This window comes from Sylvia atricapilla, chromosome 1, assembly GCF_009819655.1.
Source record: "Sylvia atricapilla isolate bSylAtr1 chromosome 1, bSylAtr1.pri, whole genome shotgun sequence".
Lineage (NCBI taxonomy): Eukaryota > Metazoa > Chordata > Aves > Passeriformes > Sylviidae > Sylvia > Sylvia atricapilla.
In genome coordinates this window covers 32,103,661-32,174,354 of record NC_089140.1, presented here as the reverse complement: position 1 = coordinate 32,174,354, position 70,694 = coordinate 32,103,661, and the positions used below count along the sequence as shown (strand labels likewise).

The 70,694-nt window shown below is 41.2% G+C and overlaps 4 protein-coding genes across 6 annotated transcripts in view; all 4 read right to left on the bottom strand.

Annotated features, from left to right (window-relative positions):
* Positions 1-12,221, bottom strand: part of GPNMB (glycoprotein nmb) — a 15,098-nt gene extending 2,877 nt beyond the window's left edge. The window contains exons 1-8 of the mRNA XM_066313345.1: positions 12,152-12,221; positions 7,127-7,276; positions 6,283-6,426; positions 4,831-5,010; positions 3,607-3,765; positions 2,829-3,137; positions 1,530-1,652; positions 747-849 (exon numbers count right to left, since the gene is read on the bottom strand). Of these exons, the coding sequence (XP_066169442.1) occupies positions 747-849; positions 1,530-1,652; positions 2,829-3,137; positions 3,607-3,765; positions 4,831-5,010; positions 6,283-6,426; positions 7,127-7,276; positions 12,152-12,221 (1,238 nt within the window). The remainder of the gene's footprint in view (positions 1-746; positions 850-1,529; positions 1,653-2,828; positions 3,138-3,606; positions 3,766-4,830; positions 5,011-6,282; positions 6,427-7,126; positions 7,277-12,151) is intronic.
* Positions 12,222-31,347: 19,126 nt separating this feature from the next.
* On the bottom strand, positions 31,348-38,268 carry LOC136361033 (nucleoporin NUP42-like). The gene is made up of 7 exons (XM_066318675.1): positions 38,153-38,268; positions 36,584-36,839; positions 35,780-35,874; positions 35,390-35,466; positions 33,435-33,521; positions 32,248-32,332; positions 31,348-32,111 (listed from the first exon to the last, which is right to left on the bottom strand). The coding sequence occupies exons 1-7, from the start codon at positions 38,259-38,261 to the stop codon at positions 31,516-31,518; spliced, it is 1,305 nt and encodes a 434-aa protein (XP_066174772.1). The 5' UTR covers positions 38,262-38,268; the 3' UTR covers positions 31,348-31,515.
* Positions 38,269-41,922: 3,654 nt separating this feature from the next.
* LOC136361039 (nucleoporin NUP42-like) lies at positions 41,923-46,400 on the bottom strand. Of its 3 annotated transcripts, none has more exons than XM_066318698.1 (5): positions 46,276-46,400; positions 44,205-44,276; positions 43,651-43,737; positions 42,463-42,547; positions 41,923-42,329 (listed from the first exon to the last, which is right to left on the bottom strand). In XM_066318698.1, exons 1-5 carry the CDS (start codon positions 46,279-46,281, stop codon positions 41,989-41,991), a joined length of 591 nt encoding a protein of 196 aa, XP_066174795.1. In that variant the 5' UTR covers positions 46,282-46,400; the 3' UTR covers positions 41,923-41,988. The 3 variants fall into 3 exon arrangements, with proteins under 3 accessions (XP_066174795.1, XP_066174787.1, XP_066174801.1); XM_066318690.1 differs by lacking the exon at positions 46,276-46,400 and adding an exon at positions 45,169-45,564; XM_066318704.1 differs by lacking the exon at positions 44,205-44,276 and having other exon boundaries at positions 46,276-46,393.
* Positions 45,693-69,936, bottom strand: KLHL7 (kelch like family member 7). Its single transcript, XM_066318662.1, has 11 exons — positions 69,616-69,936; positions 65,543-65,645; positions 64,505-64,598; positions 63,193-63,317; positions 61,312-61,487; positions 58,456-58,630; positions 57,137-57,279; positions 52,215-52,455; positions 48,943-49,144; positions 48,575-48,672; positions 45,693-46,954 (listed from the first exon to the last, which is right to left on the bottom strand). The coding sequence occupies exons 1-11, from the start codon at positions 69,733-69,735 to the stop codon at positions 46,671-46,673; spliced, it is 1,761 nt and encodes a 586-aa protein (XP_066174759.1). The 5' UTR covers positions 69,736-69,936; the 3' UTR covers positions 45,693-46,670.
* Positions 69,937-70,694: the final 758 nt, after the last annotated feature.

The window sequence follows — 70,694 nt, the reverse complement described above, 5'->3', positions numbered from 1 at the left end:
GCAATTTTTTGCATATCTATACACATATATATATATGTACCTGTGGATTCTGTATAGAATGCATGTATACAATCTGTATAATTACCTGCTTGTTTTACTTATCATTTAACATTTTATGGTGATCACAGGATTACCTGCTGCAAATCAGCTTATAAAGTCCATTACCTTTAATACACATCTTTAAGAAAGGAATGCAGATTCTTTTAAGTAGTATCATGTGCTGGAAAAGAAAACACTCCCTTAAGAGAGGTTAATTTTATCCCAGTTGTATTACTATGGTGTTTCTTGTATTTCTTTGTCCTCTCAATTCTAGCCTTCTAAGACCTAGGAATACTAGTCCAATGTTTTTGCATCCAAGAAGTTGCATGGACTCATCCATTTATTCCAATTGTCAAAAACTCCTGGCCAAAAAGAAAGGATTTCCTTACAATTTCAGTAAACTGCTTCCCATTTTACTTGGATGCTGAAATCCTGTCTTGGCCAGGAGACTATAAATTGTTTCTTCCCACAATCAGTTCCTTATTTTCACTGAGACTGGATGTTTGCTCTGAATCTTAAGTCCCTGGCAGTAGCCTCTGTTGGCATAGTTTAAAAATGAGACTTGCATTATCTTTAGTTCCCATCAAGAAATAGAAATACTGCAGTTCCCAAGTTTTGTTCATACATCTGCATGTAAGTGCACAGAGCATTCCAGCCCCTAATTAGTTTTAAACAGGGAAGATTGACAGCTTCATTCACACACTTACCTCCCTTGGCAGGTAACAACAAAGTCAACCAGTGAGTTTTCAGCTTGACTTTCTGTCATTTGGATGCTTGTCATCTGAATAATATTTACCTCAAGGATTCCCTCTGGGAAAGGAAACACATATCAACTCTAGGATACATGACAAACTTTGAAGTCTATGTGTACTGAACCTCAAGTGTTTGGCTGATCCTCCCTTCAGATCTTGTTTTCCATAACTTACTCTCTTCCTTAGTGCTCCTCTTGAGGGCTTTGAAAGCTGAGAACTTTTCCAGTGAGGCTGCTCCTTTCTGGTCTGCCTTTTTTTTTCTCTCATTATTGTTAATTACTTCCTTATTTTTCTAAATCACTTACCACTACATAAGATTTCTGTGCATTCAAAGGTCAGTTCAACCTTACGTAAACCTCCTCCCCATCCCATGTGCTCCTGCTGTGGCATGTTCAGAAGCTGATGATATGGAAAGGAGTGACAAGATGCACATCCTCACCAGCCCATGGGGTCAGCCATTGGCAGGCGTCCAGACCAAGGTCCAGCCTCATGTATCTGAAAGCAAGGGGCCATAGCCTCTGTAACTAGCCCCTGGCAGAGTGCAGGCAGAAACCAAAGTCAGCCAGTTAGATGTCTGTACATTTATCCTTAAAACTTCCAGTTATGTCCATGAGAAGGATCTTTTTGTGAATCTCATGTAATTGGTAAAAATGTGTCTAAATAAACCTCATTTCTAACTTACATTGTTGTTCGTTGTTAACACCATTCCTCTGTTCAGATGTTGACCCACAGCCTTACCTACAACATCAATACTACTTCCATAGTATCCATTTCTGTAAATATGGCAGCCTCCATCAGGATTATCCTGCACTGACTCGACAGTGGGAGAAGAGTCAGGATCAGAAGATGGTCCAGTTGTAACTGTTCAAGGGAGAAGAAACAGATATGCAACTTTAGAACAAGCTCTGCTTAGGGATATTCTGAACACAGCCCCATGTTTCAGCTGTCTTCATTCCATGGGCTGCATTTGGTTTGCAGCTGTGCAGTCATGTCTGCATCTGTGTTATGAGCTCATGGCAGTAATACCTAAAGAAAACACATGTGCCCAGCTTTAGAAGCCTGGAGTGGCCTGGGGAGTCTCACTCCAAAAGCCTTCTAGCTAGTCACCCATCTCAGTGAAATAAAAGGGAGACTACAAGGTATATTACAATGAAATACTTCTTTAAAATCCCCAGATCAATTATATAAGAAATCCAAAGGCCAATAAAACATTTAAAATGCTTTTTTAAAAGCTGGTATTTTCCCACTGCTCTACATTACAGCTAGTGGAAAAATGAAGAGGGGAAGTGGTGAAAATTATATCTTTCCTTTCATTTTTCATTCTTACTCCATATATTGGTAAGAGCACATATTAAAAATATGAAATTTGAAAAATACAGCTACTTTTACAATTTTACAGTAGTGGTAGTATTGCTGAAACTGCAGGCCTTCTGCAAACCTTAAAACCCTCTGAGATGATAAACCAATGCTGAGCATAATAAAAGTTATTCTGAAATATGTTAGTCAATAAATTTAAAGTGGAAAAGCTGTTCTGGGTTAATGCCATGTGGAAATCCCATATTTTTGAATATGACTAGGTTTTTCTAATTCAGTCCAATCTCATTTAATTTTGGGTGGAAGTTAATGCAATCCAGAAAGAAACTTGCTATAAGAGTGCTCTGAAATTCCTTTTTCTCACTTGAAAATTACATCTTACCTCAGAAGATGACCCTGAGTAGACAAGGCCAAAATTTCCTTACCAGGTGTGACAGAGATAATACAAACTTACATTTATGTTCACCTGATGACCTTTGCATGCTGTAAGTATGGTGGTAGAACTGGATGCATAAGGAGTTAAATGTGTAAGTGATCTCAACCACAGGATCCTAGAAGAGTTTATGCTTATTGATTCTGTCTCTAAGCCAATTTTATAGAGGGTTTTCAGAGGTTGCAGCTCTTTCATGATGACAGTAAAACTACTAAAGATATAAACTTAAAACATCAGAATATAGAGTTTAACATAGCTCCTAATGTCAGTGCTGTTTGATAAATGCTTACCTGCAGAGGTGGGTGCTGGTGCAGTGGGTGTTACTGGCCTACAAGGTACAGGTATAATGGCTTGGACAGTTAAATTCAGAGTGAAGTTTCCTTGCAGAGTGTAGGTGTGAGATGTACTAGAACCGCTGGCTACAAATAAGCCACTTCCATCTCCGAAGTTCCACTTGTAGGAGATGGCAGAATTATTCAGATAGTAGCTGGGATCATGGATCTTCACATCAAATGTAATTGGTGAGTCTTTGATGAAAATGGAGTCTGAGATGTTGCGGTCATGTTTTTGGGACATACTCACAAATACTGGAATTTTGTCTGGAGGGGGGGAAAAAGGAGGTAAATAAATAAAGCAGAGATACCTGTCTGTAAACAAAAACCAGTTCCAAAGTCCCTGAACAGCAACAGCCAGAATGTGAGGTCTAAACATGGTATCTTCAACCCAGGTTTCTACTTTAATTCGATTTATCACCTGAGGAGGGAATGTCAGTAGGAAACAACCAGAAAAATATGGGAACAAATGAGGAATCACAGACATCTGTGGAAGACTGAATTATCTTTCATAAATCATTTTTCATTACCAAGTAGAGAGATCACTACTGAGATACACAAAAAGGTTACTTAAACTACTCAAGGCAATTTGCCAGAGATTCTACTGCCATGCTAGAAACCTTTCTCAGGCCAGTGTCTTCTTTTCATGCCAGAGGATGCTTGTGCTGAACTTTTTTCAACAGCTAAGCCCCAAATACCTCCAGCATTTCATTACAGCAGATTCCAGCACACTCACCTGTTACAGAGTAGACGGTTTTTGCTCTTGCAATCGGAACGAATCCCTCGTGGCCTCTCCTGTAAATGGTCACTGCCATCCCGTGTTCGCCAAGAGTGATATTTGTTGTGTTGACTGAGAACTTGGCTGAAGATCGTCCCGTTGTTTGGTAATACTGACCTGAAACAAACCATGAACTTAACATTTTCTCCCTCAGCTTTGCTACAAGTTGGTTTATGAGAGGCAAAGTCTCTGAGAATCTTAGATTGTCAAAATCAATATTAATAGTTTAGGAATGTCTTCCAATAATCTGACAGGTGTTTTCAAAGGACTGGATACCTTTACAATGTGTTTACTCATATAAATCCTGTTTTTTTGAAATTTTCAAAAAGATGTCCCAAATTTCACTAATCCAAGAAAAAAATTGCCAAGACATCTCCATCTTTCCAAAGTAGTTATACTACATTAAGTCATTAGGATTATGTAGTGGATGATGTGAGGCATTTTAAGTGATCTTGTGTTTGCTTTCAGTGTAGCCAGAAGAAACAGTGCCTCTGGCTTCATACTCTAGATCCATTTTTATTTATTTGATTATTTGTCTTTTTAACAGCTGACTGAGCTAGGTAAATAGTATCACCTCTGCATAAAATTTGGAATATTATTACTCATACTGATACTGACAATAATACTGATTTAGCCTGGCAAACTGAAGACACTAAGATTTAGTATGTAGCTAATGGCAGCAATAGCCCAACCATTACATACTCAGGAGCAGGAAACACTGAAAATCAGCATCTGTGACCAGAGCAGCAGCACAGCCAGTGGCAGTTCTCACCTCCCTAGAGACAAGAAGTGCTGCACTATTAAACTGGTGATACACAACACTGTGTCCTCTCTTAAATCTAAAAGTCTTAAGCTGTCAATAAATTGTCTGACTGACCTGCTCAGACTCTCTGTTTTCCTAGAAAAAGATCTTGAATACTACTGAAAGGAAATTAATTTTCTTCAGTGGTAGTATTGTGAATGCAGGTTTAAAGAGAATCTTCTGGTAATCCATGATTTCTAGACCAAACACCTGATGGCCTCTCTGGAAAAAGTGGCAAATTAATTCAGTATTTCCACTCAAGACTGTGGAATCATTTTTAAACTGCTTTTAGTAAAACATACTTGACAAATGAGTTGTGTACAAAGAGAATATAAGGTTTGCAGGATCACCCCAACCAAGGCACATGTTGCAGTACTAACCAAAAGTGTGGAACACGTAGACAAAGTTCCTTCTCCTCCAGCCAGGGTGATGAGGGAAAGGACGTCCATCTGGGAATACATTGTGACTGTGGTTGCCTGTGCAGTTTTCCCAGCCACAGCTGTCAGTCCATTCAGTCCAGTTGTAGACATAGACTTGCTGATCCATGGCAGCTGGAGGATCTAAGGATAGAAATAGGACATGCTCTGGTCAACTGAGAAATGTGAAGTTAGGATACAGGAGGCAAGAACAGCAGGTTATAGCAACAGTGTGGGGTGTTTTTAGATTAACATTAATTCTTTTCTTCTGAAGTTGTGCTTTGTTTGGTTTTAATGTAAACACAAAATGGTTCTGTCTTGGTGTTATTTTATTAAGAAGTTTAAAAAAAAACCTTTACTGTCTCATGGGCCAGACACAATTTAGAGGTGCTTGCCCAAAAACTGCACAAGATACTGCTGTTTCACCAAGGATAATGGGGCTACCTAAGTATTTGGCAAGCAGAATTTAAAATTTTAAGTACAAAGAGTGGCTGTGAAAGCACTGTAAGGAAGTGACTTCATTTGTTTTGTCAGAGAAGTTTTCTATGACACCTTTAAATAACTTAGACATGAATTTCTGTCATTTTCTGAATAGTAAATAGGAAGTTTCCTCCCCAAAACAGCATAGCAGATATGTGGATAGTAGAATGTGGATATAAGTGCTAACAAAATATTAGACAGTTAACTGGAATTTAGGCTTACAAAACCTTGCTGATATGCCTTGAAATAAAAATTACTTTGATCAGTAAAAAAATTTGTTTAACATTTTTGCATTCAGAGGATGAAAGGTACAACAGCATGTGCTGTTCTAGATCTAGCAGCTTAAAATACTTTTTTCAACACAAGGCCTTTTTCTCCACGTAGTTGTAAATAAGATGAAAAAGGGTGATTTTCTGAGGAAAATATTGCTTGATTTTTAAAATATTTATTTATTTGTTTTTAATTCCTAAAATGTGGAAGTGTGAGATTTACTCTTTTGTACGGATACCATTACTGAATTCTACCATTCATAATTGAAAAAACCCCTCAATTTTATAAATGGACAGCTTTAAAAGAAAGCAGTGTGACTGTGCAACATTGTGCCTGAGCTGAAAAGCAGTAACAGTTCTGTTGGGAAGTCAGATTCTGTGACTGTTTTGGGAAGGCAAGTTTATAACGATGGTCAGTCTCAAATTACCTGGTCAGGGTATATACGGTGGGGCAGAGCATTAAAAATACCACAGTGATCTTCTTAGGAAAAAAAAAACTGGTGTGGCACAGGCTGGGCATGCACAGATAAGTGTTATCAGTTATCAGTTAAATCCAGCACGGCTGCTGTTCACTAAGTGTGCCTGTGATGCTCTCAAAGCTCAGTGACACTCTCACAGCAGCAGCAGGCAGATGTGAGTGTGGTGCAGGGAAATTGCTATTACCTACCCCGGGTACAGTTTCTCCTGTATACTATGTTGCCATCATTATCTTCTGTCTGGCATTTGGGAAGCTGGAGAGTCACAACAAAGGTCACGTTGGATCCAACCAGTGCTGGGCTGTCACTGTCCAGTTTGGCTGTCACCCTTCCACCTGTAGAAAAGAAGATTTGTCTTCACTGCAATAAAGGGTGCATCGGAGCAGAAGGTACCATCAACTGTGCACTGTTTACATTAGAAATGCTTTATTGATTACTCTGTTTTTAAGGGCTTTCCTGCTCCTAAGTCACTTGTGCTCTTATCAAACCCCAACTTCAAACAATCAGAGGGACTCAGTGTACCCCCCGAGATCACTTACTGGTCTGCTGTTAATTTTATTCCTAGAGCTAGGAATATAGTTTTCTACCTGTGAGGGTCAATATATTTCAAAGGAGAAAATTCTTGTTTCTCCCCAGGGATAGTCATTGGCCCTCAGCTCAGACCAGGTGACAATAAACATGGTCTTTGCTGAAGCTGTCAACCTGAAGCCCTCGTGCCCTGCTGAGGTAGCAGGTAAAGCTGCCTGTCCTCCAGGGCACGTTTCACGTAGTGGATTGTGCTGGAGCCCTGACCATCAATACTTCTTGATAAGTATTAATGTCTGAGATTAGTCATAATGGGAAAGCATTTTATGTAATAACTCACTGTTCTGCTTCCTCAGACAACCCACTGGGAATGGTATCATACCAAATCATCTCTAACTCGCCATTCTGTGCAGCAGTGGATTATTGCCACTATGAAAATGCACTGTAGCACCTGCACTCTGCATTGTGGTGGATTTTTCAAGTGTCTTTGAAATGTGTATGTGCTATCACCTTTCCAGCAGTCCTTCCATCTGGGATTTCCTTCTTCCCAGAAAGGATAAAGTTTTTCATTCCATTTATTTTGATCACTGGACCAGCCTTGTAGCTTCTTGTAGGATGTGACAGGAGAAGTGCTTCCATGGCTCAACACATCTTGAAACCCTAGAGATTAAACCAAACATCAGTGTAAATGTAACGCAATTTCCCCTACTACTCCAAAAAAGCATTACTCATTGTGCTGAACTTTAATTATGTACCAGTAGAAAACTTTCCACCAGTAGAAAATTACAGAATTTCATCACTGAAGCTGTAAACACTTACATCAACTATAATCAACATAAAGACAATTCCACCACTGTCAGACTGACATTTTTTTTTTACTTGCAGTATTGCAAACTTCCCAGACAAGGAATAAAAATGTTTACAATGTTTTGACCATATCAGAGCAATGGTTTGCAAGAATTTACATAACCCTGCAACAGTCAGGCTCTCTGCACAGAGGTTGCTTGATTTCTGACTGCTCTGCCTGGTAATAAATCTACGAGTAAAAGGCTAACAGGATAAATTCATTCTGTGTTTGAGTTGTGCTCTAGTGGAAGTTGTGCCAGGAATTAGTTTTGACCCAGTGCAGCTCCTTTGGTGAGTTGGCTGGTGGTTTGGGTGGGTGGGGTGGAACCAATTATAACAGAAGCTGGTATTTCCAGAAAAGGAAATTTAGAGCTGAATGGTAAATTCAATGTGTTTATAATGTAACAACAATAACATATTAGCTTCATGCCTTTTATTTAAAAATGGCTCAGATATTAAATAACTTCAATAACCTCTTTCTTCTCATATTACTACAAATGATGGGCTCAAACTTTTCCCAGGCTTCTAGGATCCCTCTTTCTGTCACAAAGGACACATAGTGGAAAGCAACATAAATATCCAAGTAACCTGTAGGAACACGTTGGCCACTGTAGAATGCCATAAAAATATGTTAATAAGAGGGCTTATGGGCATAGTTCCATAAAAGCCTGGAGGCTTTAGAGAGCTCTGCCGTGTTAATCAGGTAAAGTAACTGCTGGGTGTGCCATTCTGTCACAACATAAAGGGAGTTAGGATTTCTGCTTTCCATAGCTTTATTGTAAAGGTACAGCTGATGCAGAATGCTACTGAGATTAATACCCAAGTGCAACAAAGTTCTGGATGATTTCAAGGAAAGTGCAGAGACCTGTAAGAAGGGGAAGAATTGCTCTGTCTGCTGTAACCTAACCGGTTGTGTTGGAATTTCTCCAAGCTTTGGAAAAGACACAGAGCAGGTGTAGCCAGTTAAAGCACAGTCTTTAGAGGTGGGCGATTCCTAACTTTACTGCAAGAGAGAATCAGAGAAACAGCTCAGAAGAAGAGGCAGGAGCTTCTTTCTCTTGGTGTTTTATTGCCCAGTGAGTTTTCTGCTGGGCAGAAAACATCCCTTGGCCAGTTCCATCCCAACTCTGAGCTGATGCTGGTAGCTCTCTCCCCCAGTCTTGAGGACTGAACAGTTTGAGGAAAAGAACAGATTTTGCACTCAGAGACACAATCTCCCACAGTCTTTGCCCCACAGGAACTCCCTGCAGTCTTACTTAAATCACTTGAATCAAGACTTTCCTGCAGATTTAATATATTTTGATGTGAGCAAGCATAACATTATGACTGGTATTTACTTAATGACCTGTATCACATGCTGTATTGTTTTGAGTCTTGGTCAGAAGAAGTGTTTGGTAATGTTGTCGTTGAGAAACTTTGCTCAGGAAAAAACAGATTAGCAGCTATAAAAGTACTTCACAAAGACTTACCCTTACAAGCTCAATTACACTTTAGGTATCATTAAATTAATGTCTCGTTCAAAAGTAAATGGCTACATAATTTTTGTAATTTATTTTTCCCATTCTCCTTGATTTTATCTGAAAATTATTTAATGACTAAAAATGTTTTGATTTTGCCAGATCAAAACTTTTCAATCATTGTTTTTTCCCCCAAATGTTCAATTTATCAAAAATAGCTGGAGCACTTTTAATTTTACAAATGCTTTTAATTTTGAGTTTTCATTAACAATCCTTGAACTTAGAATTCATTTTCTAGTCCAGTAATAGCTGTTGTCACTGCTTATAAATCACAAGTTGCTCAGGTATTTCTTTGCCTCTCTGATGTGCTTTGTTTATTTCAGTCAAATATAAAATGTTTCACAAGCTTCAAGACAAGACAAAGATGTTTTTTCAGATGAGGAAGGGCTTCTGCACTAGTTCCTCTAACACATGGAACTGAAGATTTTCAGTTGGTGAATTTAAAGGAACAAAAAGCTTTAATGTATTTCTTTTTTAACAATGAAAACCACTTAAGAACAGATGTTGGTCATAACCAAAATCAGAGCAATTCAGTTCAAAATAGACAGAGTAATGTTATGCTCTGAGGAACAGATTCCTGTAATAGTTTTGGTGAGGTGATCATAGGGGAAAAGATCTTATAGTTTGATTGACTTTCTTCTTTCTCATTCTGGCTTTCATTTTGGTGAAAAATGTAGCAAAGACAAGTTCAGTATTTCCTGTGAAAGTGTATTAGCCATGAAAGAGAGCATGAGAGCTGATGTTAGGATAGCAGAAATGGAAAGATGACCCAGCAAAAGGGGATAAAAGTGTATTAGAAGTAAAAAGGCTGATGGAATGGCACCAGACTGTAAAATAAACTTTCTAAAGTTATGTATAGAAACATAATAAAGTAGGACAAAGAAGAATTTGAGGAGCAACTTGCAAAACCATAAAAACTACAATTTTTTCCCCCAAATATAAACTATGTTGGAAAGCTTGCCAGGAAGTATAGGGCCAAAAGATGATGTAGATGCAAAAGAAGCACCCAGGAAAGGTAAAGGGGTAGCACAAAACTCAAATAGGTCAGTTGGTTTATGTTTTTATTCACAAAGGAAGAACATAGGGGGTTTCTGTTATAGAAATTTTTTTTTGCAATGACATAGAATATCTCTCAAAATTAAGTGTTGGCACAAAAAAACCCAATTATAGAACAAATCAACAAAATGACAAAGTTGTCTAGATAGGATGGCCCAAGTATGGAAGTTATTCAAGAGTGAAATAAATGAGCTATTAACCATAGCATGTAACATCTTGCTTAACACTGCTTCAGTGACTGAGAAACAAAAATTGGCAAATGTGATGACAGTTTTTAAAAACACTTCCAGGGAAGATTTAGAGGATTAAAAAAACCCTTTGGGGCTCAAGTTGGAGAAGCTGGTAGGAACAGCAGTGAAGAACAGAGTAAGTAGGTACAGTACATTAATATGATTTGCCATAAAAGGAGTGCCTTGCTCACAAACATATTCTGAGTTTTGCGAGGGAGACAGAGAGCATGGGAACAAGGCTGACCTGCTTGTTACAGTCTGCTTGAGTTCCAGACAGCACTTGATGAGGTCCCTTGCTAAAGGAACACAAAGCAATAATGTTACCGTGGGATAAGAATGATTTCACATTAATAAATGATTGATTAGGATATTTTTAAAAAAAGTTATGAATCAGTGCCCAGTTTTCTCCATTGTTAAAATAATTTAAAATGTTCATAATCTAAGAAACAGGTCAACAGCAAAGTCCTTTAATTTGCTGAAGACTGTACATTAAAATAGTAGAGGGGAAGATTGTAGGAAACTCTATGACTCAAGAATAAAACTGTATGAAATTCAACAGAGTTAAATGTAGCCTTACTTTGAGAAACTGGGGCTCTAAACTAGCTCTAAACTCAGAAACGGGACCTAGCAGCTTTACAGTTTTGAATGCAGTACTCATTGGTAGTTGAAAACCTAGGAAAAGGCTGGATAGAGAACAAAGATGAGAACATCGTTACAGCTTTTTATGATGCCATGTCTTGAGTACTGTATGCTCTGTTCTCTGCAGCTCAATCACTATAAAAGAACTGAAAGAAAAACCACAGAGAGAGGTGGTGAGGACGCTACAAAGGGATAAAATTGTTTCCATATGAGGAACAGCTAAATAGACTGTGTCTTGAAGCCTGGAGAAGAGGTGACAGAGGAGAATATAAAAACAGAATCATGAACAGCATGGAGGAACAAGCTGGAAGTACAAAAGTTAAGGGGAATCAAATGAAACCAGCAGGTTACAGGCTCTAAGCACATGAAAGGTACTTCTTCACATAAGGTACAATTAAGGTGTGAAACTTTTTTTGTGTCCCCAAAATTTACACATGTTGCAATGAAAACCCAAATGCATGAACAGATGGAAGACGTCTAGTAAAAACTGTAAAATATAATGACTCTGCATCTGACAGAGGCAATTCTATAAATGCTACAAATCATCAAAAGCTGGGAAAGTGTCCTGACCTGCCCAGTTATACATGCAGTACTATTCTCCATTGGAGGCAGGTACAAGGCTAGATGAATGCTCAGACAGACTTCAGCTTTTAAGGTTTTCCATTTCCATACTGTACATTCTGGAATTTGAGCTTAAAATCCTATTTCTACATTCCCAGCCCTGAGCTCAGGGAGTCATCCTAAGACTTGAGTCAAATTGGGTGCCCGGAAAGAAGCGGATCAGCCCCCTCCCTGCCCACTGTGGCTTGCAGATCTAATTCCTTGACTGGGCTCCTTGAGGTTAGGGCTCCACAGGTCCAAGTGTCCCAGTGGGGATCACGGTTTCTGACCCGGCCTCTCTCAGCCACAGCTGAGCCAAGCCGACTGTGCAAAGTCCATCCTGCATCTGCCATTTTAGCCATGCCTCAACTGGGGAAATATCGCTAAGGATTTGCTGCCAAAGCCAAGGTTTAGCTCCAGCCAGCTCCATGTACCTGTGGAGCACAGGGAACAGATTACTGAGCAGTTCTCAGCACACTTCTCCAACTCACGCAGCTTTTCTACCCAGAGTCAGGCAACCCTGGGGTGGGACCGGCTGTCGCAGGGCACGGCTCCAGCATCCACCACAGGTGCTGGGCCGGCTGGGGCCGTGGGAGGCAGGAGGCAGGAGGCAGGAGGCAGGGATGCGGGGCGAGGGCAGCACTCACGTGTGGCGGCAGCGCAGAGCACGGCTTCGGCCAGCAGCAGCAGGGCGAGGCGGTGGCGGACGCCGCTCATGGTTCGGGGCCCGGGCCGGCAGCGCCCGCCAGGAGCTGCGCTCGGGAACTGCGCCGCTGCACACCGGCAGGGGAGAATGAAGCTTCTCCGCCGCTCTCCGATTAAATGAAGGGCCCCGGGACTCATCATGTGATGGAATTAAGCAGAGATGCATGATTTTGTCTTCAGCTTCTTTCAGCTCATGTGCTTATGACTCACTCCCTTTGCTTTCAGCATTGCCTGGGATTTCTGAGAGACCTGTTTGGAGCCACACCATTCGCCCCACAGGCATTTTTATACTAGTTTTGCGCCGTGATCAATTTTTTGCACTTAATTTGTTTTTAAATTAGGAATACTTATTTCCAGAAATCCAAATTAACTCTTGCCCCAGCCTGATTTGCAAGTGTTACTGCAATAGTAGTAACATCGCTGCATTTGATGAACCCATCACTACTTAAGCACATGGCTCGCCCCATATGCTGGGCAACAACTCTTAAACTGAGTGGAAAACGGCCAATTCAAACACTTCTCTTGACTTGACTCCTGATCAGAGTTGATCGTTCAGGAAAATGTCATTTAATCATTTAGTGAGTACATGCCTAGCCAATCCAGCCATGGCTAGAGGTGCCACCACAGCCCCTGTGTGGTCATGGCCACTCCATATCTAGCTCCCAAGTTGCCATGACCCACACACGGACAATTGATTGTATAAACTTCGTGCATTGTAGCGATAAACAAAAAATAGACTTTGCTGCCCAGTCTAAAAATGGCTCCAGTGGCTCCAGAGGAGCAGTGTGGATTGGCAAACACTGCAGCTAGTGGTTCAAATTCAGGTGCAATGTACTTCCCCAGCCCAGGTGTTCTTCTACAGGCAGTGCAGCAGATGATTTTCACTGAAGCCCTGGCAGGCTTGTGAAGTTTCCTGCTGTTGTTTGCAGCAAAGAACAAGCTTTGGGAAGATGGCAAGGCATAGAGCCAAGTACCGTCCTCAAGAGAGAATTGAGTAGTAGTTTCAGTGGTCCCAAAGAATAGCACTTGTAAGTGTGACACTGGCTAGCCAGAAACCAGTCAGCTGGGCAACAGCAAACCATTTTTATTTTGGGCAGGGCAGGTGGAAGTCCATAATTCCAAGTTACTGTCAACAGAATGAAGACATTGCCCAATGGAAGGGGAGTTTAGAACTCTGACTATGGGAGGGGTTGTAGTTTCTCCTATTTTTTTCCAGTGTTTTCTATTAACTAAGTTACTACCATTACCTAGAGCACTCTAGCCAGCATTTCTCTCAGTAATGCAGGCTCTGATGTGAAGTCCTGTGGATCTTGCATATGTAGAATCCATGCTTCAGAATCCTCCTGGCTGGAGCTAACCCTCCCTCCTAGTGCCAGCCAAGGAGCAGGGTGACAGCAATAGCCTCAGGGGTACAGGCTTGTTTAAACTAAGCCCTCGTTATCTGACAGAAACAAGGGGCAGCATAAATCGAAGTCAAAGCTGTGACTGACTGCAAAAAAATCATATGACTGCAGCGTCCTCATGTGATTGTTGGTTTTTTTGTTGCTATTCAATCAGCTACATTCCCAGTTGAAATGTCAGGTTTCGAAGGCATTCACAATTATTTTTTAAACCATGTGGGACATTAACTTTAATTGCACTCCTTTGTTTCCAGGTTGTTGATCCTAGAAGTGAAAAGTGACCTTCAAACACTGTGGTTCAGCACTGGGAGCCTGATCCAAAGTCTACTGGGGAGAAAGGAAGTTTGAATGCTCATTCCCAAGAGGGTTTTGAGAACCTCCAGAGGAAAACTGCTGACAACAAATGCCTGTTAATTAAAACCAAAAATTTATCTGCCTAAAAACAATAAAGTTGGTTACGATGGAGTTTTTTGCCATGTTATTTGATACATGAAATTGTTACATAAATTTTGAGTGACAATCTCAATAAGAACCGGCTGGTAGAAATTATTAAACATGTTGTAAATAGACTTCAGAGGCACTGAGGATCAGGCCTGTGGTTAGAGGAATCCAAACCCACCAGGGCTGGGGTAATAACTAAAAGGTGGTTTTGTTGTGACACTCCAGTCCTTCACATTCTTCCTCCTCTGCTCTTGGGCCTTAGATTACACATTCCTGCAGGGCTGACACAGAAAATATTTGGGTCCACTTGTGCTGTGGCTGCAGCCAACATTCACAAGAGGAGAGTAGAAGGGAAGGAAGAGCTAGGGGGAACAGGAGTGTAAAGGAAGTGAAAAGAATAAAAAGCTAAGAAAAGCATAATAAGCCAAGACTGAAGGGAGCATTTGAAAACTGAGCTGGCTTCTCTAAGTGTCCTAGCCATAGCTGACAATGTCTGAAAATGAGTGTCTGAAACACTGAAGGATTGATTGAAACCTGTGGATCATCATCAGATCTTAAATTACCTTTATAATTTCTACATTATTATTCCTGGTCTTTGAGAAACAGCTTTGCAATTTAAACAAGTGAATTGAATCAGGCAGCTATAAAGGAGAAAAAGCTTTGAAATATATCCTAAACATTCTCCCAGCAAAGAAATACACATTCAGGGAGATTTAGGGCTTCATCTGACAAAGAAGTGCGTGGGCAGGAAGTGCCTGGTACTTCACAGCTTTAGCAGCTCAGTTATTAAATCTCATTGAGGAGATACACATCTCTGCTACCTGAAGGGGCTGTCAGATGACAGGGTGTGAACACATCATGTGTACCTGCATGTCTAGACTGACAGAGCTGGCATGCTCACACTGCTATCACACTGCCATCAATGCAACACGAATACAGGAATTGTTTAGCACTGCTCACAGGAACAGTAAAAAGAAAAAAAAAAAAAAAGAAAGAAAAGTACAAAGAAAAAAAAAAAAGAAAGTAAAGGGAAAAAAAAAAGGATTTGAAGTATGAACTTGGCTTTTGGCCAAGAAAGTAAAGGAAAACAAGACAATCTTAGTTTGGCAACCAGGTACATTTAGGTAAATGTTGTCTGCCATTACCAGTGATCTCTCAAGGAAACTCTGCTTTGGGTTTGACAAATTCCCCTTCTGGGAAGAAATCTGTGCGTTACTTCACACGGGACAGTGGGCATCAGCTGATTGAGCCAAACAAGTAAACAAAGCTCCTTAGCAGTCTGCAGTTCTTCTTGTACCAGGAAGGAAAAAATGCTCCTGATCAGTTTCTAGTATCATCTATCTCAGTTTATCACTGCAAAATGAATTAACCCTTGCAACTGATCAAACAGACTTTTAGTAATTCTGGTGCCTTTATTTTTTGCCTTTGTAGCAGCTAAAACTATCCATTTTTACCTTTTTTTTTTTTTTTTTTTTTTTTTTTTTTTTTTTTTTTTTTTTTTTAATGGGAAGGTGTTTCCTAGCAGTCATAGATTTCTCAAATTCCTGTGCTGGGATTGGTCATAGAATCATAGAGTGGTTTAGGTTGGAGAAGACCTTTAGGATCATGGAGTCCAACTCTTAACCCAGTGCTGCCAAGTCCACCATGTCCGTAAGAGACACATTTACACATCTATTAAATACCTCATTGGATGGTGAGTCCACCACTTCCTGGGCAGCCTGTTCCAATACCTGACAACCCATTCTGTGGAGAAATTTTTCCCAATATCCAATCTAAGATTGTTTCCAATTTGAAAGATTTTTCCAGACTTTGCATTTGACCACAGCATAGGAACAAGGAATGACCATAGTATGAGATAAGGCCCAGGGGTGACCTTCTCTCTCTCTACAACTACCTGAAAGGAGGTTGTAGCTGAGGCTGATCAGTCTCTTCTTCCAGGTGACAGCCAACAGGATAATAAGAAATGGCACCATGAAAGATGTAGAATTATTTTTGTGATACAAGTAATTTTTGGCCAGATTTGCTCTTGAGGGAAGGCTTGAATGATGAGCCTGCCTTCCCTCTGCTTTTTTTGGTCCCTCCCTACAAATGCTAAACTCCCTGCTCAGTCAGAGCCGTGTGTGTGAACAGTGCCCCAAAATGCCTCATGAAAGCAGCTTATGGGGAAGGTAGGGGAAGCCAAGAAATCATCTGCAGCACTTTGACATCAGCCAATCCTCACAAGAGCTCATCCTCAAGATACAGACCCACAGAGTGCCCACTGGAGGGTTTATCCTCCCTGCCCATGGCAGGGCTGACCCATGCAGATGACCAGCAAATGAAGACAAAGCACAGTAACAGATGCTGACTGCTCAGATTGCACCACACACCTTTTTCAAAGCTGTGCAAAGGAAGTAGGTTTATTTATTGTCTCTGGAGAGTTTTGTTGTAGTTTTTTAAACTATGATGGCAGTGCAAGGAGGAGGTGCAGCTATCCTGGCAGTCCCAGTGCTCTGCTGTGATAGCCCATGGTTGTCCAAAGTCTCTGTGAGCTTCTGGCCTGTTCCATGTGTACCTCAGCTGACCCACTTTGAGTTTTGCAGCTGCCAGAGTTAATTCACAATCTGGACATTGGTTTTACTCCGCTACTTTTCTCATATTGATTTAATGAATTGTTAATGATATATTTTATAGTCACCGTGATTCATGGAGGCACAGACCTCTTCCAATCAGGAGAGTAGATAATTGCAGTGAAAGCACATGATTATGGCTGGACGAGACCCATATTTTTCATCATATTTTAATGAAATTGATTCAGGCTTCCCTGTTGCTCAGAGATGTGTTAAAAGATCGATTTTGTATCATTCAGCTCAAGAGAGCAATCAAATTTTTGCTGAAAAGTTCTGTTTTTTCTAAAAACATTAATTGATATTTTGGCTAGGAAGAATATAAAATTTTATTTAAAAAAAAAAGGTTATGCAGAAACAACCAAACCAGCAAACCCCAGCCAAAGATGTAACCTGTCAAAGAGAATGCACTTAACAAGAACATCTGCTATGTAGTCTCTTTGGTGGGAGAACACTGAAGGAGAAGTAGTCTCACAGCCAAAGGTCCTTTAAAGCTTTTCTAAGAAATGAGGTAAACTAAATGTACTCAGTTGTATCTTACTCCCTGTATATGCTATGTTTCATTTATTATGGGCAAAGGATAAGAGTTCACCACAGAAGCTCAGTTGTTTTATGGTCCAGTGAAATTGCCTTTACTGCTTAAGAAATAACCTCAGCACTTCCCTAAAATAGGAGTCAGAATTAATGAAAACGCTGGCAGCTGAACTTTAGCGTAACATGCTCTTCAATGTGTTAACATCAAAAAAATGGGCAAAATGCTGCATTTTTGGACTGTATTCCCACTGACTCACAACAGTAGTAACCTCTTCCTTAGAGGCTAGAACAAATAGTGAATATACAGGCAATAGAAAGAGGAGAAAAAGATTAACATATTACAAAGCAACCAGTCTTCAATCTAAATGCCCCATTTAGATACTAATATTTATGGCATAAAAGGGAGACAAACTGAGCAAGTGGAGCTGTTGTGCTCCTAGTGAGGTGTTGCCATCACCTTAGGACTTCAATCCACCTGGATCCACCTTCTGTAGCTGACAGCATTGAGGAGGACTCACTGGGGGATCTGGAGGCAAATAGAAGGAGCAAGATCACACAGGGTTTGGGTGGGGTTTTTCCAAGTTTGGCTGCTGCCATTTGCACAGAGTGATCACAACTTGCCGGGGCCATGGCTTAACCAGTGAGGCACAGGAGGAGCAGCCTGGCAGTGCCATAACTTACTCATTCCCACTCATCCATCACCTCCTCGACCCATCTTCAGCTGCTGCAGAGTAACAGGTGGCAGGATCAGGCTCTGGTGTTCTGCTGGCAGGCCAGGGGAGGACACTCAGGTTGGTAATGCAGCCTGGAGCCCCCAAATCAGCACAGATTGCACCCTGCCCCACAGCTGGAGGGGCTCCTGCTTGCAGAACCTTCAACAGGAACTGCTGCTATTTTTAATGGCCTGTTCCCAAACGCATTACATAGTAATCTTTAAAAGTTCTGATCACATGTGGGCAGGGAAATATATTAAACATATAGGAGTTAGTCTTCTGAGTTCATCTTAAAGGAACCCCCATATCCTTTATTCATATTCTCTGTGATAGGAGCAGTAAATTTGCACTGACTCTGTTTTAAATCTGCATTGGAATATAGTTATTTTATTTCAGCTTTCTTTGCCAATACTAGAAAATCTAACATGGCTTTACTGTGTTACCATGTGAGAACCAAAAAAATTGATTTCACACAGCAGCCTACTTGCAATCCCTGGCTTAAGTGAAATACTGAGGGTAAAATCTGTCTAGTTTGTGGACTGCACTGATCACCAGAGCTATGAGCCCAGCATGGGAAATACTATATAACATGATTAGAATCATTACAGAAAATGTGTGTGCATCATGTAATAGAAAAATCCGCTTCTTAGATCTATAATTTAAACTATCTCCCCAAAAAGAGCAAAATAGCTGAACAAACCTTCCCTCCCTCAACCATACTGCTTAATTGCAGCTGGCTGCTTGGAGCATTGCTGTAGCCAGTGGTCTGGGAGGAAGGGAAAGCTCTCTGGTGCCCAGAATAAGAGGCTTCACTGCAAATGGTTCAGTTCTGCTGCTCATGGAAAGAAGGTGAACAGTTATTAAAAAAATTCAGGTCCAATGTGTGGTTGTTGCCGTTCCTCCCAATAAAGGTTGTTATATACAATGTGAATAGTCTGAATTTAGTCCTGTACTGTGTCTGGCATCAAAGTGTAAAAAATGGAATACACCAAAAAAAAAAAAGAAAGTAAAGAGACGAGAAGCATTAGGGAAGAGGAGGAAAATGGATTGTACATTCAAACCTCTATAAATTCACATTGACTTTTCATGCTGCTGTTGTAGTGAGTGGCATTTGGATGAAGGCAAAAAAAAAAAGTTTTTATAAATTAAGAACAAAATGATGAAATGAAAATAGATATTTGATATCTTAGTTACTAATTGTTTGTTTTGTTACATTTCAGAGTATTTACTTCTTCTATTATTACATAATACAAAAGAACTTTTGATAAGAAAAACCAGTTATCAAATGGTGTGTTGTAGAACGAAAAATGAAAACAAGAAAAATCAGGTTTTGCTAAGACATAGAGGCCAAGAAACTCAAGTTATAAATAATTCTTCACTGAGCAATTTTTTTTGTCAGTCCAGCTTTTGTGGATGTTCTGGAAACAAATAAAAATGACATCACCTGGTGCTGAGAGAACACTAATTAATTACTAATACCTTTCCATGTGTTTGAATTTTATTCAGATCAAGAAGAATTCAAGAAATTTAATTGCGACATTGACAGAAGTAAAGAAATATAGTACATAACCCAAATGGCTATATTTGTTTTATTTAGAATATAATGGGAAGCCAGAGCTTCTTTACATTTTCATGCTGTTTATTTATTTGTCCAGGATGAAATTCAAAAGTCTGAGACCAAGAGCAAATGATGAAGTTGTTTTCCTGTTTTGGCAGCCAAATTAGCGGATTTCACCCAGATACACATTTATATTCTCTTTCTCTTCTGTGGCCCTATACTTTTACTTTTGAACATACAAATGTTTATATTTTTAGGCATAAATTATCTTCCAAGTAGAAAACCTCAGCTGAAGGTCGCTGATGAGTGGAAATGAGGAAATGAACCCCACAGTAAGAACGCCATTGGATGTCATTGCTGTGGTGGTGGGAGGAGAAGTGGCCTTGGCAGTGCTGAGTTAATGTTGGACACAACGACCATAAAGGTCTTTTCCAGCTGAATCCCTGGTTCTGTGAGTAAAGAGCATTGCTGAGGCACCACCAGGCTGGAGCACTGTCAGCAGCAGCCACATTGGACCAGTATGGTTTGGTATGGTTTTCACCAATACCTCAGAAGAAATCTAGCTCTGGGTTCTGGTAGATGTCTTTTCCTGACAAGGCACCTCAAAATTTTCTTGTTAAACTGCAAATGAACTATCAGAACAGTGAGATCAGTTTGCTTTAATATTTTGCTTGTGTCTTAACACTTAGCACAAAAGTGAGTTCCAAAGCAAATCTCCTTATCTACCTGGAGCATGGTGGAAGGCTTCAGAGTAAATGCTCAGGGCCTTGTGACTGAGGACAGAAGGGAGAGAGAATTTTCAGAAAAAATGTTAAAAGCAACAATTCTGTCTGAGGCTGCTCTGTACACTGTCTGCAAGACAAGGGTTCATCATCTTCTTCATCTTTGCCATGCAAACCAAGAGGGAAAGCACCATGAAGTGGAGTGTTCTAAACATCTTCTGCAGCTGTGAAAAAGATGCATGAATATGAAGGAGACTCTTTTACCACTCTAGTCTTTGAGTAAAAAAAAATTTAATAATTCTACAAGTGAGGGAGGAAAATCAAGTGAAGGGCAGGTTAGTAATACTTCAAGGAAAATGAGCTCTGCAACTATAACAATATGTAAAATACCATGCAGCTATACCTGTAGTTAGCAATAAGCACCCTCGAGGCTCTGCCCACTGTGCTGAGGAATGGCAGTGTATTTCTGTCCCCCTACATTCCCCCAGGACCCCTAATGCTCTGTTAAGGACATGTGCTTGCAGGGATTGAACACATTTGAAGGCAACTTCGATTTATTTTTTCAGTTCACATGAAATGGGAAGATTCTGAAAGAAAGTGACTGAAAGTGACGTTAGGTTTAGCAGCCCAGCAAAACATCATAAATCAGCTCCCCTTTCCTCTGGATAAGCCAGCATGGTCTTCCCAGGAGCTAATACAATCTCTGCCTGGGATTGAGATAACACTGACACCTCCTCCTTTGTTAAAGCAGCTAAAATGTTTCTGGCTAGGCAAATTGTGTAGAAAACGGTATGAAAATCACAAAGCATTTAGTTAAGAAATTTTGTGCCAGGTCCTCAAGGCTTTTAGAACTACAGCAACTTTAAATAAAAATTAAGGAGCAAACTGCATTTTGAAATTTTTGAAGTCAAACATAGTAGGGCTTAAGGGCATTAACTGAATGTGCTGAAAGGCACAGGGAGGACATTTAAGCTGTTCCATAGTGACCTGGTTTGGACTTGAGGTGACATTTGTTGGAAAGCTTCAACAGAGTCTGGGCATACAGAGAGAAGTCCAAAGCTCCAGAAAAGACAATCTCCTTGAATTTTTTGCTTACATTACAGAACCTGACTTTTCATCCCAACTCTGCACTGAAAGCAGAGGGATGTGCAAACTCTGTCTTTTATTGATCTACGATGTGTTTTATAGTTTTCATTCCTATGGTATTTGAATGCTTTGCATGTGTTTTCAATTACACAGAACTCTCTCTCAAAATGTATTTGTAATGGATACTATTTAAAAATAATCTTTCAGGTTATTTACAAAAGAGGAAAGGTGATTTCCTGTTGCGTGGGGACCAGCTCCAGAGCTTTGAGATGACTTTCACTGAAACAAGCATCCATGATGAGAAAGACTTTTGCTCTTGAGAGCCAATTCTGGTTAGAATGTAAATGAGAACTCTTCATTATTTAAATAAGAGCAAATACAGACTAAAACAAAGCAGGCAATTTGAAAGACACTCCATTCTTACTCATTGCATTCTTGTTGGATAGGTTCTTTTGCTAGGCCTCAGTTTAGAGCCATTTCAGAGGCTCTAAGAGCTGCTGTAATGCCTGTAAGGGTCTGTTCCCCACTGGTGAACTTTGGTTAAGTTCCTTTCTGAATCCCAGTTCCTTTGGTGTTTAAGTCACTCCTTTAATGCTTTTGCAAAAGATTGTGTAGAGAAGGCTGATGGACACAGTTTTTTTGCTAATAATAATTTACAGAGATAGGGCTGAGAGCAGGCAGATACATCAAGCTATATCACAATCTTTAGTAAGAGCTTTTAAATTCAGTTTCAAAATTACTGGCCAGAGGGATTATAATGGACAATTTGGGGAACCAGAAGGCTATTTAATTCTATTCCTTATGTACCTGCAAACCATTAAAAAGAAGCGATTTTGTCCAGTATATGTAGCCTTTCATTTACCTTCAAAGTCTCCAAATAAGCATATATTAATTTAAATTCTAACAGCCTACAGCAGGTTTTCAAATTGAATTGGGTGAGAAATTTTAAAAGGTCATAAGAATAAAGACAAGACTTATCTGGTTAGCTAAAAGGATTCCTTTGATGTTTTTATCTTCCCAGGTTTCACTGCAATTAAGAACCGGCAAAACGAACTTGTTAATAGAACCACTTAGTGTTGGAACCACAGCAGTATTTAGCAGGCATAATCAGCTACCACTGCTTTGTGCTAAGCATTTCATGACCATATAATGACCATCCAGGCAGCCAAGCACCAGAAGTGCAGGAGCATTTCCATGTGCTCTTGTGGTTCTCCAGTATGACCTTGGCTCAACCAGTCTTCCACCACTATGCCAGCTTTGGTGCCCTGGAAAAATGCAACCCGACTTAGTAGTTTCCTATTATCTATATAATTCATTCATTTTAAGCAAAGGGTGCTCTTGTACTAACCCAAGCTCTTCTGGTAGCCATAGGGTCAGCAGGGACTCTTTGGTGGTTTTTTCAATTTGGCCAATACAGATAACAATACTTGGGGGGCAGGGAGAATGTGGCAGCAGAGAATGAGAACAGGCAGCATTGTTCACTTTTTTGTATGATTAGGGCAATGTTTTGATGATCCAGGACACGGATGCAGAGGGGCCTATGTGCCCACAAAGAGAAGAAAGTGTGTAAAGATGCAATCCCCTCCCTGCTGGGGACCCAAGCAAACTTCCAGTCATCCTTTTCTCATTGTAATTGTAAGGGACTTCCCAACACCTGCTTCCTTTCTTTTACCCACTCAGGCTAGAATGGGCCACAGCTGAAGCAGGTGGGAAGGAGGCTCTGTCCCCTGGCACTGCAGGTATTCTAGGAGTGAGAAGAGGCAAGAGGGATGAAGGCTTGACCTGTTGTTTTTGTACTCTTTGCCTTCTCTTACACATGAATGGGTGAAACCTTGCCTGACTGTTTCAAAAGTTTTATCAAGCCTTGTATGATAACTAAGAAGTCCCCACCTGGAGATGATGGAATATGAACAGGCAGAAGCTACAACAAGTTAGAGGACTTGTGGTTACTGTTCAGTGGTGTTTGCTGGGAAAAGCTCACCAGAGCCATGCTCTGCAGTCTGCCCGAGCTCCGGTTTACTGGTGAGTCCAAATATCCTTACTCAGACTTGGGTTGCCTTGGACGTTTTGGAACCTTTTCAGGGGGCCATGGTTGTCCTGTGGAATAAAGGAAGATCCATATGCTGATGCATGGACAACTCTCTCCAGTTTGAACAGAGGCAATATTCAGGGAAAAACATCTTTATTGTCGGAATTTGTTCAGTCACCATGGCACTCTCCTGTACCTTACACCTTATGGGGTAAGTTACATTTAAGATTACAAGATGAATGAATATGCAAATTTCCTCAGCTGAACTGAGCTGGCAGTTTCTTCAAAATAATCAGGATATGTGAAATGTCTTGAAAAATTTCACACGCTTTGGCAGAAATGCCATTCTCTGCCAAATGAAAGAGCAAGCAAATTAATATACTGTGTCATATCACAGGATAAAAGGTTAGTGATACACTAATGGGTTAGTGCACAATTATTTCTAGAAACTGATCAGAAGGCAAACGATATAATAATAATTGATTTATTTTAATCAGATTGTTATTTCCAGTTACATTTAAGTGAAAGATCATTCATGGTTTCAGTTTCATTGTAGAAGTTCTTCTGCAGTGATCCTGTTTTTCTCATAAGTTCTGGGAGGCTGGAAGGTTGTACAATGGCAGGATCTTAGGAATCCTGAGAGAGGAGACTTGAGGTCCATCTGCAAAGCTCTTGGATCACTGATTTCCATTAAGTATGAAACTGGCAGCAAGTTGGCAATTCCCAGGGCGAGGTTTTGAGCTTTGGTTCTTTTACATCTGAACTTACATAGCTCCTTGTTCCTAGGTTAGCTTCGTGTTTGAACATGGAAGAATCTTGCTTTGATACTTGAAACAAGATGGTTTTGAGCCACAGAATGTGTGTTTGAAGCCTAGTTTCCTATAGTTTGGTGCCGTTTGTCCTCTTTAATACCCCAAGGAGGCAAAGGTCTGGTAAACTACTCTAGATACTGGATTTCTGTGTGTGCTGGTCAGCCAGCCTGTTGCTAACAGAATTCACAGCAGCTGAGTTTAGCCTGCTTTTCCTTCCTTGCCAATTCTTACTATAGCTATGAGAATAGGGTCATCTTTGAAAATTAATTTCCTGAAAATTTGCTATGGGGTTAAAAAAAATGGCTGGTGCAGAAGGACCCACAGACAGATGATCAGATGGTATAATCAAAACCATGTAATTTTTTTTTTTTAGGAAACCTGCTAAAATTGAGTAATTTGGATATAAACAAGAAAGCACAATGAATTGGACCTCAGCAGTTTTCTGGCTCCTGTGCTCTATGTCAGAGACTAAAATTGGTATTTGGGAGTTCTGCTTTCTTGGGGAATTTTTTAGATGGATAACAGCCAGCACCACAACCCTGGGGCATCTTCTCTGGAGATGAGTCCACACTGAGGGCCTGTGAGAGCTGAGCAGAGCATGGACATGCACAGTGTGCACTGGGGCTTTGTGGCCTCCGAGTCCCCTGGCTGACCTCCAGGGCCACGTGAATCATCACAGGCCCAGCATCAGAGGTGGGAATGCTGTAAAATGCAGTTTATTTCCTCCTGTACACCAAATACTGCAAAATAGACAAACTTCTAAGTAAATGATTTCGGATGCACAGCTATAAATTTCAGTCACACACACTCTAACAGATTTTTTTTTTTTTAAACAACAACAAAAAATATCACGTATTGTTCTCATGTACTCTTTAGTTACTTTATAGGATTCCCTCTGTTCGTGACTGTCTCTGTTATTGTTGGAAGAATAAGCCTTCTCAAAATAGATCATCGTAAGGATGGAATCTGTCCAGTGACCACTTAAGTAGAAGTTTGCTGCCAGAACCAGTTTATTTCAGCTGTGATCACGAAGAGTCTTGTGTGCACTTATTTGTTTGTTCTTCAATACTGTCTGTAATATTGAGGCGCTCTGCTAGTATCTTTAATGCTGTCCAATGTTTTTCCAGAACAAAGTAGATAAATACATAAGAAAAGGTCAGAGAGAGATCCTTGTTTTTTTCAACAGACAGGACGGCCTTATATGTCATCAGGTGTCCAACATATCTTGGTTACTTCAGTATGGACCTATTATTGGCAGCCATATGTATTTCCTTCTGCAAGAACTAAGATTGCTTGTGTTACCTGTTGAGTGTGTGCTCCTTGATAGGTGCTGCTCTGAAGCTTTGCTATGAGAAAGAGGATGGGCTTGTCTTTCAGCCCTATAACCCAAAGTTAGGATGTCTGGGTTTTTTCCCCTGACAGTATCATGAACTTCAGCAAACTTGCCTGAGTATTTTGTGCCCTTTATTCCCCTGCCTTTTCCTCTCTTCTGTATAGCGATGCTTGGAAGGGAAAAATAGGAGAAAGTTAATTTGATTGTTATCAGACACAAACAATTAAGCAACTGTTTGCAGAGAGTTGCTCCTATGTGGAGGCCCAGAAGTGTGTCCTCCTTTCCTGTAAACCTGATGGATGACAAAATGTGGTGCCCACTCTGTCCCCAGTGCACTGAAGGGGTGGGGGATAGGGCACAAGCCAGACAGGAAGATACATCACTGTGCCAGTGTTCTTCAGGAGAAAAGGAACCTTTAAATACATTTCAGACAAGTGCCTGAAGAAGCCGAAGCACTCTCCTGTCAGGGTCAGGGAGGAGTTTTAGTACCCCTGAGTTTCTAGATGTACTCCTGAGAAGAACAGGCAGAGGCAGCTGTCTGGGAAGAGCAGGCAGGAGGAGTTGACCAGTGGTTATGGAGCCTGATCAAAGGTTAAGTGGGAATCATTTTGCTAGAAATGCCTTGTGATATGGAGTTTGAATATGTGAGCAAAGGGCACTGATGGGACAAAACCTTGAAGCAGCACCAGCTGGAAAGACAGGTCATGCTGGAGCTGTGGTGTACAGCTCTCCTTGTGTGCTTGGGCTGGCTTGGAGGCGTCTCAAGTCACGAATGCTGTGTTCTGATGTCGTGGGAGTTCCAACACAGGCTTCAGGTAGAGGCAGAGACCTCTGGAGAGGAGGGGTTCCTGGTGGCCATTTCCCTCTGCAAAACCTGCACAGGGAGGCTGAGGGAGTCGCGACTCCATGTGTGCAAATGCAGGGGACTTTGTATGCAAAAGCTTGGGGGAGTGGGAGGCACACGGGCAGGGAGCAAAGAAATCAGTCTCCAGCAAGTCAGGTAGGTTAGATAGGAATGACTGAAAGACTCCTGGCAGAAGGATCTGCAGCAAAATTTGAAAAGCCCTTATCTCATGTCAGGCAGGTCTGCCTGCAGGCTGGAGCTTTCTTTTAGGCTCTGCCAAGCTCCTGGCGTGAAGTTCAAGTAGTGCTTCACTTTGCAAGGGCCTGTTAGCCCCCCAGCCCATGGGAGCTCCTGAGCAAAGCTATGGGAGAATGCTGAAGGCTCTCTTCTGCCCCAGAGTTCATGTATCCTGAATACAGACAGTCCTTCTTAACCTCATCTATTGTCCATCTATCATACAGCAACAGTAAGTGATACCAGAGTGATACCAGCCTTTTTTTTTAATGCAACCCATGGTTATAAACTTTTATTTCAGTTTTATACTCTCTTAGTTCTATTTCATCATTTCTTCAAGAGAAGCCCATATTTGCAGAAGTAAACTGCAGTAACAAAATTTCATGTGCCTATAAAGCGTGCATTAATACTGAAGTGCATCACAAGCCAGAGATGCACAGATGCTTGTCAGAAGACCACCACAGCATTGGGTAGTCTTTTCTCTGATAGAAAAGCTGTCAGAGATCAAAAGTGTACCTCAGTCTCCTCTTAAATGTGATGTGACACAGCTTTACATGCACACATGCAAATGTTGCTTGTTTGATTCACACAGAAGGGTTGGTTTATTTGGTATAATTAGATCTAGTTAGTTTGTAAGGCATATGCAATGGGAATATTTCATGTGACTTGCAAAGATAAGGCTCCATTGAAGAACAGAAGCCTTCCTTGATGTTGACCAGAATGCATTTAATTTGCTAAGAACCTACTGCCACAACAAAATAGAAATTCAGGTAGAACAGGATATAATTGCTGCAGGTACTTTAAAACCACCAGATTGCATTTCTGATGACTACCATGCAATTAGCAACGTAACAGACCTGCTTGCTGGAAGGGAAAAGGCATAAAGCTTGTTTCTTATGTCCCTCATGTGACATGGTAAGAACAAATCCTACTGGCTGTGGAGGAAAGACTAAGCAATCCATATACCTGAACAAAAATGTTCACCAGCCTACTGACATTTGTAGCTTGTTCTTCTTGCTCTTCCTTGCTCCATTTTAAGATCTGGCTTTGTTTTTTTGCAAGAAAGTAAGTCCCACCAAGGAGCCTGTTGCGTGATACTGAAAATTTGCAAGAGTGTTGGAGATTAAATAAGCATATTGCCTAAGGCAGAGCTGCTAAGAACAACTCTGTTTTTTACTTAACTATTCTTAACAGGAGAACCAGGCAGTTGCAAGTGAGAGTTTCAAGGCAAGTGTAAGTTTCAAGACCAAGAGGCATATTCACTCCCAGGATTAGAGAGTTAATCTGCCTCTTTAAACTCAGTGGAGAGAGGTTCCCTCTTTATGGCCAGCACCCTGAGTCATTCCCAATAGAGAGGCAACAGGGGCACAGCTCCCTGCCTCAAATGCTCAGTGTTGCAGTCCTGTCACCCTCTGCAAAAGTATTGGTGTATTTTGGTTCAAAGGGAGGAGATCAAATCTACTTATGCTGACTGCTGTATCCCTGGGGTCATGTACTGTTAGTCCTGACAAGCAGGGACTTGGTTCTTGTGTTTTGGCTTGGCCAGACCTTAACAGAGGTGTAGAACAGGACTTTTCCTGGTGTGAAACTTCCTGTTTAAGACAATTCTGTGAAAATAGTGCTATATTCTGGTTACTGGAAAAGTCCTGTTTCCTCCTTCCTGAGAGGGTAACCTTTCAAAAAGACAGTCACTGCATGTCGCAGCCTCTGCTTTCACCAAGCAGTAAATATTCAGCTCTTACGTTCCCTCCTGAATTCTCATTTCCAATGGCTATGCTTGCACTCTGAATCTCCTTCTACTCATCTTGCAACTCTCTGGCAATTGCAGGCTCAGAACTAAGCACAGCATTGCTGTAGCTGTAAGAGATTCCTACAGCTCAAACTACATTTTACTGATCTGAACCATCACAGCTTCAGATCTCACTTACTGTCAGCACCTTTCAGCTCTACAGTTTGCTCCCACTCTGAGCTCTAGTAGTCCAGGCTTTTCCTTCAGCTTTTATTAGGCTTATATTGGGTCAAATATAATTACATACCTACTTAAATTAATATCTAAGTAGATATCAGTTTACAATTTGTGGCTTTTTTCCTCCAGTGTTGCCGAAGTAAATCTCATAAACAAAAGAAACAAAAGCATTCACTCGTAGAAGTTTCTGATTAATCACTAACCCTAATTACGGTCACATAAACCTCTGAAACTCCTAAATGCTTGTATCAAAGGCCTTACTAAAAGCCAGTTGGTCTGTCTTTACAATCGCCTCAAATTATTTGTAACTGTCAACAAATTAAGTACCTTTGCTCACTGAGGTATGTTTTTTTCTTGGTCTCCTAGCACATCTCTGGTGTTCTGCCACTTATCTGAGGGATATCACTTACCAGAACTGTAGCAAGTCCATTATCTGATTCCCTTACTGACCCATACAGCAAATTATCTGGACTCCCACTATGCTGCAGTAAGCTCACATTTCACAAATATTTTCTTACTTGTTTTCATCAGTTACTGCATGACATCCTTATTGATTTTCAACCATCCCTCATTTCAAGTACTTTTTAAATAGATTTCCACCATTTCAGTCTTATCAATCTCAATTCAGTGTTCCTGTATTAATAGGCTTTTCATATTCCTTTCTCTCCCCAGATGCATTTATGAAAGCTCTTCTTTCCTTAGCCTTCTTGTTGTTGTTAATTTATTGTTGTGGATGCCCTTAGCTTGTTCTCTGAGGCTTAAATCCAGTCAGCTGATTATTTGCAGTCCATCTTCCCTCAGTCAGTGTAAGGCTACCATGCCACTTGCTGCTGCACATTGTGAAACTACAGAGCATGGGGCTACTGTGATGTTTAATTTTTAAGACCTAACTGTAATCCTTTCTGAGGTTCACAGCCTTTTTTTTTTTTTTTTTTTTTTTTTGTCTTCTCAGCTGCTAAATCACATTTTGAGATCTGCCAATGCTGCTAGTATGTGAGGAAAAAGGGCTGAGAAAATTCCACTTGTTGGATGCTGGGTTGCTTCCTCAGCTGGGGTAGTGGAGAGTTTTTCTCCTGTATACAGCCAGCCTCAAGAGCTGTTGTCTGGGGATTAATCCATGAGCTCTTGAAAATCAAAACTTCATTCTTCAAATTAGTTGTTTGCACCACACGGCAGGAATTTCAGTGACTCATAAATCCTGTTATTTCAAAGTGAGGGAAGTACTTGAAAATATCACATGGAGCTTGAATGTTCCAGCCTATTTCACAGACAAAGATTTTCAGCTAATAAGGACATTACACATCTTTGTTTGGACATTCACCTCATGTTTTCTGTTCTGAATCAAAATACAGTAAGTGACATCTGTGAGTTTGCTGCTACCCTATATATGTTTTTATATGCCAGACCACAGTATAATGACTTTCTGGGAAGCAGCCATATACCAACCAAACAAAAACAGTTGCAAAAAGGAGAAGTTAAATAAATGAAAGAATTGTAGCTAATAGAAGGTATTATTTAGCCTCCTTTGTGCTTGCAACCAACTTTGATATCAAGCACACCAAAAGCAGAAAAGGACAAACAGGGAAAAAAAAAAAAAAAGACAGAAATATGGAGCAAATATTGGGATAGATTGCTTTAGCCTAACAAATTGTTGCCTATTTTCTGCAGTTTAGTGAGCCCCCTAGAGTAATACTATTCCCTTCTTCTATCCTATTCTCATTCCTACTTCTGCAGCCAACCACACAGATTGCCTTTTGCCAGGTAAATCACATCACACTGCTCCCTGCCATCTTTTCAGGTGCTCAGAAGCCCGTTTGTGAAAACACCAAATCCTAGTACCTCTGTAACAGTAATTTTTAAAAAAAACCTTTAAGGGTGAGGTGTTGATTTTTAAAAACATTTTTGATCAGACTTTTTTATTTCTTGTCATTGGTATTAGGAGTACCTCACTTAATCTTTATTAATGGCAATGTGACCTAACACTTAAAAATTCCCTTCTTCCTCTAGGTCTCCATGTGTTAGAAGGATGTTTGAGAACATCTAGCCAATATTGTTTGGGTGTGTGGAGAACAGACAGATTTTTATGGCCTCACAATTTTTTTTAAGAGCAAAATACTTCCATTTAAAATATTTATGACAAAAACATTGATTTAGTTATGTGTATCCTGAAGTAAACTTTTGGTTTCCTCCTAAAGATGAGGTTTGACAATTGTAGACTACTAAGAGGAGGACCTGGTCAACAGCAAATATTCTCCTTCCCCGAGTCTAGGACATCCTCTGGAAGATTGCTGACTCCCGCTTTAGAGCATCTTGGCAACAAAACTGGTCCCTTAATATCATGACTTCAGGAGAGGTAACATTATTATATGCACCCATGTGGTTTGAGAACCTGACAACAAAAACGCCATCGTTCACAGAAAGGCAGTTTTGCTACTGCTTGCTCAGTTTCACCCAAGAGACAAAATAACAACCCCCAAGCTCCTTCTGCAGGATGAATGCTTTCAGGCCTGTCCTCTCCCAATGATATGACATTCCTGCAGGCTTGGCAACCTCAGGCCAACTAACAGCAGCTCAATTGTGTCAACTGGCACAGGGGACTGGCTCCTAGGGGACAGAAGGGTGTAGTGTGGCACAGGCTACACAGGAGACATCCCTCTCCCTCAACACACACAGTCCTCCAACGCTGCACAAACCTTTGAAGAGGCAGAATACCAGGCTGTCCAACAACAAGCACTTGCACAGCCTGTGTCTTTCTAGGGTTCCATCCACAGTAGGCTGTGAATACTTGACTGAAGCAGTGTTTCTTTTGACATAACCTTTTTGTATACAGTGTTTCCATAGAATTTCACAGGACAGCAAACAGTAGGAAATGTTTCATTTTATTTTCAACAGGTCATTTCTCAGATGTAAAAATTCTGTCCTAAAACAAACAAGAAATTATAAAATACAATGTACACGTTTATACTTGTAAATTTGTTCCTGCAGCAGATTTGGGAGATGGAACAAAAGAGCAGCATTTTATTCAATTTCAAAACATGTTACTTCTGAATAAACTTAAAAGATCGAAAGCATTTAAAAGTTCTAATGGTGGTGGCTTAAGAGGAATCTTTCCAATTGTGAACTCCTTTGCTTCAAACTGTTGCCACTCTTCAGCTGATAATTCACTCTTGGGTGTGAATAACTTCTCTGAGGCAGGGCTGGAGTTGGTGGCTGCAGCAGAGGCTGAGGTACCAGCATGTCCAGAGGCACTGGCGCTCTGTCCAAATAAACCACTGCTCAAAGGTGAGGCAGAAGTGGCTGTCGTGGCATTAAAGGCTCCAAAGGCTGGGAGCGGAGTGGTACTTGCAGAGTTCACAGCAGCAGCACTGCCAAAGCCTGAAAAGCCAGGAGTCCCAAAGCCAGCAGCTGTGGCAGCTGTTTTAAAGGAGAAGGAGGCTGCGGATGGAGCGGCCGGGCTGCCAAAACCAACGGATTGGGGTGCGCTGGGAGAGGACGTTGTCCCAAATGCAGGAGGATTTCCAGCAGCAGAAGAGCTGCTCCCAGAGGATGCTGAGCTGATGAGGCTGGAACTGGTTTTAAAGGAGAAACTGCTGGCACTGGTACTGCTGCTGCTCACAGGAAAGCCTGCAAACAGAGAATTTACAAGAAACATTAGAATGGGTGCCCCAGGGATGGTAAACCACTGCTCTTTTTCAAAAATGCAGCAGCAGCAAATGACAGAAAATGTTTAAATGTTTTGGTTCTTAGAGCAGGAACTTACTTGACAGCCCAAAGCTTGAGGTTTGCTGTCCTCCCATTCCAAAGGCAGGTGCTGGTTGAGTGCTTGTGGTCTTGAAAGCAGAGAGCTGAAAAAATTCCAGAGACATACCTGAAAACTAGATTCCAAAACAGGGAGCTCTCTCTGAGCTCTCTTTGAAACAAAAATAAAGCTGCCTAGTCCTACTGAAGCCAACTCAGACCATGCTGGACAGTGATCACTCCTCACAACTGCCTGCTCTTGCAGTGCTTTAAGTGCTCTAAGGCCATACAGGCTCTCCTCTGTAAAACCCTCCAGAAATGCAAATCTGTTACAACTGATCGATTTTTGCCTGTCATCAATGACCTGATCCCCTCTGGCAGCTCCCGTTCTCACCTCTTACTGTTCCAGGTTGTGCTCTGTGACTGTATTTGGGGCACAGCTTGGACTCACTCTGTTGTCTGTCCTCGGCATATCCCGTCTCCTGTGGTAAAGCCCAAATCCCGCTTGTCCACCTTCAGCAGTGAACAGGCCAAGGGCTGGGATTGTAGTATTCAACCTTTACTGCACTTCATGCAGACCGCACTCAAACAGAGCCACTTCCTCTGTCTCCCTGGTTATTTATTTCAAATGGGCTTTGACTCAAGCGTTTCCTTCTGAAAAACCATCTCCATTCACAAGTGTTTGTCACCTTTGCAGGACCAGTGACTCTTTCTATAGTCACATGTGATCCAAAAGGTTTTCCTCCCATCTATCTCTCAAGTCTGGCATTGGCCAAATGCTCCATTCATCCTAAGGTGTCCTGGAGAGCATTTCTGGTCCACTCTACTGATTCTGTCTTGGAAGAGCCAAGATCAGCACATGGGAAAAAGGTGTGGTGGGGACTGGCCTCTTCATGGTCTTGTACACAACCAGATCCCAAACTTCGCTCTGGTTGCTTTCATGTGGCTTGCAATGAGAGTATTCCAAAGCTGGGATCCAGCTGCTGCTTTGTTATCATGGAACCATCACAGTTTCCCCCCAGTTAACTGAAGGGGTTTATTGCACCACCTGCAATTCAGCAATTTCAGGAATCCACAGAATATGCCCAGGTGGCAAATCACAATTGCCACATCTCAGAAATCTTTGTAACCATAATTACCATCTGTGTAAATGACTTCATTAAAAATGACATCAGGCACAGTGACATGCTGCCGTTCATGAACACTTACCAAAGCTGCTTTTGTTGATGCATTTAAAGCTTTCAACTGAATTAGCCGATTTTTCCATTGTAGTGCTAACTTTTGGACAGCATCTATCTGAAAAGGGGTAAATAAAAGCATATTTTTATTACTGCAGACTTAAAACCAAAAGTCATCTGGCAACTGAAAGGAAAAAAGACATCTAGAATTAGAAAAGAAATTGTATTAACCCAAGAAGATATTTTCTTTCCTGAAACTTCAATGTGAGGAGCTGATGTCTTTGTTTCCAATTCAGAGAATTCTTTTAAACTCTCTTACTATTGTCCTTAAATCAATCTTTTTTCTTTACTTAGGAGTAATGTTCAAATAAGTTCTGGGACTTTTCAAATCCAAGCTCTATTTCTTCTGAATTAGATACCTGGGGGAAAAAATGACGCAAGACAAGATACGTAAGCTTTACAGAAACGGGAACAAACTCTTCAATCTCGCCTTTCCATTTAGCACTCACCACTAAGCTAAAGTCCTTAGATTTACCTTAGCTTCCTCCACATTTTCAGAAAATAATACCCACTTTCAAAATACTGTAATTCAGAACTGTTCAATAGTATCATCCTAAAATAGTTCATTTTGATGAAATTAGCTTCCCTAATTTCAATCAACCTCCGTAGTGTGATCCATCAGGTAACTGCACAGAACAATGAAGCAATAAATGGTACCTGTGTCTTGATAACTATGATTTAGCATTAAACAAAAACCTGAAAAGTCTTCAAACAACCTTTGAGGAATTTCAAGCCTGAATTTCCTGCATTTATACTTAAGTTTAGCAACACATCTAATTTGATGCCTGACCTAACTGAATTTTCCTTAAAACCTAAACAAGTAAAACACAAAACAAATCTCACAAATGCCTGCCAAAATGGAATGAGTAATCTTTTTGTAGACAAATTCCTTCATTTTTCAAAAGAGTCTTACATCAAAAACATCAATAATTCTTTTGTGTCTAGTCACATGTTGCTTGGTATCTGCTCCTATACAACAAACTGGAAAATTCAGATTTTGACCCAGTTTAAGAATAGAAACATGGAAAAGACATGCTGTACTTAAACATTTTGTAAGAGAACTGTTATCATCTATGCACTGAGAGTTAGGAAAACTTTCATTTACTGCTCTCAAACTTGCACTTACTGCTTTGATGAGATATATATTTAATTAATTAATTAATTAGTTAAACAGCCATAGTATAGCATATTGTTTATTACTTGTTACTTATTATTATTTTGGTTTATTATTTTAATTGAAGCTTTAAAGTGTCTCCTGTCTCTAAAAATGCAATTCTGGTAAACCTAAACATGTGAAATAAGATTCCTTCTGTAACAGAGTACCAAGAAGAAGAGGAAAGAGTGCAATATGGTTTGAATTCATTTATACTTGCACCTATCTAACAGCCTAATTTCTTTCCTGGCACAACATTAAACTCTGCTAGCTTCCTTCGTATTGACTACAAGGAAGGAATGATATATATACACATTGAGAGATGTTTTACATAAAAACATACACCTTACTTCCAAATTAGTATATACATATCTGTTTCTGGAAAAGAAGTATCTGCTATTTTCATCATTCCTGCAACAAAGCTATGTAAAAGAACAAGGTTAAATGAACTTGGCTCAGTATTCTATTTAAAGCACCAAGTAACCACCTATAACAATCAGACTGACTAATAGCAATATAAGGTATTAAACTTCTGAGACAGGATTCAAGTAACTTTTACAAATAACACACAGGAGCAGGGACAAAATTAACTCAGGGAGTGTCTAGCAGCTATTTTTGCATTCACTTTGATGCACAGGAATCAGAAAATATTTTGGCATTCTGATCATCTCCTAGTGTTGGGAGAGAAATTAATCAAGAGTTGCCTTCTGAAGAAGAGTAAGAAGTCCTGTCCCAAGAGTGTCCACACCAGCCAACATTTTTTAAATACTTACATAATTCCCAACGAGATTGTTTGCTCTGCTGTCATAATACTCCAGACGCAGCTCTTCTGGTGAGACATCTGAAAAGCCTGCAACGACAGGAATAGTCAAAAACCTCCAAGGAAACAGACTCATACTCCCAACTGCCCTCTACAGTTACAGAGACATGGACCTTGATACATTCTGTCTAAAGAGAGTTATAGTCAGAGAGAAAAAAAAGATTCATTACAGAGTGTCAGAGGTGTGAACGGCCAAAATGAATTTGCCATCAACTAATATTCTTTTCTGTTGTATCACAAGGCAAATTATCACCTTTTAAATGGCAGCACAGAGATAAAACTGTGTGGGCAAGTCACAGAAACATCCTAAACAGCAGCACACAACACTGAAAACATTACCTACCCGAGACATTCAGCTTTTCTTTCATTGGTGAGTAACATGAAAATATCCATTGTCCAGATGATTCCCAAATTTCCATGTCTTTCACTACACATTCACTAACAAACAAAACAAAATCACAGATGAAGGTGAAATTGCATGGTCAAACCAAAAATGCCAGTAATAACCAATTCAAACAATTGGTTTGAATCCAAATTCAGAGTGAAAAACCTCCTACCATGAAAACCAAGCGTTTTCTTAATGTAATTTTAAAAACGTAATGTAATTAAAAAAAATTTCTTAATGTAATTTGAAAAATGGAAAGTGTTTCCAAAGCCTTGCTTCTTTGGGAAATCATGCTCTCTGCTGCTTCTCAGTACCGGCCCTGCAGCTGCAGGTGCTGGTCACTTGTAATTGACTGCAACATACACCTCTGTGAAACCAGGTTTCAATAGTTTTGCTGTTGGCAGAATATTAGTTGTCTTAAGTGTCAAAAATCCAGGTAAAATAATTCATTTTCTTAAAGGGGCCCTGATTTCTTATTTTCAAGCACTAAAATCTGTTTGCTTCCTTATCTTCCTAACCACAACTTAAATACCATGCCATCTTACTAAGACCACAGTTGACTATCTCCCCAGCCCAGGTCCCAAACAAGGATCACTTCCTCCCCATGCCAGCATCACTCCAGAGAACCAAATGAAGTGATGTTCTCTGTTTCTTCCCGTGTCCCAGCTTTCTCCTCATGATCCTGTTCTCTGCGTTATCTCCAGGAAGTCAATAAGCTTTCAGCCTGCTCATTCTAAATGCTTTCAGTAAGACAGTACTTACAGAAGTCTCTCCTCTTCATCTTTAGAGCCATCAGCAGCACTTTGACTGTTGGCTAAGGCAGAGAACCTGTTCTGTGAAAAGTCTGCATTTCTGCTGCTGCCGCCTGATGATCCAAAGTCAGAGGAGCCAAAGAATCCTCTTCCATGATCTCTGCTGCCACCCCACGTATCAGACTTGAACGAGGATGGCTGGATAACATTACTGTATCTCTGGTTAGATGTACCCCATCCTCCTCCTCCTCCTCTTCCGCTAGTAACTTCCAATTAAAAAAAAAAAAAAAAATAGAAATTTCTAATCATTAAGACACAAATCAAAAGCAACGAAACCTGTAAGTATAACTAATCTTACAGTGGCAATTAAAAGTTTGAAATTTAAACACAGTATTTCCCTAACAAGTTAACCTCATTATTGAGGTTGTTAACTTAGCTAGTGAGTTATTCAGGGTCATTCTCAAGTCCTACTTCTCAAACGGAACCGTTTGGGGTGGAAGGAGCCTTTAAAAGTCATCTAGTTTGATCTCCCCTGAGCCTTAATGAGCAGAGACACTTTCAACTAGATCACTGTGCCAACAACAACTTGCAGTACTGCCGAAAGACGCTGGCTCAGTATTCCTTAGGTTGTTTCATGAAGTAACTACCCCAGAAAAAAATTACATTTAACACACCATAAGTTTATGTTAGGGGCTCCTGCCTCCACAGCTACAGCAGAGGCTCTGCTCCAGCACAGGGAGCTCCTGAATTTTGTTTTGAGGCCTCAGACACACCTGTGTGTGTTGTTACAGGCAAACCCCGGCCCTCCTTCCAGCAGGAACAAGGACAAGGGCTGCAGTGAGTTCCTGCCGCGCCATCACTGCAGCCCGCAGCTCTCTGCCGTGCCCCTTTCCTCCCCAAAGCTCCCAAACACCCAGAGCTGATGAGAATGGAAACAGCCTTCACTGGGTACAACACACAGCTGCTGGAAACTTGCTCGCTGCTCATCAGAACAGAGTTTTCCAAGTCATTTTCCCACTGCCTTGGGACACATCCCGCGGTTGCAGAATCGCCAGATAAATTAAGTTGGAAACGAGCTCTGAGACCATCGAGTTCAACCCATGACCAAACAGCACCTTGTCAACCAGACACAAGTGCCACATCCAGTCTTTCCCTAAACCCCACCAGGGACAGCGACTCCACCACCTCCCTGGGCAGCCCGTCCCAATGTTTCGTCACCCTTTCCATGAGTGTCCAATCCAATTCTTCCCGGTGCCGCTTAAGGCTGTGTCTCCCGTCGCTGGCTGCCGGGCAGAAGAGACCAACCCCCCTCGGCGACACCCTCCTTCCAGGCACTTGTAGAAAGCGAAAAGCCGCCCCCAAGTCTCCTTTTCTCCAGACTAAACACCCCCAGCACCCTCAGCCGCTCCTCACAGGACTTGTTCTCCAGACCTTCGCCAAATCTCAACTCCGAGAGCGCCGAACCAGAGGCTGCTGCCGACAGCCCCGGCCGAAACGCGCCCGGCCCGCCCGGCTCCGGAGCTCCCGCCGCACGGAGGCCAGCCTGCCCTCCCGCCCCGTGCCGGTGCCGCGTCCGTACCGTGGGCCGGGGCAGCCCCGGGGCGGCCGGCACCGCCGCGGGGGTGCTCGTTCCAGCAGCGCTCCCCGAAGCGGCAGTAGCCCCGCAGGAAGAACTGGCACACGCCCATGGCCGCCCCGCCGTCGCGCGGCTGTGACGTGCCAGCAGCGCCGGGCGGGCCGCGCGGATAGGCCGTGCCGGGCCCAGCCCCGGGCCGCGGGGCCGCACGTCAGTCCAGTCAAACCCAGGGGCCGCACGTCATTCCTGTCAAACCCAGGGCCCACACGTCATTCCTGTCAAACCCAGGGCCCGCACGTCATTCCTGTCAAACCGAGGGATCACACGTCATTCCTGTCAAACCGAGGGATCACACGTCAATCCAGTCAAACCGAGGGATCACACAGTGACGAGCTGCTGATAAAGCCGAATACGGATTTGATTTGTGCTGTGCAAACCTTCGGTCCCTGACGCAGTAAAATACCCGCCCCCGGCTCTGACCGCCCCTCACTCACATAAGTCCTGTCACACAGCTTGGGCAGTAAAACCTTTCTGTTTTTACAGGGAGACTAAGGAAGGTGCAGCTCATGGCTACAGAATCATCAGGGTTGGAAGAGACCTTTAGGATCATCCAGTCGAACCACCAACCCATCACTACCACTGTAGTCCACAAAACCACATCACCCAGCAGATCCAGGTGCCTCTTAAATACCCCCAGGGATGGGGACGTCGTCAGCAAAAATTGGATTCATTACCCAGTGACAAGCCAATAATTAGACATTTGAAAGATTCTTTATTTCAGAGTTGCACAAGCCTGGGTGCTAGATGGTATTCCACAAATCAAGCACACCCAAGTATCAAAATTTTTTGCTATTTATACATTTTAGAAAACAAAGGAATTAGCGTTCATTGGCTGCAAGTTACATAGGTCTCTTATTAATTTCTATTCTATTTTCTATTGGTTAATTATTCTCTCACTTCTCATTCCAATTAGTCTGCATGCTCAGTCTTTCTTGTTGTGGGCCTATGGTTGGTGGTCCATAAGCCAGTGGTCACAGATCTCCCTGCTGGAATTACCTTTTACCCAGTCAGAGCTGGTTTCAGCACAGTTGCTGAGTTGTTTTTATTAATTTCTTCCTTGTCTTGGGGGTTCTGACACATGTCCTTGTAGCCCGTGAATTCGGCATTCTTTGTATCGACTGTCAGTGGTACATTCTTCTTCCCAAGCTTTGTTAACTTCACCCAGGTCTGAGGTCACTGAAGCGTGTCTAGCCCTGAACCCTAACAAGGCAGTTCTGCCTACAAGTAATTTGTTTTTCTAACATGTGAGCATAATTTAGAGCTTGCCAGCTTTATCTGTTTCAGGGATTAAACCTCCCTTCTTGTTGATTAGGTTTGAAAATATATCAAGATCAAGCATTAAATAACATCCTTTCTTAAAAAAATTGTACCACATATTGCAACAGTGACTCCACCACCTCCCTGGGAAACCTATTCCAATGCCTGACCACCCTAACAGTGAAAAACCTTTTTCTAATATGTAACCTCAGTCTCCCCTGTCTCAGGTTAAGGCCATTTTCTGTCGTCCTCTCGCTGTAGATACAGTATAGCTTCAGATTGTTGTGTCTGTATGGGAGATGTTGACCTGTTGCTGTTTGAAACAAGCAAAAGTGGGCGGCACACAGAGGCTGTGCTACATTTAGGGATTCACCACCCATGTGCAAGCCATGTAACAAAGATCTTTGTGCATCAGGCACAGAATCACCAGCCAGACAAAGGAGGATTGTCCCGCTCTGCTCTGTGCTGGGGCAGCTCCATCTCAACTCCTGGGGGCAGTTTTGGGCACTGCAGTATAAGAAGGATATACCACTGATAGAATGCATCCAAAGCAGGACAACACAGATCAAGAAGGGCCCTAAGGGGAAGCCACATGAGGAGCAGTTGAGGGCACTTGGTCTGTTCAGCCTGGACAAGATTAGACTGAGTTGCAGTCTGCAACTTCTTAGGAAATAGAGGGGCAGGCACTGATCTCACTGGTGACCAGTGACAGGACTCGAGGGAATGGCCTGAAGTTGTGTTAGGGGACGTTTAGGCTGCATATTAGAAAAAGGTTCTTCACCCAGAGAGTGGCTGGGCACTGGAGAAGGCTCCCCAGAGAAATGGTAACAGAACTAAGCCTGACAGAGCTCAGGCACATGGTATGACTCTTGGGGAGGGTCCTTTGCAAGGCCAGGAGTTGGACTTCGATGATCCTTGTGGGTCCCTTCCAACTCAGGATATTCTATGAACTCTACTCTGTGTGTCAATCTGCCCCTTGCACCTGGTAGAATCCGTATTTGGAAGTTCTGGCCATTCAGGTGGGATGGCCAAAAGCCTTGACTGGACCATCTTGCTTCCTCTGGCAATGGAGAACTGGATGAGACAGGACTGCAGCACATACTGACCAACTGATCACAGACTACATCAAATCCTCTCCAGTACCAAGGTGGTGAGCATCTCAAAGGTGCAATGCTGCAGAGAGACTCAAGTGCCAAGAGGGGAATAAAATTCTTGGATAGGTGCTAGTGTTCCTCTTTCAAATGGTATATATTTATCAGTGTAACCAGTCAGCAGGATTGGGGTCGTGTAATTACTGAAGGTCTGGACCTAAGGGTAAAAGAGTTGGGTAACTTAAATGTTACTAAAATTTAATGATGGGGACATGCCAATGCACAATTCCTCCCCATAGCTGTCTAGAATGCATCCCAAAAAACTGGAATATGGTTAGGGGAGAGCCAGTGACTAAAGAAAGATAAAATGAAGAGGTATTATCATCACTGGTGGCCACTTTATAAATTGGAGTATGGGGAAAATGTGTCATTGCAGATTAATGTTATCTTACAGTGGATGTTGGAAAAGGGGGTGAGATTTTATGTGCAAATGTTCTCTTCATTCCACACCCCTATAACAGCAGGGTGGACATGGATAAAGAGGACACAGATCAAAATAAAGAGCACATGTGAGGTGAGGATTTTAGTCTCACCAACAGTGGGGGCAGAACAGCAGCCGTTTTTTTCTGGACATGTTCCTTGTACTACTTTGATGGTAGTTGAGACAGATAGTGGTTGAGATAGATAGATGATCTGTTGCTTCATAATGAGAAAATCCTGAAGGAATGTGTCAGCTTTTGGAAACTATCATGCTGACTCATAACCCTAAGTGGTGGGAGATGCAGGCTGTACTGAAAACCTTTTTAATGTGGATGAAAAGAGAATAGTGTTAGAGGAGGCAAAACAATAGGCAAGGATTGTGGGGCCTGAAACAGCCCCTCCTTTTGACCGGAATACACATGCTATTTGTGAACAGGAAGGGTCAACTTAAAAATATAAACATTAGGATGGTGGAGGATTTTGATAATGAGTAAAGGAGACTGGAGGAAAGTATGCAGCCATCCCTCACAGATCATCTGGTTTCAGAAAAGCTGGGGAATAAAACAACAGATTTTTGATGGACAGCAAAGGCACACTTTCAGTAATAACTATCAGTAATGGCTCAAAATAAAGTTACAATACCAATTGTTGGAGCGATGGAGAAAAAAGCTTTTGTGGCCAGTCCTACAACCCATGGAGGGTACATATGGAGATAATAAAATGATCCAAAGAACATTTTAAATACCTGACTGAAACATTCTTTCTTTTGACACCATATTTTTCATACAGCCTTCGCACAGAAGTTCACAGGACAGCATAGACAAGGAAATGTTTCATTTTAGTTTCAAGAGTTCATCTCTCAGATGTAAAAAGTCCATCCCAAAATAATATTCAAAAGTTTATACTTGCGCATTTATTTCTGCAGAAAAGAATTGAGACAGAAAATAAAAATTAACATTTCAGAATGTTGTTCAGAACGGTGGCACTAAAGGCTGGGAGCGGAGTGGTGCTTGCAGAGTTCACAGCAGCAGCACTGCCAAAGCCTGAAAAGCCAGGAGTCCCAAAGCCAGCAGCTGTGGCAGCTGTTTTAAAGGAGAAGGAGGCTGCAGATGGAGCGGCCGGGCTGCCAAAGCCAGTGGATTGGGGTGCGCTGGGAGAGGACGTTGTCCCAAATGCAGGAGGATTTGCAGCAGCAGAAGAGCTGCTCCCAGAGGATGCTGAGCTGATGAGGCTGGAACTGGTTTTAAAGGAGAAACTGCTGGCACTGGTACTGCTGCTGCTCACAGGAAAGCCTGCAAACAGAGAATTTACGAGAAAGATAAGAATGGGCGCCCCAGGGTACCACGGCTCTTTTTCAAAAATGCAGCAGCAGCAGCAAATGAGAGAAAATGTTTAAATGTTTTGGTTCTTAGAGCAGGAACTTACTTGACAGCCCAAAGCTTGAGGTTTGCTGTCCTCCCATTCCAAAGGCAGGTGCTGGTTGAGCGCCTGTGGTCTTGAAGGCAGAGAGCTGAAAAAATTCCAGAGACATACCTGAAAACTAGATTCCAAAACAGGGAGCTCTCTCTGAGCTCTCTTTGAAACAAAAATAAAGCTGCCCAGTCCTACTGAAGCCAACTCAGACCATGCTGGACAGCGATCACCCCTCAAAACTGCCTGCTCTTGCAGTGCTTTAAGTGCTCTAAGGCCATACAGGCTCTCCTCTGTAAAACCCTCCAGAAATGCAAATCTGTTACAACTGACCGATTTTTGCCTGTCAGTCAGTGACCTGATCCCCTCTGGCAGCTCCCATTCTCACCTCTTACTGTTCCAGGTTGTGCTCTGTGACTGCATTTAGGGCACAGCTTGGACTCACTCTGTTGTCTGTCCTCGGCATATCCCGTCTCCTGTGGTAAAGCCCAAATCCCACTTGTCCACCTTCAGCAGTGAACAGGCCAAGGGCTGGGATTGTAGTACTCAACCTTTACTGCACTTCATGCAGACTGCACTCAAACAGAGCCACTTCCTCTGTCTCCCTGGTTATTTATTTCAAATGGGCTTTGACTCAAGCATTTCCTTCTGAAAAACCATCCCCATTCACAAGTGTTTGTCACCTTTGCAGGACCAATGACTCTTTCTATAGTCACATGTGATCCAAAAGGTTTTCCTCCCATCTGTCTCTCAAGTTTGGCATTGGCCAAATGCTCCATTCATCCTAAGGTGTCCTGGAGAGCATTTCTGGTCCACTCTACTGATTCTGTCTTGGAAGAGCCAAGATCAGCACATGGGAAAAAGGTGTGGTGGGGACTGGCCTCTTCATGGTCGTGTACACAACCAGATCCCAAACTTCGCTCTGGTTGCTTTCATGTGGCTTGCAATGAGAGTATTCCAAAGCTGGGATCCAGCTGCTGCCTCGTTAACATGGAACCACCACAGTTTCCCCCCAGTTAACTGAAGGGGTTTATTGCACCACCTGCAATTCAGCAATTTCAGGAATCCACAGAATATGCCCAGGTGGCAAATCACAATTGCCACATCTCAGAAATCTTTGTAACCATAATTACCATCTATGTAAACGACTTCATTAAAAATGACATCAGGCACAGTGACATGCTGCCATTCATGAACACTTACGAAAACTGCTTTTGTTGATGCATTTAAAGGTTTCAACTGAATTGGCTGATTTTTCCATTGTAGAGCTAATTTTTGGACAGCATCTATCTGAAAAGAGAGAAAAAAGTGCATATCTTTATTATTAGAGGAGACTAAAAGAAAGGGGAAAAGAACTGATCTGTTATCTGAACCAAAGATATTTAGAATTAGAAAAGAAACCTCATTAATGCAAAGATGAATTATGTTTTCCTTCCACTTCATGGTGAAAACATGGAATTTTTGTTATTCATACAAGCTTCCTTTAAATACTCTCACTGTTGTCCTTATATATATATATATTGTGTCTTTACATAAAGAGCAATATCAGATTGGACAGTCTGAGCCAGAGATCTCAGGCAAAAAGATGATGTTAGGGTAGACCAGCTGCTATTTTAGCATTCTCTTTGGTGCACAGGATTTGAAGGATATATTGGCATTCTGATCATCTCCTAGAGTTGGGAGAAAAGTCAAAAATTGCCACCTGCATATGACACCCCAAGACTGTCCCCATAAGTCATCATTTTTAAACTGCTTACACATTTCCCAGTTATATTGTTTGCTGTCACAGTACTCCATATGCAGTTCTTCTGAAGAGATATCTGAAAAGCCTGCAAGGACAGGAAAAATAAAAAACTTCCAAGACAACAGATGAACACTTCTAACCACCCTCCACTGTTACAGAGACATGGGCCTCGGTACATTGTCGGTCCTGAAACAGTTACAGTCGGAGACACCGAGGATTCATTAAAGAACTTCAGAAGCGTAAACGCCCCAAATGAATTGGCAAACGTCGGCTCTCTTAGAGCAGGAATAAAGACAAGAAACTTCAGCCTTCGACTCTCCGTTTAGTTCCTCGGCTTCCAAAGCTCCCCAACAGCGAAGCCGGTGAGAATGGAAACACCACGCAGCTGCTGCACGCTCCTCCTGGCAGCAAAGATCCCTAAGCCGGTTTCCTACGGCCCCGTGACCCATCCCGCAGTCCCTTCCCCAGAGCAAACCCTGCGAGTGCCGAACCAGAGGCTGCCGCCGACAGCCCCGGCCGAGACGCGCCCGACCCGCCGTGCTCCGGAGCTCCCGCCGGCAGCGGCCGCACGGAGCCCCGGGGCGGGCACCGAGGCGGGTCCCGGAGCCACCCGCAGCCGCCGCGCTCGGGGCACCGCGGGCCGGGGCTGCTGGTGCCGGGAGCGCGGGGATGCCCCTCCCGGCGCCCGTCCCCGAGGCGGCCACAGCCCCGCAGAGACGAAGGACGAGTGCGTCCGAGTCGTGCTGCCGCCGCCCAGGCGTGCCGGGGACTGTGCACTGCTCAGGACAACGCGGGCCGCGACTTCAAAAGCGGATGCAAACAGATAAGAGACTGTCCAGTCGAAAAGGCACACAGTTTCCTCCAGGATTCCAGCAGTTCGGAATCAAGGAGTGGAGACACCTGGGACACGTTTCGTGTCCAGGAGAAGTGAAAAGGCAAGGGAAAAACAGAAAAAAAGTCACACCCCCTTCACTTACTGCTGAATAAAGAACGGAGCTGCAGGAACTACAATGGAGGCCATAAGTGCATCTAGTCCTGTTTGTACAGGCAGAGTTGTCAGGATGAGGAAGGAAACGAGGAGCAAGTCTACAAAGAAGCATTGACTTTGAAAAATCCGGATTTACTCAGGAAAAGCTGGAGGAACTTCAGAACTAAAACAGACTAAACACCCACAGCACCAGCGAGGTAGAGGTCGGCAAGCACCAACGTTTGAAGTTAACTCACTAGTCTCATAGAAACAGACCTAAAAAACCAGCAAGTTGGAAGAGAGGTGACGAAACTACGATGCAGCTATGAATAAACTAGCATGGGAGCAGGACAGATATCATTTGTATAGTTTTCCAGAACTGGGAAGAGGCACACAATGTCGATGACACCCAGAGCTTGAGAGGCTGTACTTCGAGGCTGCGTGAAGTAATTTACCATCATGTGGGCTGGAAGCATTTACAGAACTCTGTGCTTCTAAACCAGAGATGAATAACCATGCGCAACTTCTGAAGACTTCTGTAAAGTATATTTAATGACTTGGTTCATGCCATTTTAAAAACAGTCATTTTCAAGAAGAAAATCAATGTATCTGTTGTATTGACTTCACTTTTCTCATTCCTGTTCCCATGTTTGCTAATGGTTTGGCATCTACAGTATGTACAGTCTGATGCCTGGGAAGATAGATTGAAAATTCTTTCCAAGTTTCCAACTTGCTAATTATAGTGCACAATTCTCGTCGACTTGCCCCACCATTCCCTACCTCAGTGTAATTACAAAAAAAAGAATCAAAAAGACTTTCTGTGAAAGCTCCACAAAATGCCAAAGAGACCATCAAAGTATCTAATTTCTATGTATGGCCTCTCTAACCTTAAAAAATTGATAAGCAGTCACGCAAATGATTGAAGAAATTCACTGGAATAGGGCAGCTATCATGATCTAGAGAGCTGTTGAAACACTGGGAATCTTTATTAGACAGCAGTCCTTGGTCTTTCCTGAGAAAATATCTTCATTTCATCCCAGTAAGATTTCTGCAGGTAGGTATGACGGAGAAAAAATTGTTGTTCCTCTTTCTCATGAGCCAAGCTGCATTTACTCACCTTCATTAAAGGAAGTGTCTCTGCAACTGGTCTTGGTAAAATGCCATTTAACCAGAATTTTTTTCTTCATCAAATGCTTTAGAGGCATTCTAAATATTTGGATTCCGTCTGTGTTTGACAAGGCCACAGCCACAGTCCTTTTAAAGGAAGATGCCATATGATATCACCTAGGTAAGTGGATTCTCAAAATACATCCCCATCTCTTTAAAACAGACAAGAAAATGGGCATGACAAAATCCACATTATACAATATGCTGTATATACAAATTGAAAGACTGCATCTCATTTTTTTCCTGTTACTAAATTTAACATGATTCAGTAAAACATGGAAGCAAAGCACCAATAACCATCTTTCCCCAAGTCCTTGAAGAATGCCTCGGCATCTCCTACAGTCTTCAGATCTCTAGAGTTTCTTCATTTGCCCCACAAGTGTCTACAACACAGATTAAACAACTGGTCACTGGGAAAGCACGGACTTTGGAGTTGGCTATCCACTTGTCTGTTTCAGTGTTATATTCAAGAATGTGCCCTAAGCGACCAACACCCTGAAAACCAGCCAGGACATAGACTATAGATCCCACCGCAGCACACTTCACTGTTACACCTTTCCATGGCATTGGAGACACCATCTTCCATTCATTCATCTTGATATCGTAATATTCTACATTATCAAGGCCACCTACAAAGCAATGAGATAGATAACTGCTTATTATGTTGCACTGTATGAACTGCACTAGAGCATGCAAACTTACGTCTTTATTTTCAAGGTTTTAAAAACCCTACTTAAAAAAGCAAATCTGAAAATACACCTCAGTTTCTAAACTAACAGCTTATCCTTGTAGAAATACAAAACCAGGGAAAAAAGTGAAAAGAAGATGGAAAGTAAGAGATATTCTAAAAAATTCACACTAGATGCTTTCTAGAGATTCCAACATGTTACTTCATGAACAGAACTTTCGATTCTGAATTTCTGATGGATTTGGGGCTTAAGTGACTAAAACTCAGGAATTACCTGAAACTTCCCTATAGCAATGGCAATTCATTCTAGATGGTTCATGGGTATTTTTACCAAAACTAGGCATTTACTGATAGAGAAGGTCTCCTGTTATAATGATACTAAAGTCATTGAAGTGTAAAAGCCTAAGTCTCCTTCAAAAGGGCCAAAGAAACCAAAAGTTATTACAGAAGAGTAGATTTTGTGACTAAGATTTGCTTCTTCAGGAAATATGCTAGTAATTACACTTGACAACAGCTACAAACATCCTGGTCCCTATTTAACTCCGTTTTCACTTCTAGCACTGAATTATTAGATCTGAGAGATTAAGAAGCTTCTCTACCATATTAGTAGATATGAGGTTTTTCACCCCAGACATAACTCTTCCTCATTTTATTCCAGTAAGAACAAATTTTGACAGTTCTGAGAGGAGCATTCAGTGGATACACTTGTATTTTGCGTGATGGCAGACTGCAGATTAATAAAATGTTTGTGCAATAATGTATCTGTTAGTTTTGCATTAGGAATCAATCACGATAGAATAGTTTTAGTAGCCAATTAAAAATCAAGCTATATTCTAAAATAGCATTCATCTGAAATGAAGTATTCCACTTAACATAAATAATGATTAAAAAAACCTCATAAATGAGAATTTTCTATTTTAAAAAGCAGTTCAAAAACCCTGTGCAATTAAAATTCAATTCTTCTTGTAAAGTATTATTCTTCTAGTTTTAAAGACAAGGAGACTGGGAGATCATAATTGACTTGCCCATGAAAGTAAATCATATTTCAAAGCTAGAGCAGTCAAAAAGAGGTCTCACATTTTCACCATTTTACAATACCAGACCAGATTAGATTCTTTAGACTGAAGTTCCTAAAATAGTGTCTACACATTTACCTGTCTCTCAAAAGAATGCTTAAATCTCTGAAAACACATGAATAAGTAAAAAAAACCAAAACAAACAAAAGAAAAAAAAACACCAACCAAAAATAAAAACCAAATGAATAAAACATCTTTTCTCAGATGCCTTGTTTAGCCATATTAACTGCTTCAGAACTGGGCTACAGTAGGGGTACATATCTGAATTTGACTGTCATTAGTACAAGAATTTGAAAAATAAGGTAACAATGAAGAGGGAAGGTGAAAGGAAGAAGGAAACACTGATGTGACAACAACAGGACATGTTTGATGGTGCTGCCCAAAGCTTTTCAGCTGAACAGAGTGGAATGAATTAATTCCAAAACAGAAAAAAACTCCCATGAAACCTTTTGTGACCAGCTAGAGAATTAATAGAATTCAAGTACCTAAACTATTTTGTCCACCCACAGCAAATATTTTGTCCTTTACAAACACCAGCCCATGATTCTTTCTGGCTTCAATCATTGGACACAGTTCAGTCCACCTGGGGAAAATAAATCAAACAGAAAAAGGACAAATCACCATGTGGTCCATAGAAAATAAGTATAACCTATCATTAGGAAAATAAAATATGGAAAGAAGCTGCTTAAGAAAAACCATCTTTCAGGCGAACTACAAGTAACTGTTTTCTTAAGGCTGACTCAGGAAAAATTCCTTACCAGAGTTTTTCCTGTAGTCATCTATACTTCAGTCATTTACAGAGCTAGCAAAGACACAAGAGACTAAAGCCAACCTGACTTAAACCAACACTTACGTTTCTGTGGCTGGATCATAAACTTCACAGGAATTCAGGACTCTTCCAGAAACATTGTTTCCCAGGCTCCCTCCGCATACATAAATGAGCCCGTTGGCTTCTACCATTCCATGGCTGCACCGCTGAGTCAGCATGCTGGGCTTTGTGTGCCAGCTCTCTGTTCTCGTGTCATAGCATTCAAATAAATACAGTGCAGAATTGCCTTAAAAAAAAATAGAAACCCACCAAAGTGGCATTAATCTTTATGGTTGTCTTTCAAGAGAAGAGTCTAACAGCAATTATCAAATTGGTGCTTTGCTTGTTAGTGGAAAAGGGAAAGCTGCTTTCCCATCTCCAAAAGTAGAACTAACCAACTTTAAACTTGGGATTATTCAGAAAGCACATACTTGCAATTATTTTGACTCTTGTTCCAAAATATGCAAGTAAGTTTATACAATTGCTATTTGTGTTTAAAAACAAGAAAAAAGTTTTTTTTTTTTTTTTCTTGGAGGGGAATAAATGCTAAACAGATATGTATATAAACCACCCATCACCCAAACCACCCATTGTCATCAGCTCACACTACTCTTACTACTTGGAAATATATTGAACTTTCAGTTGTGAAGATTACAAAGCTGTTTTCAACTCACTACAGGTTCATGAGTCTTTCCTCTAAGCAATGTGACTTGCCCAATACCCAGAATACCAGTTGCCTTTGGAATCTGATATCTTATGTCATAACATACTCCTGGAATTATTAGCAACCAGAGAACAGCTACCTCTGCCCAATTTACTTTCTTCCTGAGGACTGGTAGATACTCATTGTCTGGAAGTGCAGGTTTGTGTACTCTTCCCTCAAAAGCCAAGAAAACCACTACTGAAAACAAAAGCAGTTTTTCTGAGGAAGATGCATGGGGGCTCAGAACTCATGCTCAGGAAAGTGACTGAATCACAGCCAAGTCAGAGAAGGCTGAACACAGCTTTCTCAGAAAAGAACATCTTTCTTCCCTTTGTTTCAAAAGGTATATTCACCTAGAACAGTTAAAGGTGCCCTTTCTTGTTTTCTTGCCTGTTTTACTTTGGTTTTCTACTTCTAAAAATTAAGCATGTTACACTAGCAGCACTTAGTACCAGCTGAGGATTTGAAAAAGGATGCTGTTTGCAGACCCAAAATGACTCCTATAAACACACTCCTATAAAGCGTGCATTTGCTCACTCCCACCCTGTCATTCTTGTATCACCAAAAACTGCATAGAGTGGGTCATATTTTCTTTGATGTAAATAGACTTTCTAATTGCTTTGAAGTTGTAGAAATTCGCATTCATGGAAAATCCTGCAGGGTTTTGGTTGTTGTTGTTGGGGTTTTTTGTTTGTTTGTTGGTTTGGTTTTTTTTTTTTTTTTAAACAGGTAGAAGCTTCCATTTTCAGTGTAATGTTAAGTATTTCTCCTGCACTGAAACAAGAGTGGAAGAATCTGGTATGTTCAGCTTCCAAACTCTCCTAGTTATTGCAAATACAACAGGACTCCCATCAATTCAAGAACGGGAAATGAGCCATGTTGTCTGTAATGGACTGGCACAGTAACCTAACCTCTTCAGTTGATGGAAAACACATGGAATTTTTAGATTTCTTTACAGCTAAACACGCTACGCATTTTATCAGATTAATGCTTTCAACATAATTGCCTGCTTCAAATTAGAAAATACTAGATTCAGGAGAGACAGACCTTTCCCAACTTTCAGTATTCACTGAATTCTGAAGAAAAAGTACAGACAAAATAACTCCATTATTAATGCTTAGCTTTTACTATTCTGTTTTGATTCATATTTATGAAAGCAAAGTGAAATTGTGCAGTAATGTGAGGGTGTATTAATAAGAAAACTGCTACATTAAAATTTCAACTATAGTTGTATTAACATTTATGTTAAGACATTAACATTTACTGTGCATTAGAAAATATACTGTAATATCAAAAGTTTCTATTGTTATTCCCCATGAATTGAAACATGGGAAACTGCAAAGATGTATGAGATGTTGTGGTGTTCCAAGATTCCAAATGTGGCCTTAGTGAAGCCTATTTCAAGTAATGGGAAAGGTGCTATTTCACATTCACCACACGAGGTGGCAGCTGGGAACTGCTTATTCTGCTGCTACATTAGACCTCTTAAAATATTTTAGAGGTCAGGTAACATGGCCTAAATGTTACAACCTCCACTGAGTGAGCTATCAATGTTAAGCACCAATCATGAAAACACTTTTTCCTCTGTTCACCTCCCTCTGCAGCGAGGCAGATCGATCTCAAAAGGATCTTCCTTCTAGGATTTTTCCCATTTGTTTTTATTCCCTAGAACATAGTTTTATTAACATAGCTATTGTTATGGTTATACCATGCCTGCATTTCAACCTTTGGGCTGCTGCTGATGTATGATGTTTGAACAAAATAAAATGTTCCTGTAACACCACAGCATAAGTCACCTAGGCTTCTTGGAGAGTGAAAAAAATCCCAATGGTCCTTTATTTTTTTTCCCTATGCTGAATAAAATCTGAAGAAAGTATTTCTCCAGCAAACCAACAGAATAACAAAGTAACAACAGATAACTTCTGTCACTTGACAGATAATTGGACAAATTCCTTTACAGGACCAAGTTCAATTTCACCACCAAAAGGAGTAGCTGTAAAAGTTTTCTTTTCCACTCCCCGCCCCCCCCGCCTCCCTCCCCCCACTTTAAAAGACTTCATTAGGCCCAACATATGTTGTAAAAAAGGAAGGCTTTTGTCAAGATGCAGCTAATCTGGTCACACATTCCAGAAAATTTTAAACTACACTGAATTCTGTGGATTTGTAGAAGAAAGATAAAAGTGGGACTCCCAAAATATATTTCATTGAATCACACCATCATAGAATGGTTTGGGTTGGAAGGGGCCTTAACAGAAGGGACCAACCCCTCTGCCATGGACAGAGGACAGGGACACCTTCCACTAGATCAGGTTGCTCAGAGCTCCATCTAATCTTGCCCCTATTTAACTCTTTAAGAGCTGCAGTATACTTTTTACTCCAGTTAATGTAAATATTACTCATTTCAATCAGTGAAACCATTTTCGAAATACAACAGAAACAGGTTGTTGGACTGGGCAAAGGGGGATAAAATCCTAAATAGGGAATAATAAACTCATCAGGCTAACATGGCAACGTGCAGTTTCTTGTTAACAAAATCATGCAAAAAACCCAGAAAAATTTCCAGCTATCTTTCTTTGTGCTTTTTTGTTTGTTTTAAAGATTTTTAGTGTCTTACCCACTTCTGAACCACCAGATGTATAAATTTTGCCCTCAGCAGCACAGGCTGCAAGGCTATCTCGAGGTGTTGGAGGTCCTAGCTTGGAATACCAGCTATCCTTCACCACATTGTAGCAGTCCATTCGCTTTATAGGGAAGAGCTGGGAACCACCCAAAATATAAACTACGTTGTCCCAGAAGACACAAGCTGCATCCCTGCGCTTTTCAAAGGGACATCGGATGTCTGTCCAGCTGTAATCCTGCATTACAAAGAACAAGTAATGTCTAATAGATTATAACACTTACCTGCACAGTGAGTGTTTTTCAAACAGAGAGCTTTTCATAGAGATTTAGATATGGTCAGTTTTAAGTTCCTTTTCAAAACAAACATGAACACTGTTTATTGAAGAATACTCCTCAGGCGTACTCTTGAAAAATTCTCTTAGACACAGACATAGTTAGCTGCAATGAACCATGACATTATGAATTTCTATTTCCTCATTCCCTGTGTGCACCCAGTACAGCTTCCCTGAAAAACAGTTTTGGTGGTTTTTTCCAATACTATTGACCTCCTGCTGCTGTCATGTTAGAAACAATGCATGTAATCAATAAAGTAGGATTGCATTTTCTTTTATAGCAATGGAAAAAGACGTCTTACATATAGTAACAGATTCTTACTAAAAAATAATAAAATACAGAATGTACCAAACGAAGACAATGGGAAAAGGAGAAGATAATATCCAAATTGACAGGCAACTCAGTAAAAAAGCTCTGATACATACTTTATTACCATGACAACTAGAAGCTTATTTACAGAATTTACAAAACACAAATGTTCTATAGCTATCCACAGTTGATAGCATGAGAAATAGGGTAATGCTCCATCACAAATACTGGCAGTCATGATGCCTAGAAACTGATTTTGCATAGATTGACAAAATCAGCAAGTATCAAATATGAGCAGTAATGCCCAAAGCCTTAAAAACACCAAACTCAACAAGTGATGGCAGACCAGGATAGCATACAGCACAAGAAACACTTCTTGAGTAATAGAATCTCACATATTCCATGAGCACAGCTTGAATCCTATACTGAACAGGAAAGTATGGGACCTTAACTGTTATCTGTGCCACCTCAAGAAGGTCTACCTCAACCTGCTGAATGACCTTCACTGTAATGGTTCACACAAGACGTTACATCATTACATTTTCTTAGCAAGGACATACTTCAAACACCTTGGTCAATGAGGAAGAACAGCGACTCCTACATGGGGGTTCAAAGAAAGAGAGGCAGAGCATGTTATAGTCCAGAACATCTTACAATCTTTTCTTGTAGCATCCCCCATATCAAGAAGAGCTGTCAGCTGCATGTGGCCCTTTATGGTGAGAAACAGGTCCTGGGGCACCCTAGAAAGGAAAGCCATACTACAGCATGGCAAAATAAATAGCTGCATAAATCTTAAGAAAATGTCTCAGTGCATTGTGTAAGATCAACATACTTTCTAGCTCAAACTTCTGGCAATTTTACAAAATATCCTGTTGTTTTCCTTTACTGTTATAAAGGGCTGTGACCTGACCCACTTTTATGGCTTCTGTTCATGTATCCATTTCATCCATACCTTTATCAAATGAAAAGCCATAACTTGAGTATACTCAGCAGTATCCTCCTCTTTGAGCAGGAGGCAATTCAGGTCATCCTCTTGCAATGCTCTTCGATGTTAGTCTGTACCACATAGAACTGATCTCAGTTTTTGAATTTAACACATTTAGGAATTATGCAGAAGTGTTGCTTTACACCACAGTCAAGATCCACACAGCCCTGAGCAGTGCAAGTCTCAGTTCTGGGGGACTGAGTAGGGAAAGACAGACCAAGATAAGTATATGATGACTCTTTCCCTGCTGATCTCTTTTCATCAAATTGCAATGCAGGACACCAGAGGCAAAAGCTATACCTTTTTCTCTTTCATCAATTTATTGAATCACTTATTAAAACTCCCTGAACTCCTGAGAGCCTCAAGACCTTGTGACAAGAATGGCACACACAGTTACAGGCCTTGTGAAAAAGTACCTTTTTTCATTTGAGACTTTTCCTCATTTTCAATTGATTCCTCTTCCAAGTTTGTCATAAAAACCAGCAGACGATCTCCCCACTAACGGCTTACTGACTACAGCTCTATCTCCTCATAAAAGGTATGCTGGCTCTCTTAATCATCAAAAGATAGCATTGCCAGGCATGTGTAACTTTTTACTTGCCATTGTTGAATTTTGCACTGCTGAGCATTTAAAATTTCCAACCATTTGTGGTCACTAGAGATAGTAATTTCAAAAGAATAAGCATATTGCCAACACAAAATCTCAATCGTATATAAATTCTGTACTGAGAATTCATAAAACAAAAGTATTTTATTCCCAACTTGGGGATTTTTTTAATATTCTGTGAAAAATTCAACAAGAAAATGCTTCCCACAACTCTTAACAGAACATCTAGGATTTCTAGTAGCATTCTGAAATCATGTATGTCTACTCAAATTAGTGGCAGACTGTTCCTCAAGTGTTATGCCCATCTGCATCTATCCCATTGCATCATTTTGCTCTCTTGATGAAGTACATGCATCGATAGAAATACCAGTTACAGTGCAACAAAGATAGCAAATATAGTCTTAAAGTAATACTGCAAACATTCTCAACAAATAAAACACAGTATCTAAAAACACAGTATCACAGGCTTATCTAAAGAACCTTTCTGACAACAAAGAAATGAAATCAGCATTAGAGACTAATATTGTGTGCAAAGGAATCATGGAAAAAACTAGTGCAAAAATTTTAGTTATCATGTAACAGCTAGGGAAATTCATATTGCAACCAATAAAATATTTTCAGGAAAGTATAACTTCTGTTTTGAATTGTTTATGTGACATGTAGCAATTTAATTAAATTTCTGATTTTATTTAAAATCAGAAGCAAAGGACTAGGTCACTATTCAATCAAAGCAAAATCTCAAATTTTACCCAAGGTCCTAACCTTGTAAAAGTACATACACAAGCTTAATTCTCTGTTCTGTGACCTCCCACCATCTTTTGATGAGACCAATTAAAGCGAGTTAAATGATAATTCAGCCAGGGTTTTAGATCCTTGGTTTGTTGCATTTAATAAGCTATTGTCACAGTTCAAAGATTAAAATCAAACACTCAAGCAAAACATCCAGAAAAGGACCTTTAAAAAGCTTAAGAGTTCGAAATTAAGTAAAAACTCTTCAACAAAACATGACAGGCTACCTAAGAGTACCCAAGAAAGCATATAAGCACTAGGAAAACATCGAAGGAACGCATGCTTGTTAGAATAAAGATCTCCAATTACCCACTTCTAAAGTTTTCCTTCCCTGCCCCATTCTTCCCCCTTCCTTATTCCACATGCAAAGCTGTTAGTCTTGATTAAGAGGCAATTCTTCAAAATTTCTTCCAAATTCCATTATTTTTGGTGTTATACCTGGATAAGTAGTCTATGAAAGGTAAAGCTCTTTTATCCTATGCTTTATGCAGACTTTCACAGACACTACCTTCTGTCTACAAAACAGATTTCTTTGCCAAAACCATGCAACTGCTTGAAAAGATATGAATGCTCTGATCAACTTAGACCTTGGAAAGGAAAGAATTATCTGCTCTGTACCCCTCACCTCCTCACCCCCAGCTGAAGTGCTGCTTATCTTGAGTATGTGTATAAAGGAAAAAGGCAGCCATTAGTTAAGAATTTTGATTATTCCCAAAAGGAATACATATTAAGAGTCTCTCAAGCTAAGTCAGCAAAGTTGATAGGTTTGGGGTTTTTTTCCCCCCAGAGTTGAGTGGTACTCAGAGAAGGTGGTTTGAATTTTATTTTACAAAAGGTATGTGAAAGAAAGGCTCAAAACACATCCCAAAGGCTCATTCATTCAGAATTAGATTTGACAGGGCTCACATTGACTATAAAGTTGACACAGCACACAAAACTGAAATTTTAACAAGCATTTAATATGCTGAGTTAGAACTAGAATTTCTTCAACAAAAGAAGAAATCAAACAAAATCTCTTAAGTTATGAGATCCTACATGCATAGGATCTCATAACTTAAGAGAGCCCTGATGTCTACATAGCAAATTTGCTCTGTATTACTGTATGCGCTTGCCTGGTAAAACAGCGTATGGGTAATCCTTCTGCATGCAGTTGATGTTTTTAGACCCTTTAGTGTGCATAGCTGAAATACATACCATTCCTGTGGCTTGATTTTATTCAAGAATCATGGGAATAAATTTCAGGCAGAACTTGCTTGCTCTAAATTGATCATCTCTAAGATTTTTGTTGTAGAAACTCACTCTTTTCCACTTTTGTAATACTTGACTCCTCATTTTTTCCCTTATATACTCATAGGAACAAACAAAATTGTGAACCATGTAGAAGATTTAGAAGTGGTTGCATATTTATAATAAATGCACTAAAAAAACCCTACAAAAACTGGGTCCTACACTAATATACTAGCCAGTAACTTAACACATGCTAAATAACTTGCCTTGAGTTAATCTCTAAACACAGAAGTGCATGCACATGCATACAGACTTTCATATATTCCTAACCAATTGCCTGATGTTTTAGAGACCTTGTGTTTATTTGCAGCTGTGGAATGCACATACCAATCAATGCTCAACTCAGACAGATTGATCAGCTCTCCATATCTAATATTGCTAAGAAACAAACACAATCGTTCTATTTGAAATGAAGTATTACATCTAGATACACAGACTTAAAAATACTTAATTAACCATATTCTTCCAGCTATATACCCAGGAGGGAGGCAACACTTCCTTCCTAATACCATTTTGTAGATCATTATGCCTTGGTTAATATCATCAGCAAAGACAACAGGTAAGATTACAAACAGTGAATCTTAATGCATTCTGAGGTAACGATTACCTTGGGGTTAAAATATCTGCAGGACTGGGGCTGAGAGCCTCCAAACAAAGCAATGCGATAATCGTGTTTTTTTCTTCTCGGTCGGGTCCCTTCCACTAACTCTTCTCGGTCCTCTGGGGAAAGGAGGTGGTACCGCATCCCACCTGCAAGGAACACAACAGCTGCTGCAGATCCAGTGTGGCTCATACATGGAGAGGGATGTTTCAGAGGCAGGGATGGGGGAGAGATGGAAGGGAGGGAAAAGATGAAAACCAAGTTTCTATGTTACACCTATACAGCTTTGATTCAAAATGGAAGAATGCACGGCAGCATGTGAGGGTGGGAACATTCATCCAGATTTACACCCTATTCCAAACTGGCTGCTCCATGTGGAAACAGGACAAATACAGACTCATGTTATCTACTAATGGATTGATCAGCTCATTAATCCAATATTAACAAACAATTAAGACCGTTGCATTGGAACAGTCAAAAGGAAGCAAACCCAAAAGAAAGCATTCCAGAGAGTGCAAAAATATCAGTGGTATTACAGGCCACTAAAACCAGACAAAAATCCTTATCTCCTATACAATACATCAACTCGGCGTCACACAAGAAGTATGACTGTGGTGCCAAATGTCAGCAAATACTTACCAACATATAGGTTAATTTGAATCCTTCTCATTGAGTCTGAAGGAAAACAGTTGTGTACTGATTTTTATATCTACACTAAATTGAAGCCAACTAGTTAACTGCTATTGAAATTGCTTTTCTTTCTTACATGATAAAATTTTACGAATGGTGTCTAAAAACAAAAGGGAAGCTTGTTTCCTATTTCATCTACACCCTGAGAATGCAAATGGAGGATCAGTCATTGTAGGGTCAATGGTCAGTATATAAAAGATAAAAGCAGTAAAACATACAGCTAAAATTCCAATTTGCCTAGGAAAGCTTTCAAATATTCAAAATGTTGACATATTTCTTTTATTAATGCACATGCGAACATGAACAATATTGCAGTTACAAGCCTGTCACAAAGGCAGACTAACTTTCAGTTACCCTAATGAGTCATTGACAAAATCTCCATTCCATTACTTCTCAGAGTTCATGCCATTTGCTAGGAGAAAACAAATGAAAGTCACACTGTTACATAAGATGAGTTTTATTTACATAATAATCTGCTAATCCAACTTCAACTAAACACAGCATCCTGGAGGGAACACAGATGGATTTAATGTGAAAATGTTAAAGCATTTTAAAGCAAACAATTTTTAAAAACTTCCAAAGCATTTTTTAATTATACAGAACATCATAAAGATTTCAGCTAGAGGTCAACTTACTGATCACCATTTTAAGGCATTCTGGGTTATCCTGAATAAGTGGTTCAGCCTGAACTGTTTTACTTAAGAAGTTCTTTGATATTAGAGGAAATCGGACTTTAGCAAGAATATCAACCATGTACGGCTGGCGATTTGGCTCATCATACTTCAGCCATCTCACTGCTGCATCATAAACCTTAGACAAGAGACAAGGAGAGAAAGGGATAAGGTATATCAACACACAGCAAGACAAGTAACAGAACCTTAATGCTATGAATTGATTCTAATGCCTGCTGGACGTTAACCTGTACTATCTTTTTATTATGTATGGATGCCATTGACATCTTAAAAAAAAAAAAAAAAAAAAACGAACCAAAAAAACCCTACAAGAAAAGTCAACCAAGCCCAAAAAAAGACAATGCTCAGACAAGCAAAACAAATGCACAACCACTTAATAAATCTCATCTACAAATTTCAAAAGTCTACTACTTCTGTTAACTTTTTTCCCTCCAAATGGAAAACATGAATCTGCAATTCACATTTATGTTGGTAACTCCTGTACCAGGTTAAATCTAATACTCTCCAAGTTCTATGCCATAACATCAGTACTGCTTTCACAGAAATGAAGTAAATTCTTCTTGATATAGTCTCCTGAGGTGATTATCTGGTTTTCTTACCAAATTATCATGTTGGGTATCCAGACACATTGCTATTGTTGTGTCTTAGGGGACCATGTAAATCAAAGTTTTTATCTGCAAACTATTGTAAATTTACCAGACCGTCTCCTCTTTTTCTCCTTCTCACAGGAAAAGATAATGGGTTTTCTTAGGGGTCAGGGAAGGTAGAACAGGGAAGATAATCAAGAAATCAGCTCTATTTATAATTGTCCTCCAGGTCAGGAAGAAAAGAAAATAAAAAATTCCAGGATTACATGTATATTCTGATACTTCCATGCTGCTCTCAGACGCAGCAAGCTTATCCAGTAGCAGGGACTCTGAAGTGGCAGGACAACCTCACTGTAAGCAACAGCACAGCCAGTGCCTACACCTGCAGCTGAAACTGGTCACAGTGATGAGTAACTGAGATATAACATGGAAAGACACTTCATGGAAGAATTATTCAGGACTACAAGACCACCCCAGTTGTAACTCTGAAAAATTACCAGGGAATGTGGGAGAGGAAAGAAAACAATAATTCAAGGCTCAATTCCATCAGCTAAGGAAATTTAACAGAATTACTTGAACAGGAGCATTGAGTAGGACAGAGTACTTAATGCTACCTTCCCTTTTTGCTAAATATAACTACACTCCAGACCAAAACAAAAGTTAGAGTATAATGGCAACTTTCTAGCGGTGCTCCTGAGAAATAAGATTCTTGCAGTACAACTGTCAAACTTCTGTAGTTTCTTACTGCACACTACCAGTTTCCTAAAGAAATTTTAATGATGCCATGCTGAATACATAACATTTCTATCACTGCTGCCAAGTTAAAGAACGCCATCCTACCTTACCTCTACAACTTCAAGAATGTACATCTTAAATGTCATTTTGGCTGCAAGCCAAATGACACCTCCAGCTCTGAGAATGTTACCCCACGACCTGAACTTTTCCCAGCACTCAGCAAGAATGTTGAACTGTGACATTACTCATTTATACCCGTAACAAGCCAACTACCATATTCAATCACCTGATATTACTAATTCTTATTTTCCTAAGTTACATCACCATACAATACGACAAGTAACTAAACCTTAATGCTTCAAATCAATTCTTCTGCCTGTTGGAGGTCAATGTCACTGGAAAATTCACAGGCAGCAGAATATCCCTTTCCAAGAGGATATACATACCATCTCAGCTATAACATCTCTCTGTTGCACTTCAAAGGTATGAGTCAACTCATGATGCTATATCCACACATCTTAAGTTACCTAATTCAAGCACCAGAACAGCAGAGCTACAAAGGTAAGAGTGCAGTTTGTTTTCAACAGCTTTGACTAAGAAGCTACAAGTGCCCAGCAGCTACAAGTACCACTCAACTGCTACAACCAGCCTACAACCACCTGTCTGGGCTGCAGTGGAGACATCAATATGCTTCCTATTTTCCTGCAGTAGGAAGAGCAAGCTGGCAAATAATCATTCAGGGCTGTGCTCTAAGCTGAATCAAGCATTCCAGACGGGACGGCTGCAGATGTAATTTCTACCACAGGTTAGAAATGTTAATTGTGTGAACTCCAGGCTCCTTTCAGCCACCTAAACGTTTTATGTCCAGTCCCTAAATAAGGGCGTTCCAGCAATCCACCACTGCCAGTGCATGTAGCTTTCAGTGTTTTTACTCATCTTACTTCCAAGTCCCTCAGTTCCCCAGGCTTCTGTATGTTATGTTTCCATCAGAAAATTCCTCACTAGAATGGGCCAGGCTACACTCAGGTAGAAATGTGCATCCATTAAGGTGCAGTTTGCTCACCACTTTGAAGTGGTCCACTTTCACCAAAAGCACATAAATCCCAAACTAGAATAAATCCCCACAAAAATCCCAACCACTACAAAACAAACAACTGAGCTCATGTACTATTGAATCAGAAGCCCTATAGTTATTCTGACAAAAGAAACTGTTCTGTTTATTCCCTCTGTGACTTCTTTCTTCAACTTTGCTGAAACAAAACATCTATAAACCAAACTTGAAATGTGAATATTTATTAATATTTGGTTGAGACCAAGTTAGGATGAACCTTTTATTCCACAATTTAGCAAGCACTGTGTGCATCATATCCTCTAGGAACATCAGAAGTGAGATACTTAAATACCTGAAGCCAGGTCTTGATTAAAACAAAGATAGTTAAGTTCAGTGCTTTTAGGTTCTACGAAACAGGAATCTCACCTGGTCTTCTGCCCTCACTGTCAATGTATCTTGGTTCAGGAGATGTGTCACACGTTTAACATCAAGCTGAAGAAACTCATCTGTCTTGTAAACCTCAGTGAAATGCTGATGGATGAAGTCATCTGCAGTGGCTTTCAGCTCTGGGCAGTCTAGGCATTCTGCTAGCACACTTATGCCTATGAAGGAAAATTAAGAAAAAAAACCCTTGTAAACTTGAACTGCAATTACCTTTACTATATTTAAATAGAATAAAATTACTGTAGCTTCAGTGATACTTAAAATTTCAGTTTAATATTTATTACCATGCTTTTTTTCCCCCCCCCATTAAAACACATGCTATGATAAGTCATCTGCAATTCAAGGCAAACTAAGACAGGGACAAGCTGCTGATCCCTATCTCTACTGAACCTGCAACACTTGCTGCATTAACTGTCTCCCCAGCACTCTTTCCTCACTTTTTCTTTCCCAATTACAAAGCAGACAACAGTACCGTAACCAAGTCTGAGCCAAGCCACACTATAAGCACATCTGACCAGAACAGCTTGAGAAACTGGATCCATGTTTTACAACCTCTCCTGACCTGATGCAGCATCAGTCACCAACCAAGCCCAGTTTCCTCCAAGAGTCATGGTGAACTGGGACCTTTCTATACAGGTAGCACAGTCAGCTGCAGACCAACTCAGGTTAATGTTGCTAGAAGGGCAGAAGGTTGGCATAAAGGTATAAACAGCAACAGCAGCTGAGAAGCACCACTGCCAGCTTTGCCATTAAAAACCCTGCAACCACAGAGCTTTTCAGCAGCAACTTCTCATCATGCCACAGTCTTCCTTCTCACAGAGGAAATGTCCAGTGGGGTAGAAGCTACTCACTAACATACAGGTTGCAGTTACTCTGAGCTGCTCAGAGTAGTAAAATGCAAACTAGAAAAATAAAATCCACATATATCACAAAATTTCAAAATTCAGATTAGGCCACTGTTTCAATTTTTTTTTTTTTTAATGAATTGTGCCCTTGCTTATGAGTCTGCACAAAACATGTTCCAATTTAAAAACAATGCCTTAAGGAAAAATTGTTTTAATCTTTTTGCAATAAATTAGCAACAAAGTATGCAAGTGTTAGAGACCATTATTAATTTTCCACCTAAGGGAAGCCACAGAAATATGCCTCAAAGCAAGCCTAAGTGGCATTTTCCATAGGTAATGCCTTTCTTCCAGCAGTTGTTTCCGAGCTGCAGCTGTACTGCACTGAAGTGTAGTTGAGTCACTTTAATTCAGATGTACTCTGTAAAATATTTCTATTGCTGCTATAAACATCTGTAATATGACTGAGATATTACTAGGGGAATTACCTAACAATGTCAATAAAAAAAATTTTAAAAAGTTTCTCTTAAATTTCTGATTATATAAAGTGCCCCAAATCTTAAGCATCAAAACTTTAGTTCTGCTTATATACCTTTTCTCTAACACCAAGTTTACATCACAGCTACAGAACATGGTATCAAACCTGCCCAGATGACAACATTCAGTCAAAATTAAAAGTGAATAGAAACAAAAATAGCCTAAACTTACTCTGCTTATACTTGTAAAAGATATACTAGTTTTGTAAGTCACAAATAAGTCAAATTCTGTCTGCAAGTACAGCAACAACTGAAAGCTCCACCTCACTAAACACACGCAGTTCTCTAACAAACAAGAAGCCACAGCATCCTGCCAAGCTGGCTGAGACCTTGCACAGTCAGTGGACCCTATGGCAAGGGACAACAGCTCAGATTCAGAGAAAAACTACTTTTACATGCCTGGATTCAGCCAAATGCTATTGTCTATCTGCCGATATACAGCAAAGTTAAAAAATAAACAGTAAATTTAAGTTTATTTCTCTTACCAAGACAATTGGAAGCATCAACTTGTTCTTTCAAAAAGTCCACGCACATTTTTTTCACAGGTTCAATCTGATACTGGTTTGCTGCATCTAGTAAAGACTGGACATTATTGCTGTTAACTGAGATTCTGCAAAACAGAAGGTGTAAAATTAGCATCACTGAAATGACCTAAGTTGCAGCAATAAAAAAAGCAACTTACACAAATTTACATAACAGGCAAAATTATTTCCCTCCTATTTACCAAGAATCTTTCATATAGAATCTAAGGACACATCCTTCATGACCTTTCCAAACTGCTGTTGATTGCTCCACTTCACCCAGGCAGGGCAAGGAACAACCAGTTCTGGGATCTGAAGAATAAGCCTTTATCAGGTCCTGTGTGGTCCTATACTATTGCTATGAGTTATGTGATTAAACACTTTCACAAAAGGAAAAAAAAACAACCCCAAACCCAGAACTTTTTTTAATGACCATTTTCAACTCCCAAAGAGACATCTGTCTAAACTCTCTCAGGACTGGTCTGGCTGATTTGCCCAGAGTGCAAAAGCAGAACAACCAGTTTGGCAGTGCTTCAAGAGAAGTTATGGAGGCCACAGTCCAGGGCTTGGGTATCAGGACAGACAACCATGTGGCTGGGATAGGCTGTTGACACAGACTGCCTCTTACCACTGACAGACTACACAAGAAGATTCCTCTCAAAAGAAAGGAGAAAGCCTCCCTAATGAGAGTTAACCCCATTAGATGAAAGGCCTGCCATCTATAGGTCACATCAAAGCTGATTAAATACTGTTTACAATCTTAGCCATCTGCAAGAGTTCTGTTGGGGGAGGGGTAAGAGGAGAAAGAAAACCCACAAAAACCCCAGATACATGGACAAGCTGAGATAGGGGGGAAACACTGTTCACAGAAGAGTTATCAACCCTGCCTGTTTTGAGATGAAGGACTAACTCATGGAAATGGTTCTGTGCCATAACTACCACAAAGAGAGACCCCACTACCATCACTAAGGACCTGAATTGCAGAACCATGGGGAACATCATTTGACCCCAACAGTGAAGTCAAAAGCTTCAAGTGCTTTGAATTGCTTTGTGGAGACAAATACCTGCTCTCTTTAGTCTGTAGGGCTTCCTACTGGTTAAATAAAAAGGAAGCGGGGGAAAAAGGATAGAAGGTCTAGTCACATCAGGCTTTAAACAAAGGAAAGAATTTTAATGGTAACAAAACTGATGAATCACAGAAGCATTATTTTAAGCTTTTATCATTTAAAACTGGTGGGCTTCCTAGAACAGCATGAGCTTTAAACAACAAAACTACCTGGCAGTATAAGCAAACTCCACGAGCTGTTCAATAATGTCAGGCTCTGCATCTTTTAGCTCCACTTCAAAGGACTTTGATTCAATCATATTTGCTGCAAACAGATTAGAAGACAAACTTTAAATCAAGAAATCACTCTAGTTATTGTATGTTTTGAAAACAGTAAAAATAAAGCAATTATACAAAGTGGTAACCTGATAAAAACTGCTCAGAGTTGATTGTTGTTTTCCCAGGATTGCTAATGCACGTCAGGAAAGGAGGCAGTGGAACAAACAAGATAACTGGTGTGAGTACGCCCTTGTACTATCTAAATTATGATAAACTGTGTTAAGTAGAAAAAATCCTAGACGCTGTTGACTGCCATGTTAACATTAGCACTGTCAAAAGCCATTTCCACATCCAGGCTGGTAACAACGGAAACAGCTCCAAGCTCCCCACACCCAGACACAGGTTTGCCCACAGATTGTGACCACTGACCACTGGAATGAATGTGTATTTTACTTCCACTCAATTTTGATTTTACAGGAATTTTATGATTCATGGGTAAGGCAGACAAAAGATAAGATACTGCATGACTGAGTTTTTAAAGAAAGCATAAATGAAAGAATTACAGAATCACAGAATTAAGGTAATCACACAAAGGTTGCAAAAGATCTCTAAGATCATCCACTCCAGCCACTAAACCTCTGAAAGCCCAATTTATGTGCAGAAGTGCCCAATGGCAGACAAATTCCGTAACGGGACAAAAAAAATTCCCAATTTTCAGGTTAAGGAAGGAGGATAAATTCTAATGCAGCGTACAGGCACCTGTTATTAAGAGAGCTTATATATGAAGTAACACTTTAATTGATCAAAAGAGAGTTAAAGGGAAAATGAGGAGAGGGGCAAACAGAGATGAATGGAGGAAGGACACCAAATGAGAAATTTTCACTTACACTTGTCCCTCAAATTGATCACTTTCAAGAGATAAACAGGTTGACAGAAAAATATAACAGGATATCATAATGAAAGTTTAAAATTAATTTTCAAAAGACTTACTAGTAAACATCAAGTTAAAAAAATGACTGGCTGAAGCAAGCACAACACGGTGAGCTGGGATCTTTCTTTCTTGAACCATAAGAATGACATCACAAAGAGTTTTCTGAATCAGAGGGGAAAAAAGACAAAAATCAGCATTTTTGAAAATATTTCAACAATATTTCTTTTAAAACAGCTTATGGAAATTCATTGCTTTTTGTAACACACACAACTCAAGAGCATTATGTGATAGAAAGATTTTCTGAAAGTCAAAGTTCAGTAGCCTAAAAAAACTAGTAAACATCAGTTTACCCATGAATTTGTACAGGATGGTCACAAATAACATGATTCAAATATCTCCTGTAGCTTTTACATCAGCCCTACAATAATGTGGGCACTGCAGCATCTAGTAGGGGCTGCATTTATACTGCACTTCTTTCATCTATCAGAGGCTCTCCTCTACTCCCCTGCTGATTTTCAAAAAAATTTACAGAACCTCATACCTGAAGACTGCCATCCTATTTCCTAACTGGAATCAAAGTGATGAATGAGTTTAAAGCATTCAATGGAGCATTTAAAGAAAATGTATCAAAAAATACCACTTCTGTGGAAGGGTTTGACTGGTCATACCTGATGAGCATCTAGCTTCCAAACAAAACATAATTTATTTCTCATTTGTTTGCTGTTTATATGTAGGCAGCTAGTTTCTTCCCTACATGTGAATAGTCATGGTCTAGAAGGAGAAGGGAAAGCAACAGAACTTATAAAAGCTGTCAGGAGGGACTAGGGTAAAAAAACCCCATAACTGGAATAGATACTGAAATGCTATCTCTTCCAAGAACATATTGAGTGAAATAAATGCATATCATACTACAGTTAATTATAATTATCTATTAAGAAAGAAAGAAAAACTGAGCAGCACTGTTTCCTCAAAAAATAGGAAATAATTTTGGACTATTATCTTAAGTTCATGGAACTGCTTTCAAAAACCTCTATGTACACCCATCCCAAGGCCAGCCTCAGAAAAGAACATTTCTACTGTGGGAAATACATACTTAGAAGTGCAACAGTGTTTTCCACATGGAGACAATATTATCTAGGGCTGATAAACTACATTTACAATGCCTTTAAACATGCCTGTTTAAATTTTTTTACAGGACATTCAAAAGCACATATTGTACAAAAATATAATTAATGATTTCAAAAATATTATCTAAATGGAAGTTAGATGGGGGTGATACATAGCTTCCTTTGCAGTTTTAAACCACTTAGGATTGAAACAACAACAAATAAAGAGACCATTCTGGAAAAGTTTCAGAGGAAACTTTAAAAGCCGAAATTTCTAACACTTCTGGTTCAAAACAAGCATTGCAAACTAGCAGCACAACATACCATAAAATCCTATGGCCAAGCTTTGCCCAGACTTGCAACTGTTGCCTGAGCTCCACACTGCATTTCTAAGACACATTAAATGCCTCAGCTCAGCATTTGAAACACCTCAGATGTTCTAAGGCCCCTCTGGGTGCATTTGCCAACCGAAACAGACCATCATTTTAACTTCTTTCCCTGGGATGTTCCTGGATGGGACAGTCCCATTTCAACTAATGCCCTTCTGAGGATTTCTGCACTTCTGTCCAGAAGGACTCACTGCTGTCACTGGGTCACCTCCATGATGCAACAGGTGGTGACCAAAGGACACACCCAAGCCTCAGCTTCTGCAGGGCACTTCACCTTCCTAATAACAGGTTCAGCAACACCTTGCAGCTCTACCCCAGCTTCATTCCCAGTGACTTCATTCTTGGCTGACCTCCACTGAGCTGCAATGTTGCAACAAATGATTCATGCACAGGTTTCCAATAGCTCTGGAAAACCCATGAAGATGTGGGTCACCAATGCTGGAGACAAGCAACAAGTCCTCCAAGCATTAAACACACCTGGCCACAACATCTCACCTGTACTGAGTGCACATGTGTGTCCATAGTTTACTCTAAACTCCCATACTCATGGAGGATCCCTTCATCCCAGCTCACACAAAAAAGCAGCCTCCTTAAAATGAGCTCCCATTAAGTTCCCATCTGTCTAGATTCCTACAGGATTAAACTAATGAGCTAAACATCTAGAGTGCCACGTACACCTTGACATTTCCATCACAGGAAATTTTAACTCATATTCAGGTTTTGTAACTACAGCATAGTTCTTGACTTATCAAAATACAAGGAGGAAAGAGCTGACAACAAATCTCTTACAGCTTTAGCACAACTAATGAGCTGAAACTGGTGTTTTCCTCTGGCTACTGCTAACTTTCCATATTTATCCTGTACAATCACACCTTCCCCTACTCCCTCAGTAATACTTGAGCTCCTCTTACAAACAACTCCTAAAAGAAGCACGAGTTTCATTAAATTTGCAAGATTTTCTGGACCAGTCAGCACTGTGTGGGATATGTAACGCTCACCTGATGAGAAGTTTGCAGGCAAAACTCAGAGCTTCACCTCCCCAGACATAACAGATTATGGAACTTGAATCAGAAGTACACACAAACTTCACAGCACTTAATCCTGATGCTCTCACTCCTTGTTTGGAGTGGCTCATAGCTACGTGAGAGCTGGCACTCCACTATGCTGCAAGATGAGGCACTTACACAGAGCTGTGTGGTACCACACACTGGAACAGGGACAGGGTAAAGCACTGTGAATTCCTGTGCTGGGGACTGCATATATCTACAGGAGGGGAATACCTCCTTGATCTACTTACAAATCATAACAGCAGCTGGTATTCCCTTTTAAACAATGGCAGAGGTATGAACTAAACACTGAGGAATCAAGTTATGAATTCAGCCACATCTTGGAATGTGTTTACACTTTTAGATCAGAAAGAAAGCCTACATAAAAAAACATAGATTACAGGCTTTAAGTCTTAACTCTACTACCTGAAGTCACTGAAAAAAAATAGTTTTTCATACATAAGAGCTTAGTTGTGTGAAATGGTTTATGCAGACAATAGAACAGACTGTCTATTAGTGAGAGAAGAACAGGGCTGAAGTGCTAGAGAAAAGCAGAACCAACACCTATCCTTGTGAGGTAAGGACCCAGACTGCTGGTGCAGACAGCATTAAAAGCTGGACTGAGCCTCTGGAAAGACTAACACGGGAGGACAAGAAACTAAACCCTAGAAGATACAATACATGACAGTGCCAAATGTGAAGCCTCTACATGTTCTGGCTTCAGAGTCAGCTTTAACTCTGGCTACACATCACTGTTTTTAAACAAACCAAAGTTCCACAATCAATCTAGATCTTCCTCTGAGAAGAAAGATTTCTTCCTATGCAAGGAGTTACACGTATCATCCTTCTGTTCTTGTACCATTAGTTCAATACTTTTTATAAAAAGTAATTACAAATGAGTATTTCAGTTTGGACAGCTCAACTGAAAAGCACTTGTATGACTGCAGTTTTGGTTAGCACTCTTGCTCGATTGGTAAACAGAGGAGTCACCTTTAATTCCCACTAAACTATTGACCATGGAAGCTGATCAGCCCAAGAGTTCACAGTTTGAGGCTGGATGAAGCCACCAAACTCGTACACTGCCACTGGCTTCCTAATGCGATGGCCAGAGGTATTCAAGACAAAAATGCCACCTTTGAAACAAAATAATGGTTCTACTCATCCCTCTCCTCCTGCTACACTTTCGCTGTTCACAGGGTATCGTTCAGAGAAGAGTTTCTGGTCAAAAATCCAGCATCAGCGCCTTTTCACTGCCTTTAGGCTCCGCTTCGACAAGGGTTCCGTGAATGCTCCAAGCGGAGACACGGGGCCATCTCTCAATCACAGCCGCACTCCTGCCCTACCGCACGCAAGGCGTTATCAGATAAGGGAAAACAGATCCACGGCGTCTTCAGCCTCCAGCACGCACAAGGAGCCGGCGCAAATGAACGGGGAGCTCGCCCCCGTCGCTGGGCGGCTCCGGAGACCGCGAGGCACGGCGGCGCCGGGCCCGGAGGGTTTTCCCCGGCGCCGGGCCCAAGAGACGGGAAACGCGCGGGACGTGCCCTCAGGGCGGCACGGGGCTCCCGGCCCCGGCCGGCGCCTCCCGTACCTGCTTGCGCATGGCGTTCATGACGCCCATGAAGGAGGCGAGCAGCTTCGCCTCCTCGCGGGCGGCGAGCTTCTTCTCCGTCTTCTTCTTGCTGCTCTTCTCCGAGCCGGGCGCGGCCATACTCGCCCGCGCTCACCGCCGGCGCACCGACCCCGCCCGGGAACATGCGCCCGCCGGCTGCCGGGCGGCGCGCAGCGTGTGCGGGCACAGGGCGGGGACAGGGGCACCGGAGGGACGCCGGAGGGACGCGGGCCGGCACCGGAGCGCCGCCGTCGCCGCTGCGGACGCGGCCGGGGGGCGGGGCCGGGCGCGATGACGCCATCGGCCGGCGCGCGGCCCCACGCGGGGTAAACAAAGAGCGGGGAGGGGCTCGGCACGTGGGGAGCGCGTGCGCGGCATCCGGAGGGGCGCGGCCCTTTGGGGGCGTGGCTTTCCTGGGAGAACGCCCCTCCGTCGGGGGCGGGGCCCGGGGGCTCCTGGGCGGGGCCATGCTGCCGAGGGGGCGTGGCCAAGGCCGGTCCCGCGCGGGCCGGGGATCGTTCCCGGGAGCCGCGATCCCGGTCCGTGACCGCGCGCCCGCAGCCCCCGGGTCTGGCCGTGCTGCTGGACACCCGGCCGTGCCCCCCTGCCCGGGAGCATGGGGCTGCCCTGCTCAAGGGCTGCAGGAGCTTCCTCTGCCCCGTGGGGGTGAGCGAGGCGGGGAATGGTTCCCGCAGCTCCCGCTGGAGGGATCTCGTCCCGCCTTGGCGACGGGTGTCCCGGTCTCACGTGGGCTGCCTAAGGAAACAAACGTGATCTGGAAGAAAACCGCTTTGTCCTGACAACGGCAAGGCACCCCTCTTCCAGAAATAATACCAAAATGTTTGGTGCTTTGATTCTCGTTTTTTGAATAGGATAGTGACAGCCAAAGCAATAACACAGTGTGAGTTTGCTGTTTGTGCATTTGTGTGATGTTCCCAGTTTTAATTCCGCGGATAACAAGGCGTTGAGCAGCTTAATGCCGTGACTTGAAGGGAGAGAGATTCCTGCAGAAGTAACATGAGGCTCTTTTATTAATGAAAGGAATGAGCCACTTTACT

What these genes read in the sequence shown, in the direction of transcription:
- LOC136361033 (XM_066318675.1), bottom strand. Translation starts at nt 38,261, where the DNA reads ATGGGCGTGTGCCAGTTCTTCCTGCGGGGCTACTGCCGCTTCGGGGAG. An exon ending in GATGAAGAGGAGAGACTTCT is followed by an intron (nt 35,875 to 36,583) that starts GTAAGTACTGTC and finishes TTTGTTTGTTAG; the next exon opens with TGAATGTGTAGTGAAAGACA. An exon ending in ACAATCTCGTTGGGAATTAT is followed by an intron (nt 33,522 to 35,389) that starts GTAAGTATTTAA and finishes ACCCCTTTTCAG; the next exon opens with ATAGATGCTGTCCAAAAGTT.
- LOC136361039 (XM_066318690.1), bottom strand. Translation starts at nt 45,291, where the DNA reads ATGCTTCTTTGTAGACTTGCTCCTCGTTTCCTTCCTCATCCTGACAAC. An exon ending in GCTCCGTTCTTTATTCAGCA is followed by an intron (nt 44,277 to 45,168) that starts GTAAGTGAAGGG and finishes CTGTCCTTGCAG; the next exon opens with GCTTTTCAGATATCTCTTCA. An exon ending in CATCAACAAAAGCAGTTTTC is followed by an intron (nt 42,548 to 43,650) that starts GTAAGTGTTCAT and finishes GAATTTTTTCAG; the next exon opens with CTCTCTGCCTTCAAGACCAC.
- KLHL7 (XM_066318662.1), bottom strand. Translation starts at nt 69,735, where the DNA reads ATGGCCGCGCCCGGCTCGGAGAAGAGCAGCAAGAAGAAGACGGAGAAG. An exon ending in GCAGATATTTTAACCCCAAG is followed by an intron (nt 52,456 to 57,136) that starts GTAATCGTTACC and finishes TTTGTAATGCAG; the next exon opens with GATTACAGCTGGACAGACAT. An exon ending in ATCTGGTGGTTCAGAAGTGG is followed by an intron (nt 49,145 to 52,214) that starts GTAAGACACTAA and finishes TTTTTTTTTAAG; the next exon opens with GCAATTCTGCACTGTATTTA.